This window comes from Drosophila takahashii, chromosome 2R (assembly GCF_030179915.1).
Source record: "Drosophila takahashii strain IR98-3 E-12201 chromosome 2R, DtakHiC1v2, whole genome shotgun sequence".
NCBI classification, from domain to species: Eukaryota; Metazoa; Arthropoda; class Insecta; order Diptera; family Drosophilidae; genus Drosophila; species Drosophila takahashii.
The window spans coordinates 39,353,070-39,407,480 of record NC_091679.1 but is presented as its reverse complement, the minus strand read 5'-3'; the positions used below and the strand labels follow the sequence as shown (position 1 = coordinate 39,407,480).

The following is a 54,411-nucleotide window of genomic DNA, read 5'->3' as shown; positions in this document are numbered from 1 at the left end:
AGCAATTAATCACCTGCATTAAAGCGCGTTAGCTGCCGACATCTGAGACTCACATATACTCTGGCCAAAACTTCGGTTGAACGTGAGTACACTGGGAAAAATAAATTAGCCAAATACAAAAAAAAACTTCTAAAAAATATCAAAAAGAAAAGTTAAATAAAACAGTGCAAATTTAAATTTAAAAATTTAATTATATTTTTGTATATTTTATTTTGTCCCAAAAATAAATATTATATCGCAATAAATCGATTTTCAATTTGTGTAATTTTCTTTCGATGAGTGTATTATAATGTTTGCCACCCGCAGAGAGCAAAAGGCTTTCCATTTTCCACCTCCTCTGGCCAAGTCCTTTGTATTGTTTGCTTTGGAGAGCGTCAGCCGCCAGCAATTGTGTTTGCTTTTTTGGTAGTTAATCCTATTAATTAACTGGTCTCTGCCGTTCACTCTCGAACTAATAAGGTGAGAGTCCTTGGCAGGTGAGAGGTGAGAGTGGCTCTCCGGTCGAGTGGCCACCGTGATTAATGGTTTTAAAGGGTTTTTCCCCGACAATAGTTCGGGTCCTTTGGTTTCGAGTGTCAAGATTGATGGGGAAAATAATATATTTATTAAGATCCCCCAAATAAAGTAGTCGATAAAGCTTTGGGATTTTTAATTTTAACGTTTTTAGGGCATTACCAATTTTATAATAGAGATTTTATTGCATTTAAAATCTGTTTATTTATGGTACACATAAAGCCTTAGGTTACTTTGTACTTGTAAAATGGTATTGAATGTATTGCAAAATTCAGTTGAAATTTCCTAAGCTCTTAGGGGCGTCGTTTAGTCCTTTTAAGCGCAGAATTCTTCTTAATTTTCCTTCCAGCCATTTTATAATAATCTCTGGTTGTTTAAATAAGCAGTCACACTTGTATGGATGTATACATATACACATGTATCAACAAAAACCCAGTAAGTGTGTGTGAAAATCACAAAAACAAATTAGTTGCGTGTAATTTAATTTGAAAAGCGAGCGTGTTTATCAAACAAAATTAAAACGGTAAAATGAAGGGAGGCGAAAAGCGACAGCAAGGACGAAGTATAATAACAACAAAAACAACAGGCGACTACACCGCAAGTGGTAAGAAAACGCTAATTGGATTTTATTTCAGCATGCGGAAACAAGGCACGCTGTTTTCCCGCCCGCCCTTCGTCCTTTGATGGCCAAGTTAATAAACATTAAAAGCAATTATGATTCTTGGTTAAGATGTCATTGTCGGCGTCGCTTTTTGTGTTTCGGTCGGGTTATGTTTTTGTTTTTGTTCTAGTTTTCGGCTTAGTGAACATTAAAAGATCTTTTGAGACGGATAAGTTGAATAGGAAATGGAAATTTCCTCAACTTGTAATTATATGTTTAGTTAGCTGGTTTTCTAATTTTGCTTGAAAAGATAATTTTAAAAGTGGCCATAAAAAATGTTAAACAATCATTATACACCTATGCAAGTTTCAGGAAATTTCATTAAACAATTCTTTGTGATATTTATAAGTTTTTGCAATAGCGACATAATTATTTCGAGTTGTTTTCCCTTGGAAAATATGTAGCAGAGCTGAAACTAAGAGTTTTCCCTTGAATCAGCAACAAAGTTTGTCCCTTCTACAATCTTAATTATAAATTGTTGCAAAGTCAAAGTTGGCTAGGTGTGCGCCATAAAGTATGCTTCAGTTTCACTATACCTATACATGCAGGGATTTTGCTTTCCATTTTTTTTCTACATTTTTACACTCACTTTTTTCCGGTTTCTTTGGATATTTGTTGCGGTCAGGCGGGCACCGCGAGTCAGACAACCACAGAATCCCAAGCAGCTGGCGCATAATTGCATATACATAGCATATGGCAGTGACAAAGGGGGAGGGAAAATGGGATGGAAGTGGGTAGGAAAAGGGGGTAAACAGTGGATGAAATGGGGGCGGGAAAGGAGGAGGGCAAGTAGGCGATGAGGTGAAGCTCAAACGACAACATAAATCCTCGGCTTGTGCCTTCCTCGTTATTGTTTATCATGCACACACCGTATGCGCCGGAGCGCATATAGCGCATACGCCATGTGGCCCCATACAAATATAAATATTTTAAAGTGTCGACCTAAGCATAATGCCACACTAATTTGCCCAGATGAAGCATCCGTGCTGCGGTTGGCAAACTAATTGCTAAATTGTATCCTTAATTTCCACTCAACTTTTGAAGACTCTATCATTAAATGTGGAAGAAAGCTGAACGTTAAAGTTTATTTAATGCAGTTTGGTGTTGAAGTTGGAAAAGTTGCATGGCCAGCAGATGTTCCATTCAATATAGATGAATAGAAAATGGAAGAAAATTGTAATGAGAAGAAAATCAAGCTTCATCTTGTAAAACTACTATTGTGTTAAATTTGGTGTTCCATTTTCTTACAATTAAATTATATGAATTGTGTATAACTGAAGTGTTTATCCTGCAACTGCATTTCCACTTTCGAAAGCTGACAGTTTATTGCCAATGAAATTTTATTTGCCTCCATATAAGCTTCCTGGCAAATATTGAAACAACTTTGTTCCACTTTCAAACGTCACGTTCGGCACATTTGGCGCCCCCAAAAAAAAGGAAAACGAACACGAAGATGGAGCGAACTGTTTCAAATTCAATTTGCCGGCGATAATTCCACGGAAAAGTCGCTCAGCGCAAAAGTGAAAGCTGTTTGCCATTGGCACACATGTCGTATGCGTAATTTCGGTTTAATTGATTTCTAGCGCAGCCGCTTGATGGGTCCTGACATCCCCGATCCCATGCCACGCCCCCGTGCGCCCCTTTTTCACAAACTTTTGCGAAATGCTTTTAGCAAGGGCACCGCTCAGTCATTTTTTATTTTGCCGCTTTTGCAGCTTAACTTTGACTGCCACAGCCATTTGTTGAAGTGGATTTCCTTTTTTTTTAAATTTTTTCAAACAAAAATCCCCCTTAACCGATCCGAAGCAAACTCAACCGAACTGAACTGAGCCATACTTTGCTTTGGTTTTCGTTTTTTGCGCACTTGCAAATAAATGAGCAGCGTTCAACGTGCGCTGATTAATGCAATTCTATTAGCACACAGGGAAAAAAATCAGAATTCTTGATTCTAACTTAAGACCATCTTATAGTCTACACACACACACACGATTTTTAGTAAATGTTGTTTCCTAAAAGTAGTAAAATGTAAGGTGCAACAAGCTAACAAAGAATAAGAATTATTTATTTAAGCAAATTGTTTGAATTTTATAAATTGTAGATATTTATTTACTAAAAATATTCTATTACGGCCGTTAAAAGTTCCAACTTTCTGCAAATAATTTCTCTGAGTGCAGTTTCCCATCGCTTTTCATCCATCAACTCCTCTATTTCGTTTGCCATGCAGAAACGATTAATCAAGCCACAATTCGTGGCTGTGGATGGTTTTACAGTCCTCTCCGAAATTAATTTACAACTGTGCAAATTAAAAGCTAGGAACTCTGATGCCTAAGATAGCTCAATCTTGATTTTTTGCCTTTTAACATTTTAACAAACTTAAGACAGATTGTGGGTGTGTGCATGTGTCTGTGGGTAAATTTAATAAACTAAAAACATTTGCAGTTCACTGAACTGACAGTAAATAAATTTAACCTAATTCGTACATGTCAATAACAACAGCAACCGAGACAGGACATCCTCGTCGCCTTTTTCCTTTGCTTTGCTTTGGCTCCGAAGAATGCCAAAACAAAGAAGGAGCAGCAAGGGATGTGGATGAGGATAGAGCAGGGACCTCGTCGAAAAGCAAAAGGAATGGTGGAAAAACTAGGGGAGGACATATCCATGAGCATTTAAAAGATTTGATGGGGGCGTTGCACCATGGAAGGGGCAACCAAACAAACTTTAAATTTAATTTTTGGTTTAAAATTACATTTAATAAATAAAAATGTCCCAAGATTAAAGGTCCTTAAATTAGAATTTAAAATTATCTTTTTAAATATCATTACATTAAGAATGTTAATTTAATTGAATATTTAAAAAACACTTTAAGACCCAATTAAAATATTACAATAAAGTAATATAGGGTTACTTTCCAAATTCTTGATTCCTTTTAGGTACTGAATACCATGGCATACCCATGTTTATCTAATACCCTGTACCCATTCCATTTTTCAGATCTCTTCCCTCTGTTATGAAGTGCAAAGTGTGGAGCAAAAGCAAACCCCAAGAATGACGACCATCTTCAATCTGCCTTGTGTTTGCGTTTGTGTGGGTGCTAGTGTGAGTGTTAGGCTGCCAGTGTGTGCGTATTTGGCATTTTGCGTCCTGGGCAATGGCACCACATGCTCCTGATGGCTGCAGTTAATCCACTTAATGACCCCGATGATTTTATTGATGAGCGCCAGCGCCTAACGCTAACATATGCCGCCACCATCGTCGCTGATGATGAAGATGCCTCATTCCCACTCCTTTGGGATTGGATTTCCGCCTCCTCCTGAATGGAATCCACCATCCTCCAGACCATCCCACCCAGCCAGTTGTCATCGCCGCCTGTGCAGTGAAGCGTGCTGCGTCCTTCGTCCTTCTGGGGTCCTTCATCATTTGGTATGTTTGTTTCCTGTTGATTTTTCGGCACCTAAATTAGTGCCAGTGACTCTCGTTCGTGGAGAGGAAACTGCTGGGATTTTTCCTTTTGATAAAACGTCCTGCCTGTCAGCCACGTCCTGTGTGTCTATGTCCTGTTTGCGTTATTTATGCGCGGGCATTAAAATACAATTTTTATGCTCGCCATCGCAAGCCAGACTTATCCTTTGACTCCCGCTGACGCCTTTGCTATTCCCATTGCCTGTCTCATTCCAATTTCGGTAGGACACAGAGAGAAAAAGCAGACACCTCGTCGAAATATTTTCATACAAAATATTATGTCAAACTATAAACTCTTATGAACTTTATTACCCAATTATCAAAATTTGTTTAAAAATAATACATTTAAATGATTATTAGCAATCACTAGCAAAAGAAAAAATACAATTGCATACCATTTATCTTTTATTTTATTTGTTTTTAATATATTTTCTAATTATTTTTTGCTTTGTGCATTTCCACCTCCACTTCCATTGGCATCAGCATCCACGTCTTTTGGGGCCAGCTCTTCTGAAGCATCTTTATTGAGTGTAAATGCGCGTGGCGAAAGCATATTTATTTACGTTGAGCTGCTTATTTATTTGGCAAATGGTTTTGCATTTGTCAACAGCAGCAGCAACAAAGTGGGGAAAACACAGAGCAGCAGCGGCAACAACTTGCATTTCAATTTGGACCACGGTCCCCAATCGTCCACCCCGAAAAACGGGGTGAAGAATCTAAGTCTGTATCCGGGTATTTGTCTATTTGGCATTGTGTATTTCTGGGGTTATTTAACAGCTCGTTTAACTAACACTGGGAAGTCTTATTCACTCAAGAAAGGAAATTTTAAAAAGGGCATTTGATGACCTAATGATCGCTATCAACAGCCGAGAAATAAATAATCCCAGTCTTGGGAATTTTCACTATATTTATTACAAAAGGATCTATAAAATATAGAGTTTCCATATAGGAAGGTTTACATTTTTTTTAATTTTTTGTCAGCTTTTATGGGATTTTAGTGATTTAGTGTGTAAATTTAATATTTTACATTTTGTTTGGATACTTGATTTTTTTGTTTGTTTTATTTCTTAGTAGATTTAATAGTTCAATGAAAGTAAATAGACAGTTGACAACAATACCAGCTTAAATATATCTTCCACTCGAATTTCTCTACCATTATGCACCAAAATTTGAGGTAAAATAGCAAGAATGCACATATACTGTGTTTATACGATGCCGAATTCACGCTATCATTTCACGCTTTCGGCCGATTCGTGTCTGTATAAACGCCATTTCGCGAATTCGGCAACACACGAAAGTTGACTATGATTTCAGCCCAAAAGCGTGATTTGGTGATATGCAATCTGGTAACTCTGTAAAAAATGATTGACGTTGCCGGACCGCTAGAAATTGAAGGCCTTTTATAGGCTATTTCTCTAATCAGTGGTATTAAAAATTAAATATTTTTACCTGTCCGGCATCCCTATCAGCTGAGAGTGAATAAAAACATGAATTCTCGGCTGTCGTATAAACAGCGGCTATTTCTATTTCGCGCTTTCAAGAAATCGTGATTCCTATCGTATAAACATAGTAATAGATGCTCCTAGGACTTAAATTAATTTAAATTCCGAGAATGCTTGACAGATTTCCCACAAACAAGTTGAGTCGCCAATATTCATGGTGGCTTATTTTCCTGATTAACCTTTGAGATTCGCTCAAATAATTTCGGCCTGCCAATGTCGCCACTTAATGATGCATTAAAGCGTTAACATTAATATAGGCCGCATCGCCGCAGCCCACCGCAGTGAATTCGCACACTCACACTCGCCCCTTGTTAAGCCATCGACATTGTGACACTTGGTGCTTTAATTAAATTTTCGATAATTGCATGCACCGAAGAGCCGCCAAAGGACATGTCTGCGACGGAAATATGAGACACAGGGCGGAATCGGTATGACTTAATTGTAGAGCCTGATAATTATGCAAAAAATAGCACTAAAATATTAAAATAAATATTTTAAAATACCTACTCATTATTAAAACCAATTAAATTGGACTGGAAATATTTTGATATAATGTTTATAAAATGATTTCCTATTTTATTTTTTAGCCCTGTATTGCATGTGGAATACAATTAAGTTAAAAGAGATCACGGAAATATCTAGACTTTTCTCCGATTTTCAGCTCTGCTTCAAGCAGATCAAAATATTAAATTATTAAAAAGATCCATGGATTATGTTGATTTTGCAACCCTGGCCGCTGGCAAATGCCAACGAGTAATGAGAATATTTTTGTTGGCGCCCGGCGCATTTAAGTGGCATTTTTAAATTGATTAAAAAAATTGGTGATGCTGCACTGCCTTCTTCAGAGTTCAGAGTTTTCCGACGCTACTTCTGCTCATTGTGGTGCTGCTGGCTTTTCCCCTTGTTTTTCCCAGGCGTTTAATTAACGAGGCCTGGACGACATTTTTGCAGAGCGACATTTTTAATTTCCTCTTTTTTTATATACCCAGCAACAACGGAAGTGCCGTCACCCAAACCGGAAGTGCGCCGCACACACACACACACAGACTCCTAGGCTATAACCAAAGTCGAACAGTGTCAAAGAGGCGCATAATTAACTTGTTGCCCCGCCCACTTTGGAGTACTCGAAATAAAAACTGAACTGAACACAAAAAACAAAAAAATCAAGAGAAATGCAGAGAAAACAGTTGAAAAGCGGATGGAGGCTAAAGAGGAAAGCCAACCAACTTTCACTGCGGCTAAACTTGGCCAGAAATGAGCAGACATCTCTCCAGTCGGAAGTCCGAGACATCGTCGAAACTTTTGCCATAGCTCGAACATAATTATAAAAGTTTCGACAAGTATTTGCCCAGGTGGGCCAACACAGCTTGTCTTTGCAAAAAAAAAAAGAGAAATAAGTCGGAAAAGGCAAAACAAAAAAAGGCATAGAAAGCGGAAAGGAAAGCGGTCCAAGGTTTGCCAAGTGCCAAATGCCAAGTGCCAGGAGCGGCGGCAACTTTATTCTCACTTCTTCTTGGCCCTATCCCTACTAATTAGCCTGCTATTGGCATTTTTGCTTAAACGCTTAACGAGCTCGTAGAAATTGCCAGTTGCCTTTGCCTGCGTTAATTGCCCTGGCCCCGCCACGCCCCTTTGGCCCCGATACGCCCCTCCTTTTTTGTGTGTGGCCCCGAAAAACGCTTCCCTGCAAATATGATTGCTAATATGTCTTGCGCTGCGTATACGTAATTTCTGGGCCTGCCATGTCCCCGGCGAGACCATCAAAAAACCGTTTGCTCGACCCGCCGCAAAACCGTGATGCTATCTGCTGCTGACAACAAGTAAACAACAAACGAAGGCTGATGATCTTTGGAGTAGGATGAAGTCGAACTGATGGTATCCTTTCCCTGTAGAAGAAAGTTGATATTCGCATAAGTGGTACGGAAAATTTCTAGACATTTACATTAAGTTGATTTTATAGAAGCTTTTGAGAAAAATTATTTTCAATACGTTAAAAAAATATCTAAGAGAACTAATTTTTAAATAAATATTTATTAATTGTTTAACTACTAACTAATAACTTAAATGTATAATGAATGTATAATGAAATTATAATGAATAGAATTTTAGATGATAGAAAATCTCTTTGAAATTTTAGATATTTAATTTATCAATATACTTGGTTACTCCTCTTTTTTATAGAAAGAACATGTCCAGCAAATTAAGAAATAATTTAAATTCTTTATTGATAAAAAGAAATTATAAAGATTCCATTAATATTTTTCAGACTTTTGTAGAATTTAATTTGGCTAGAATTGCATTCTTTGATACCAAGAATATTTTCTCAAAGGGTATTGGCAAACGGAGCGCACAGCAAAATCCTTCCGCAGCCACTTAAGCGATGAGTGAAGTGAGTCGCTGGCTTTTCGTCCAGTCCCCCGACTGCCAGGCTCACCTTTTGCTGGGCCCACGGATATGTGGTGGTACCTGAGTTTGAACCCGAGAACGGGGCCACTTCGAAATTGCTTTGAAGGGCTGCTGATGCTGATGCTGCCGTGCCATTTCTCCTTTCTTATCTCACTAAAATAGGCATTGTTTGGCCGCTTGATGTGTGTGTGTGTCTCCCTGTGTGTGTCTGTTTGTGGGCCTGGCCCTTTCTTTTGATTTTTGCCATGCACGCATGAAAATTGTTTTCCTTTTGTTCTGGGACTCGCAGGACTTGGGACGAGCAACAACAAAAGCCAAAGGTTGTTGGCAGCGCCAGGAAACTATGCTATGGATTATGATGCTGCCAACAGTTAAGTGCGTTCTTTGGGTTCTCTTCAAAAAAGGGGTGGAGGGGAGGCGTGGCTGAATCGGTAGGCAGCAAAAAGCCCCTTTATTGACAATACTCGGGTGGCGGTGCTCTTGCCGGTATTAAGGCTTTAACCAACTAGGCAGCAAATGCAGGCGAATCCAGCTGGTTCTCCTGCTGAGGAGGCGTGATTGAAAACCAAATGGCCAGGAAAGCGGAAGAAACTTTGAAAGATAGGCGGAAACCAAGGCAGTCAAAGAATCTGGAACCCTTTGAAAAATGCAAGTAAAAGTGTTTTTTAGCACTTCATGAACAGAAAAAAAAGCAACTTGAAAAGGTATTTTTTAAAGTTTTAAAGTTAAACTAATGTTTCTTTACTAAGGAAAAAGTTAATAAACTCAGTTTTACAAACAAGAAACACTGCGTATACGTAATACGTTAAGATAAATCTCCTAGAAAATAATCCATTACCAAGGATCGATTTTTTACGGATCATTTTATACCATTAATCCTTAATTAGCGATATAAAAATATTATAGTCCCTATTATTTTATTAAAAAAGTATCTAGAATATTTTGGTATTATTTGGGAAATTTAAAATCGTTAAATTTATCCAAAATTTTAACGTGGTAATACAGAATATATTTAAGTTTATTTAATTCCCTTTACAAATGATTTAAAACGAGGACGGAAGCTAACTTCGGCAAGCCGAAGTTTTAATACCCTTGCAGATTTTACGAATTAAAACTTGACTAGACTAGCAACATGAATTAATAAACAACAAAATATTTTATAATTGAAAAAATAAAATTTTAAAATTTTTCACCCTATTGTTCCTATGGGAGCTATAGGATATAGACGCCCGATCGGCACGCGCGTTTACCCTAATGAAGGTACGCACAAAAAAATACGATTTGGAAAGTTTCATGGGAATAGCTAATATTTTGCGCGAAATATCCTGAAAAACGTCAAATTTTGACCGATTTCACCCTATTGTTCCTATGGGAGCTATAAGATATAGACGGCCGATCGGCACGCGCTTTTACCCTGATCAAGGTACGCACAAAAAAATACGATTTGGAAAGATTCATGCCAATAGCTCTTACACTGAGCGAAATATCTTCATTTTTGTGAAAGCTATATCCGATTGTTCCTATGGGAGCTATAGGATATAGACGTCCGATCGGGTCGGCTTTCAAACTTGATCTGCGTACACATGTTTTAGGACGACTGTGAAAGTTTCAAGGCGCTAGCTTTTAAACTGAGCTCGCAAACGGTATTGAAACAGACGGACAGACGGACAGACGGACAGACGGACATGGCTATATCGACTCCCCTATTGATCCTGATCAAGAATATATATACTTTATGGGGTCGGAAACGTCTCCTTCACTGCGTTACAAACTTCTGACCAAAATTATAATACCCTCTGCAAGGGTATAAAAATTCAAAAACCTCTCCTTTATCATACCCAACATCTAAAATTCTTTCATCTAAAACAATCTTTACAAAACACCCAAAAGCCGCAAAGTTAATTTAGCAAATCGTTCTGTGAATACGGATTTATTTAATCAGGCTCAAATGGCGCTTATCTCAGCTGGGGAAATGGAGCTGCTTACTTAGCATCATTATGGCCAACGATTTATGCATAAGCAGCGAAATAAGGAGCATTACAATTTGGCTAAAGCTCAGAGCACCCACGTATGTGCTTGGGCATCCTGCTTATGTGAATGTGAATGAATCTAGCCACGGAGACAAACGGCAGCCACTTAAAACTGTCACAAGTTAAAAACCGCAAACTGCAGTCGCTACAAGGATTGCACCTCCCGAAGGGGTTGTGGGTGGAAAAGGGGAGGAAAAGCCGGAATGAGGAGCTCACGTAGAGAGCAAAGAGAGACATTATGCGACGGCATGGAAACACACAACAATTTCACAGACAATGAATACATTGGCGAAATGAGGGGGTGGGCGAAGGACTCCTAGACACGAGGACAAAGGAATTTAAATAAATGCATGTGCACGAGTCGGAGCACAGAAAAAAATCACAACAATTGGTTGCACACTGAAGGAAAAATCAAAACAAATCAAATACCTCGACTACCAGATACCCGTTACTCAGCTGCTTGAATTACATTATTTCCTCATAACTTCGATTGGTATTAATAAGAACAACCAAATAGCATTCATACTTTTTCAAAATGTTTAAAGATGTTAAAGTTATTTTAATACTTAAAAAAGTACAATTTTAATTGTAAAATTTTTTGTAACATTTTTTCAGACATCAAATTAATGGAGATTTGTTTTGCTTATAAGATATTTATTTCAAAATTTTGTATGTTTAAAAAAAAGAAAAGTAGAGGGGGGTATAGATGATTGAGGGAAAAGGATAGTGAAGGGGGGTAAAAAAAAGAGGGATGGTGTAACAGCCACTCGAGGACAACGGCGAGCGATGACTTTGCATTTTGCATTACATTTTCTTTTTGCAACTTTCGAGATTCTCGGGGGCGAAAGCAGTTTGAAAATTATTGCAGATCCTGGAACCGGAGTCAGCAGCTTCTTCTTCTTCGTATTTCTTTTCTTCTTAGCCACATTTCAATGTTGCGTGTTGGAGTTATTTTAAGCCATCGTTGTTGTTTTGCGTGCTGTTGGTGCTTACACACGCAAATGTCTTATTTATGCTCAGCACTTTTTGTCCGCCACCCACAACTTTTCCCGCCTTTTTTCCCGTTTTTCCCCTTTTTTGCCACCCAGCGACAACTTCTTGCGGCTGAATGTCGTCGACATTGCTCTCTGCTCTTGGTTTCCACTTTTCCTCACTTTTCACCCCGTGCAGTCGAAGTTTTCTTCGGCAGCCTCATCTTTGCGGTTCCCTTGCAAATGTTGCCTTTAACATAAGCTATGGCAGAAACTGGGAAACAGTGAAAACTTTTAAGATAATCATTTTTCAGGGGCTTAAATTGAAAATAAAGTGGGGTGGCCAAGATCAAATATTAAAAATAAAAAACTTATTTAAATATGAAAAAGTATTTTAAGAAGAAAATAGTTTGCTCTTAACAGTAATAAATTAAATGTAAATTGAAAAATTCAAATAAACTTAAATGCATAAATAAGGTAACTAAATTTATCAACGATTATTCCATTTATATACGAATATTTTTAATAAAGTGATTTCCCATCTAGCCGATAAATTCAGGAATAAATCACAACACTTGGAATTAAAAGGCCGAGGCTCAAAGGGTCGGATCCAAATAGGTCACCAACCACACACATATATTGGATGCATGCCCACGCATTGATATCCACTTTTTGATACCGCCCCAGGAATCCCCGGAGCGACCCCCCATTAATCCCCCAATCAAAAGCCAAGCCTGCCTGTCCGATTGTTCATGGCAACGCAACAAAGCTCGGATTGCATTTGGCCCCGACTTTTGTGCAGCAGCTTCCTTGCGAGGATTTTCGCTATGCCATCGTACTTCAACTTCAGTCCGGGGCTTTCTTATGCAAAAATCCATTCTTGTTGCTTGTTATTCTTGCATAAAAGAAAATTGTTTATATAGTTGGGGATGTATATATTTGACAAGGAGTGGGGGCCAAAAGGATACCGCGAGGAAGAGTTGCCAGCGCATACTTTATATTTTTTCTATTTTTTTTTTGGGTGGGGGGGGGCTTGGTTCCAAGAGGACAGACCAAGCTGCTTAGTCCTGGCTCTAATAGAGCCCTGCCAGGACTTTTTATGCTGCTTATTATGGCTAGAGAGGATTCCCCCCGAAATTCCCCTTGCCATCCGCTTTTCCTTATTTATTGTCATGGATATTTGAGTCGAGTTTTTCCTTCATCCTTCTGTGGCCCGTGGATAATATACAATTTTTTAATGGCACATAATCACGTTAACTGAAAACTGTCGTCGCCGCTAACTTAATAAGCAGAAAGTCCAAAGTTCCTCGGACGACGGAGGATGGAGTGCCGGACAGCTGGACACGTTATGCAATTTAACAGAATTATTTAAAATTCAACAAAACTTCTGAAGTGGGGCATGAAAAGTGAGCGGCAAAGTTTGCAACATGGCAACAACTTCACTCCACCATGGGTCAGTGTTGCAATGGGCAACTTTTAAATTAACCCTAATTCAGAATGCGCACACAGCAACTAAATAAAAATAAAAATAAACTTTAAATACAAATAAAAATGGAAATAAAAAATAAATAAAAGGAAGAGAGAGAAAAAGAAATGGCGGCCAACAAGTTTACAATATTCTTGCGCATTCTTCAACTTTAACAATTTATTAAATGGGTCAAAAGCCACTAAAACTTCATTTATCATTGCATGAGCAGGCACTGCACCACGCCCCCACCCACAGCCCACCGCCCAGCCACCCGGCACGCCCCCTCATCATGCCGCCCACTGGCAGCCAGCACGTCAGCCCGTTGAAATGCCAACAAATCGCAGAGACGAATGAGCTCAGCAAACTTGAAGCGTTTCCGGTATGCCACAACTACTTTTTTTCCCCCAAACCCCCTCCAGTTTCCTTGCATATCTAGGTTGGGTATGTTGGCACTTCGGGGTTATTTGTCATGGAGATGGGGTCGTTAAAGACGGACTCCGCCAAATTTGCTGTGCATAAAACTCAGTTTTAGTTTAGTTAAGCTGAGAGCAATGAAAAGTCTATCTGACTAGCGTTACGCGTAAATTAAACTAGAAAATGGAAATTAACTACTGTAAAGGAATAATGTTGTTGATATTTGTGCAATGTACATTTCTGTAATGAAGAATAAAGAAATTTGTAAAGCAGAAACAAAAATCTAAAAACTATCATTTGCTGTGGGAGTATTTCGATTTTTGTTTTCCAAATATTTGGTATTTCAATTATCTATTTTAAATTATAAAATTCTATAAAAATAAATTAATATACAACTTCGCGGTATCCATACAAGATATATCAATTAAAGTATCCATAATGTTTTAATGTTTAATACAACCATTTTTATTCTGATAATTTCTTTAATGGGGTACCCTAAAGTCAAGCATTATCCGCTTTAATGTGCACTTAAAGCTTTATGCAAGGACATACAGAATTTAATATCGCGTGAATGCAGATCTTACATTTCCAAAATAATACCCGGCTTTATTTCAGGTTATTCATTTTGCTTATGCTCTCATAGTGGTAACTAAAAATCCTCTTCTCGGACGATTTGTCGGATGAACAGTCCAATTGGTCCGACGAGCGATTGAAGTGGTATCCCTTGGAAACACAAATATCAGGCTTCTTGTGGATCGAGTTATGTCCGGATTTGGAGGTCTTGTGGTTTGAATGGGTCGTACAATCGGTGTCGTGGGTTCGTTAAAAATAAAAGTTAAACGTCTAGTGGTTCTAACTTGGGGCCTAGTCCATAAAGTCGACCGAGGTTGGGTGGCTCTAACTGGAGGTCTTGTGGGCGGAGAGGATCCAATGGGGGGTCTTGTCCATAAGGTTGCTCTTCTTGTGGGATTTGTCGGAATGGGTCGATTGGTTACTGGTGGTCTTATCGTAGGTCTAATGGTTGGTCGTACTGGAGGTCTTGTCCATAAGGTAGGACCCACTCTGGGACGTGTTGGACGTATAGTTGGTAATGGAGGACGCACTGGTGGCCTAGTCCATAAGGTGGGCCTTATATTTGGTCTAGTGGGTAATATTCTAGTTGGAATTCGTGACCAAATCAGAAATCTTCGAGTGGTTGGTATTAAGACGGGTCTTGGTGTCACTGGTGGCTTGGGGCTCCTTATTGTCGGTCTCCTTGTTATGATAACTCGTCTGGTGGGTTTGGGTCGCGGAATCGTTGGTATCTTGATGGGTGGTGCTGTAGGAGGTCGAACAAATCGCGGTGGTGTTGGCCTGGGAAGCGGTGGTGGTTTTGGCCTGGGTGGCGGTGGTCTTGGAACAGGTCTGATCGGTGGTGGAGCTCTCCTCGGACTATCACCTGGCAGTGGGCGAACCACAGGTGGTGCTTTTGGTGGTGAATAAGCCGTTGTTCCATTAACCTGACCAAAAGCCAAGCAGAACTGCCAACAAAAGAATGCCAACGCGAGTCGCATTTTATTTACTCATCGCAACTGACAGCTCCGATTTATATTGGCTACCACAATAAAGACCAAGAACAAACACAGCTGGTGGGCAAAAGAATTTGTGCCTTTGTCTTTAGACTTCACTCGGTAGTTAAACGTTTTATTAAACATACATAATTACATGATTTCTTGTTATTTCCGTCTACTTCACTTGTCATTTGGGGTTCTCGGTTTTTTCGGGTTGGGTATTGTATCCTTTGTATCATATGTATGCGCATTGTGTATAATACTTGTACATTCTTATATAAGTGTATATACCATATATGAGTATTTTTTTTTGTTTGTTTTCTTTTTTAATATATATATAGAGAGAGTTTTTTTCTTTAAATACGGGCTCAACAAACATAACTGTGAGTGCAGTTGTACAGAATGCATAATACTAAGGTTCATCTACCCGAAAAATGTCCAGAAATATGGTGCTGTACACAAGAACTAGCGTATTGTAACTAGAAAATATCCAATCAAATTTGCTATCAACAATATTTAATTATAATGTTTACAGTATTGTATATTTTAATGTTTATGTATATCGAGCGAGAGATTTGCTATATTAGCTTACAAATATCGTCGAGCTGAAATCAGGAAAAATATCTCTTAGGTACAGATACAGTTTAGTTTGCCTTTTCACTTTTCACTTTGGTGCGTCAACTTTCATATACTATAATATATAAACTCGTATATTATATATTTCTATTTTATATGTTTTCCTTAGGTATGTCAAAATATGTCATTTTGTTAGTATATTTGTGTAAAAATTAAAATATTCAACAGTTGATTGCAATGAGGCGGACTTCGATAATATCAATCGTTACAACATTTGTTTTATGTTTTGGTTTAAATTTCTTTTCTTTTATTTGCTTGTTCTCATCTCTAATTTTGTTTAAGTTTTAGTTTAGATTTAGGTTTTTCAATGCAACTACATTTATATTTCATAGTACATATTCCTTTAAATTACTTAATTTTCTTTCTATGTAATATTGCATAGGACAATTTTGGAAATGACAGTGTCTCCTCAAATTTTCAACAAATTGAAATTCTTAAAATGTGTGAAACCAAGAACTTATCCTCTTCGAAACGTATTTCAAATGTAAAATAATTTAATTACAAATTAGCTTTTTGGTTTTTCCTTACAAGAAACTCCCCTAACTTATTGGGAAACCCATACGGTGCGTTTCAAAGCCATAAGACAAGGGATAATCTAAATTAATACTATAAGATAGTATAGTGAACATCATAGTCATAATCAACTGCGGCTAAACGAAGCAGCTCCCACTGCTTCCCGATGTCCTGTAGCCTTGAAACGCCCCGTATTCACATTTGCTATTGGTGTTTTAAGTATCTCAATCTCTGATTAGGTTGCTTGCATAGTTGTATAGGTACTTTATGTGTGATTCGATTCGGGGGTGTGATTTGCTTTGGTGATCGCCCAAAAGCAGGCAACAAACTCGGCATGTTCGAAACTCAAAACTAACTAACATGCAACTGATATAAAAAGGCCTATAAATATTATAGATCGGCACAATATATATATATACATCTATCCGTACACACACATATATTGCCCTATGTATATTGCTAAGCTGCTATGTGAAAATTCGTTTCGATCTCCCCCTACTCTCTCCTCCATCGACTGTAACCAATCTAACTAATACGGAATCGTTATGCTATGGCTATGTGGCAGGTCCTATATAAAATATATATATGTGTATATGTATATGCTATGCTATGTGTAGATCGTATGTTGATTGCCCAACAAATCAAAATAAAGCAATGCAGTTATGCAATTCATATTGCAGGCCAATGTCCAAGATATGTTTGCGGTTATACTTTGTTCGTTTTAGTTCTGTGAGTATGTGGATGGGCTGAATGCCGACTGTTTACTGAGCGAATGGATTGTGCTGGTTGGCTCCGGGAATATCCAGATTGCCGCCAGTGGTCTGGTAGGTGCCATACGGTCCTCCATTGGGGTTCATCTCGTTTAGACGCGAATTGGAGAGAGCCCTTGGTATGGGATTGCTGGGAACGCCGTGGGGAGCCAGATGCGAGGTCTCCTCGGCCACCTGAAAGGAGGGAAATTAGTTAAGCTATTTAACTAAGAAAGACTTTAAAAGGTGTCTAAAAGTAGGCAACAATATATGTTTAAGTAAGTGGGAACCATTTTGAAAAACGTATTTTTCCCGTAGCATACTTTTAGACACTTTTAAAAGAGATTTAAAAAATCTGCAACTGTCAATAAAACCACAGACTATCAAAAATTATTATTTTTAAAAAACTTTTAACTTTTTAAAATATTTTTTTCACTTTTTTCTGATAACCCTAGTTATATAATCCCCATTCATATCCCCAAAACTCACCTGATGCGGATCCTCGGTGACTGGTATCTCCGAGATGAAGCCCTGCTCCTTGCGATAGAAGTTGACGAAGATGAAGAAGCCGAGGACGAAGAGGCAGGCGATGCCGTACCAGCGGAAGGTAGTAGTAGTACCGTAGTAGGTGACGAACATGCCGCCAATGATGGCGCCGCAGCCGCGACCCAATCCGTGGTGGATGCCCTGGAGGACGCCCTGAGCCGAGGCTCTCAGGTGCTTGGGGGTATTGTGGGCAATGTAAGAACAGGAGGCGGCCCAAACGGCTGCATGGGTGATGCCCTGCATCAGCTCGAAGGGCAGAACCATCCACGGATTGGTCAGATAGGAAATGTAAAGGAAGCGCAGGACATTGCCAACTAAACCCAGACACAAAACCTTGACATGACCGATTTGGGTGATCAGACGGAAGCTAAAGAAGTAGGCAAAAATCTCGGAGACATGATTGATGACCGAGGCCACACCGAACAGGGTGGGAGTGCCACCGTAGTCCTGGAGATGCCAGAACAGAAAGGTGAATATCAGGCCAATGCCGAAGCCCATGAACCAGGCGACGAACAGGAAGGAGGCGGTCTTCAGGTCCTTGAAGTGGGTCAGCACGGTCATCCACTCCGGCAGCTCCTTGGCCGTCTGGGCGAAGACCTTGGACTCGGCCCCAATGTGCGGCTGTGGCTGGTGGCCAGCGGCCAGGAAGGTACTAACGCCACCGGCGGAGGCACCCGAGGCGGCACTGCCGCTACCAACGGCCAGCGAGGGCAGATTCAGTTGGGCGGCCAACTGGTTCATCGACTCCTCCTCGGCCCGCTTGTTGGGATCCACGAACTGCGCCTGCTGCTGGGCGGCGGCCATCTGCTCATCGATGGGATCGTACTTGAAGGTGATCTTCGAGGCGGAGATAATCGCACAGGTCATCAGCACGGAGAAGATGGAGAAGCAGATGTTGTAGTTCTTCTCCTTGTTTCCCGCTCCGCAAGGATGGTTCGAGAACGAGGTGGAGTGATCGAGGGCGATGCCCACCAGGAACATGGAGATGCCCCATCCCAAAGAGCCGAACATTCGCTGGTGCCCATACTTGTCCGCATCCTCGCCCAGCAATGTTATCACCGCCGAGTCCGCCAAAGTGATCGCCGGAGCGCTGAAGAACTCCCCGATGAGGATCACCAGCAGCAGCAGGAAGAACGCCTTTTGGATGTCCTGTGGGTGGGAAATATATATATCTATAGTATATTATTTTGGCTTTAATTTCAAAGATTAAATCCTTGTGGCAGCTGCTCTAAAGATTTTAGAAACATACCTAAGGTGGATCTTGAAATGGTTTTAAGAGAATGGATTGCAATACAGATATTAGAAAAATTAGGATTAACACAACAAATTGAACAACTATTCATTATATCATAAACTTGAACGATAGCAAAAGCAGAGAATTTACTAAAATTATATTAGTTTAAATAATATTAACTAATCTAAAGGTAAATTTATATAAGGGAGATCATATGTGAATAGTAGGGTATTACTTTAAATGTAAACGAGCTTTTACTAGTAACTTTCTTTCGATTTAAATATACTTATAACTTATAAATATATTAAATGCATAGAAATTATACTAATGTATACCAGTAAAGAGTAAGATCTATATTAATCAAACAGAAACAATCGACCTTTAAAAAACTTTTAGTACGAACTAGAAACTTTCTTTACATTTTCACATAATTTTCCTTCGACTTACCGGAGTTCTGTAGACCATGGAACTAAAGATGGGCGTCACATAGTCCCTGTGGTACTTGTCGTCATAGTTGCTCACAAAGTTGATGTGGACCGGCGAGATGCCCGCATCGATCCTGGGCAGCAGCAGGGATCTCTTGTGTCTGCTGTGCGCTGCCTCCGCCTCCTCCAGAGCCTCGTCCGCCGGCATGGTCCCGGTGGCCAGATCCATTTGCTCCGGTTCATACATGGCCGACAGATCTCGCTTCGTGCGAGTGTAGGTCAGCACAAAGTCCGTGGAATTCCTCCGCTCAATACAGTTGATGGCCTCCGGTCGGATGAAGCTCAGCGGAATGGTGAAGAGGACCCAGCAGGCCAGTGATCCGAGGAGCAACCGCTTGCCCTGCCGACAACGATCCGCATAGGATCCCCAAAAAGGGGCGGACAAAAACTCGACGAAGGGCCGCATTCCCACCAGGATGCCACACTGGCCCGGATTCATGCCCATCTGCTTGAAGTACACGCCCATCAAAGGAAACAGCGATCCAAAGGCGGCGTAGAAGAAGAAGTAGAAACTCTTCACCGGAATCAGCTCCCGTTCCGTGCTGGCGCCGAAAAACATTTCCAGGATGTCCGAGTGGCCGCGAACCTTGTGCGTTGACTCCTTGGCCTCCGGATATCTGAGGATCAAATAATAAATTAGTACAAGACTCTACAAAATATATAGATAAATATAGAAATTGTTGATATCATACATCATGGTTTATAATAGATTTTCAATACCTTCCAAAATGATAAATATTTCTAACAGTAAGTAAGTTCTAAATAAGGTAAAGGAACTACTTATTGCTGATCTTCTCTATCTTAAATTCTATCCATATCCTTAAAATTTTTTTTGGAAAATTATATTTTGTCTTTCTTTTTTTGGTAAACTGTTTGTGTGGCGGCAGAGAACAAGCAGAGGTTTTCTTAATAGGAGGCTGTTAACCGCTAGTTTTTATAGATCTATATAGAATGTATTACCTGATCAAAATGGTGTTATATTGTGTTATAAAAATATCACCCTCTTGTGTTTTAAATACACCTAAAATTTTTAAAATGATAACTCGACTTACAAATTGGGATCCACCTCCCCGCTGGCCTCCACATCCACCCGAGGCCTGGCTCCAGGTGGTCCATATCCAGCTGCCTGCTGCTGCTGCTGATGGCCGAAATTCACTCCCTGGTCGTAGCCACCTGTTGCCTGCTGCTCGTAGGCGTAGCCCTGCTGGGCATAGCCCGCTCCTCCGGCAGGTGCCCCAAAGGGATTGGCGCCTCCTCCGCCGCCGGCACCTCCTCCGCCTCCTTGTGTGTAGGGATTCATTGCTCGCTAGTTCCTTGAACTCGGATGGTGTCTACTGGATGGTCCTGGGTGTTTTCCTTCTCCTTCCTCCTCTAAACCCTTCCCTTTCTGGTTGGTGGTATTCCACTCTTGACTGGCACTTCCTTTCGGTCTGGTCTCTTGTGTCCCAGTTACAGCCTCATTATCATCTCCATTATCATTCGGCAGCTGTGGAAAACAAAAGGGAGACAATTCAGCATTACCATTGTTTTGTTCTGGCTCACACACTTCGACAGAGAAAAATCGTTATAAACATCCTTTCTTGTCGCAGGTTTTATATGCATATGATATGATTCAAAACTACGTTTAACTATATAAATGATGTTCATACTATACAAGAACTACTCAATTATTTCAATTCATCATATTTAATATGTAAAAATTTTAGTTATTAGTCATACAACCAGTTTAGTTCTTCTTTTTTATATATGAGATGCGAAAACCCATTAAATCCTATCCTTTTGATAGTATATAGTCCGGATTACTGCTTTTCCACAAGGCTAAGCTCAAGCGGAAGCCACTCATCTCCTTTCCACTCAGGAATTCGAACAATTACAGCTGTCAACTACTTCCGTTTGACATTTCCCAGTTCTTTTGAACACTTTTGAGTGAGCATTCAAATATTTTACTCTTTTCAGAAAAAGAAAAGCGAATAATTCAGAGACTTGGAAAAATGGCAAAACAAACAAGCTCTGCCATTCACTCTGATTTCTGAGTGAGCTCAAGCGAGTTGAGTGAATTGCATTAGCTGGGGAGCTTTGAGCGTGAGTAATTTGTACATTTGTTTTTTGGTTGAGTCTACTGGTACACATACGCACCGTTGGCACATAACAAATGTGGGTAAATGGGTACGAGGGTGTGTATGTGTGTATATGTGGGTTATTGTCTGTATATAGAGCAGACTTGTTGTTGCTTCTAAAGAATATATATGCAAATGTGGGGTTCTTGGGGAAAAATAATAGATTATTGAAGTCATAGGCAAAGAAGAAAATAAGGAAAATATAAACAGAAATCATAAAACCCACTTTATAAAAAACATAAAGCATATTATTATATGTACACCTATTTTACTCTGTTTTATAGCACAACTTCAACCCTCTGACAATTATAATATTTTAAATCCTTTTGCAAATCTGCAGATTTATTCCTTTTTTAATGGCTCACACGTGCCAACAAAAGCTGAGGTACATATCACTCTCTATATATAGACAATTTTCGCACACTTCTTGAAGGCCATTGTCACAGGCTGAGACACTTGAGGCGAAAGACTGAAAGCCTTCTTCAAGTCCGCTTCTTTCATCCAAATATTATGTAAACCTTTGCGCTCTTTTCACCTAATTATCCGAAAATTGATTACACACCACAATTATTATTTGGCTCGCTGGTTATTTTTGAACTATTTGCTCTTTGGTGCTCTGTGGGGCAAATGTGTTACGTGCGTAATCGATAAGCAGAGTTTCCTCGCGACTGGCCTCTATACGAGCGTTTGGCAAGCTGCCCAAGAGTTTTTCAAAAGAGCCCCGAAAAGAAAATGTTGCGCTCAAAAGCGGACGGAAAAGCTCGCTCAAGCGCGTTCCGCTGTCGCGTGCGAATGTGTGTGTGTGTATCCAGTCTAATGAGATTTGACGCGGCCGACAGCAGGACTTCAAAGAGAGCGAAAGAGAGGGTGGGCTGCACCTGCCGAAGCGAGTGCGAGAGTGACGGAACGAGTGAAAGTGACAGCTTGGCGCCAAAAATTTGATTTAAACTTCCTTTCTAAACTTAAAAATTTAATAATAAAAATGTATTGATTGAAATTAAAAACTTAATTCGGTTTTAATAGACAACTTACCATCTTCAGAACATGTAGGGGAGAGTGGGGGAATTTCGTCACAGGGGCAATTTCGTCACCTGCAATATCTCGGAATCCATAAGTCGTAAAAATATATAATTTTTTTGTTTTAGTCCTTCAAGACGGCCAGACACAACCAATGCATTTGTTTTGCACAGAAGGCCAAGATAATTAAGCTATAATATTAAATGTGTTTTAACAGTTCAAAAGCTACATTTAGTTCTCGACGAAATTTTTTCTGTATGCCACAATTCAAAAGGAATAAGATACACGATTTTTTATATAATACACAGTGCTATAATGTGCATTTCTGCGTCAGTGATTTTTAACTTCGCGCCTAATTTCGCAAGAAAAATAATTATTTCTAAAAAAGTACGGTCTGGGGAAATTTCGCCACCCTACGCTAAGGGTAAATTCGCACCTATTTTAAATACATATTTTTATATTTGACGAGCTGGCTAACGAACAGACTACCAGCAGCAGCAACAAATATAGGACGTCAACAAAAATGGTACGCTTGATCAGTGTAGCATATTTTCAGGCGTTAAACTCCCTACATTTTTCAGGTGACGAAATTTCCCCAGTTGTGTGCTGATTTTACCCCCCTGTGTGGTGAGATTGCCCCAGTATATTGGTTTTACATTTTATTTTTTTATAAATCACCAAGCTAATTAAAAAAATAGGAGAATGTCACATTTTAAAGCTTGGTGCTAACCGCATTCAACAATAAAAATAGAAATATGATAACGTGTCTCAAGATGGACAAAAAATAGCTTTGAAAAAATGCTGACGAAATTCCCCCACTCTCCCCTATATTAAATAAAGAAACGGCTTTAAAAAAAATATTTCAAATATTAATTTTTTGTATATCTTTATTTTAAATATTCAAGTTTGCACATAAAAAATTGTTAAATAAATAAATAGACAAATTTTATTTTGAAAAAAAAAATAATTAGGTACATTAAAATTTAATGATTAACTAAAGAGGTCGCCTTAAGATCTAATAGTTTAAATATTTAATTTTTAAAATGTTAAAGCTCTTTAACAAAAAAATTGAAATTTTTTTGTCTATCTAGTAACAAACTGAGGGGGACAATAAAATCAGATTTATTACATACCACCTGATAAAATGTAAAGTACCTTGCTATTACACCGGCAATATGGGTACATTTTCCAAAGAAAACAGACAATTGTCAAGCCGTTCACCTTCGGTGGCCTATTCGCTGATAAACAAGATGAAAAGTCCCCCAGATGGGGAACCACCGGCGACCACAGGCAAGACGTGCCTGCAATTCAAATATTTCGACGTGGATGTCTGCTATAAAAAGCCAATGGAAACTGAAATCAAATCAGTTCGATTCGTACTATCAAAGCATAATGAAGTTCACCATTGTTTTCCTGCTGCTGGCCTGCGTTTTCGCCATGGCTTTGGCCACTCCCGGCAAGCCACGCCCCTACAGCCCACGCCCCACCTCCCATCCCCGCCCCATTCGAGTGAGGCGCGAGGCAGTCACCATCGATGATCACCTGGCTCAAGCTGCTATCAGGCCTCCTCCCATTCTGCCCGCCTGAAGATGTGTGGAACCCATGGAAAAATCCAAGATGTTCATCCGATCAAATACTTGTTTTCTTCAAAATTTTCTAATATTTCTTATCTCTGTTAAACAATTAATAAAATAAATACAACAAATACAGCAACAAAATATGTTTATATTTTTTTGTATTCTCTAACCAATTTTAATAAAAAATTCTAAGGGGATTCCTATGGCCTATCTGCGGTTGTCAACGGATGCTGAGCTCTACAGCTGATAAGAAATTTACTTCTAAGAAATAAAACCACAAAAAGTCACGTTTGAGAGGCAATGAATCTAAGCACAATAAATTTTTTACTCCTGTGATTCACTAACCGGTTTTGTTGTATATTCTTATTATATTCAATCAAACTAACCAGGTGGCTGCAGATCATGATGAATGGGTTTGTCATTTTACAGACAAATTGACAAGCCCCTTATAAAGTGCTAAATTAGTAATTAATTAATAGGAGGTTTAAGTTAACTATTATTTCAGGGTATGACAGACCGCATTTAAAACCTTTGAAATAATATAAAAGTAACGTACTAAAGAGTTACAAACTTTTATGTTTATAAAGATTTTATTTATTATAGAAAATGTGTGGAATTTTTATATGTATTTTAAAAATACGTTTAACTTAATTTTAAAAATTCTAAAAATAAGTAAAAAAAAAAAATGAAATTCATTTTTAAAATAAATTACTTTTTGCAATAACAGGGTAAGCTTTTAATTTTAAGTTAATGTGCTTTAAATTTTATTTTTCAGTGCAAACTTTTCGTTGACACTTCGAGTTAAAGTTTCCGCTCTTCTCTCTTTCGGCTTGAATCCTTTTTCGGCCTGCTCCTGCGCAGAAAATTCAATTAGAATTTGGTTGAAACTTCGCTCAAATGCTCTCAGTCTCTCTTTTTCGCTCATTACCCCTTTCCTTTCCTTAATAATAATCCCTCCCCTAGAAGCCTAACAAAACCTATTGATAAAGCCTGACATCAAGTGATAAATATGATGCCGAATCGCTTATAACTGTCAAATGCTGTCCTGCGCAATAGGGTTGTTAAAAAAATCGATAGCACTATCGATACTATCGATGGTTTTAATATTTAGGAAACATCGATGGTTTGAACCCACAATCGATACTATCGCTCCAAAAAAATAATTGAATTTTACATGCAACTTTTGGTATATTTTAAGGAAAAAAAGTATTTTAAAGTATATACTTATGAACACGACGGTATTTTATTTGTTAAGGCTCAACATCGAATTTTGTTTCACTTTAATCGCTGTAAAAGTTAGACCGTTTCTTTCCCCCTAATTTATATGAGTCAACCACACATTTTCCATAAGTTGTTTTTCATAATTTTCCTTTATTTTAACAATTTGTTTTTTATTTTCTTTAATTGTTGATACTATCGATAGTATCGATAGTGACCACCATCGATAGCCAAAAACATCGATGGTGTCCACTATCGATTTTTTAACAACCCTACTGCGCAAGATGATGATGTGCTCTGCCTTCAGGCCACAAAGGAAACCACTTGAAGATGCCAACTGAAATCCTGAGGCGAGGGTGAAATCGGAACAAAGGAGCAACAAGTGGCGTCAATGAGTCGCAAAAAAAGGGGAGGTGATGAGGTCAAGTTGCACACAAACAAACGAAAATATGTAAATCACCATCAATGCTTAGTGGGGAATTCCTAGCTGATAAGACAGTCAACCCGAAATCGGAAATCAGCTGGATCTTGTAAACCACCTGAACTGTTCTTCCCCATCTGGCAAGCTATAAAAACGAATCTTTAGCCACCTTGGGTCATCAGTCAGCTCCAGCAATCCAATCCAGCAGCATGCAGAAGACAAGCATCCTAATCGTTGCCCTAGTGGCCCTTTGCGCCATCTCAGAGGCACTTCCTTGGGGAGAGCAGGGAAATCGTCCTTTCCCCAGGCCCAAGCCCATCCGTTTCCGCCGCCAAGTGCTCGGTGGCTCCTTGACCTCCAATCCCGCAGGAGGTGCTGATGCTCGTCTGGATCTTACCAAGGGCATTGGAAATCCTAACCACAATGTGGTGGGTCAGGTTTTTGCTGCTGGAAACACTCAAAGTGGACCAGTTACCTCCGGAGGAACTTTGGCCTACAACAAGTGAGTTTACTAAGAAAATCCATATCCCTTAGCAGATATATTAAATCAAATCCCTTTTATTCTTGCAGCGCTGGTCATGGTGCCTCCTTGACCCGAACCCACACTCCTGGAGTGAAAGATGTTTTCCAACAGGAGGCCCACGCCAATCTGTTCAACAATGGCAGGCATAATCTCGATGCCAAGGTGTTCGCCTCCCAGAACAAACTGGCCAATGGCTTCGAGTTCCAGCGCAATGGAGCCGGTCTGGATTACTCGCACATCAATGGACATGGTGCCTCCGTGACCCACAGCAACTTCCCAGGAATCGGCCAACAACTTGGTCTGGAGGGACGTGGCAATCTCTGGTCGTCGGCTGATCGGGCCACCCGCTTGGATCTGACGGGATCGGCCAGCAAGTGGACCAGTGGACCTTTTGCCAACCAGAAGACCGACTTTGGCGCTGGCTTGGGTCTCTCCCACCATTTTGGTTAAACTCCTTTTTATGATATATATTAATTAATTTATTGAAAAATATATGAAAATCAGAAAACTATTTACCTATTAAATCAATTTTAATTTAGACTAAAACGTTTCGTTTACCAATTTCGCCTTCTGTTGTTAACTTTTAGACACAATTATTTGAAGTGAACCAAACCCTGTTCCCTCCACTGACTTAAACATTTTACTTTTTCGGTTATTTTGCAAAAGGTTTTTTGGTTGAAAGTTAGTTCTTTCTGTTTTTTTGTCGGAATTTGGCCCAATAAAGTGCTTCGGCTAAAAGAATAGCTGTTTAGACCACCTTAAAATTTAACTTAACACCTAACGACCCAATCGCTTTCAAGTATATTAGGAACAAATATTTTAAATGAATTTTGAAATTTTTTCTCTCGTTTTTTTGCAAACCAATGTTCTAAGATTGAAGTTTCTAAATTTTTTGGTTTGAAAATTACCCTCAAGACGAAAGTAGAAGAAAATGTAGTATTTGGTAGGGAACAAAATAACTAAAATAATACAATAAGTTATGGAATTAAATACAAATGGTGTAAAACTACTTTAAATACACAAATTACAAGCTCATCCTTATATTAAAAATTTATTTCTTCTAGAATTTTTTTGTTCAGCCCTCGCACAACTAAGAGTTTCGAGTAACTACGGAGAATTCCTCTCATCGAAATATATTTTGTATGAGATTGTACTAGATTCCTAACTTTGAAGGCGATAAGAAGTATTCAGAATTCATTCCGCAGAAAGTCACGTTTGAGTGACAATAAGACTATTATTATTATTCAATATGTATGTGCTTATCGCCAATTGCTAACTAACGCAAGCTAACAACGGATATTCTAAATTTCTTATAATTCTTATTAATTCTTATAATAATAATTTAAGTCTAATAAGTTCCGCTTGTAAAAACTTTTTTTATTTGAATTCTGAATTATTGATGATCAGGTCCATTACCAAAAAATGGAATACTTTGATCCTGATCACCAAGTAGGAAAGGCGATAAGCCCACCAAAAATCCCAAAAGTAAATCACCCATCAAAGCAAAACGGGGAAGTACAAACTGATAAGAAAATCCAACCGAAATCGACACCCAGATGAATCTTGTGAATCACTAGATTAGTTCTTCCCCATCTAGCAAGGTATAAAAGTGAATCTTTAGCCACCTTTAGTCATCAGTCAGTTCCAGCAATCCAATCCAGCAGCATGGAGAAGACAAGCATCCTAATCGTTGCCCTAGTGGCCCTTTCCGCCATCGCAGAGGCACTTCCTTGGGGAGAACAGGGGAATCGTCCTTTCCCCAGGCCCAAGCCCATCCGTTTCCGCCGCCAAGTGCTCGGTGGCTCCTTGACCTCCAATCCCGCAGGAGGTGCTGATGCTCGTCTGGATCTTACCAAGGGCATTGGAAATCCCAACCACAATGTGGTTGGTCAGGTTTTTGCTGCTGGAAACACGCAAAGTGGACCAGTCACCACAGGAGGAACTTTGGCCTACAATAAGTGAGTTTACCAAGAAAAAGCACAACTCTGAGGAGATATATTAAATCAAATCCCTTTTATTCTTGCAGCGCTGGGCATGGTGCCTCTTTGACCCGAACCCACACTCCCGGAGTGAAAGACGTTTTCCAGCAGGAGGCCCATGCCAATCTGTTCAACAACGGCAGGCATAATCTCGATGCCAAGGTGTTCGCCTCCCAGAACAAACTGGCCAATGGCTTCGAGTTCCAGCGCAATGGAGCCGGTCTGGATTATTCGCACATCAATGGACATGGTGCCTCCTTGACCCACAGCAACTTCCCAGGAATCGGCCAGCAACTTGGTCTGGAGGGACGTGGCAATCTCTTGTCGTCGGCTGATCGGGCCACCCGCTTGGATCTGACGGGATCGGCCAGCAAGTGGACCAGTGGACCTTTTGCCAACCAGAAGACCGACTTTGGCGCTGGCTTGGGTCTCTCCCACCATTTTGGTTAAACTACTTTCTATGATATTTATTAATTAATTTATTAAAAAATATATGAAAATCAGAAAACTATTTACCTATTGAATCAATTTTAATTTAGACTAAAACGAATGCAATTTCGTTTACCAATTTCGCTTTCTGTTTTTAACTTTTAGACCCAATTTTTTGAAGTGTCAACCAAATCCTGTTCCCTCCACTGACCTAAACATTTTACTTTTTCGGTTATTTTGCAAAAGGTTTTTTGGTTGAAAGTTAGTTCTATTTTTTTTGCCGGAATTTGGCCCAATAAAGTGCTTCGGCTAAAAGAATGGCTGTTTAGACCACCTTAAAATTTAACTTAACACCTAACGACCCAATCGTTTTCAAGTATATTAGCAAAAAATATTTAAAATTAATTTTGAAATTTTTTCTTTCGTTTTTTTGCAAGCCAATGTTCTAAGATTGAAGATTCTAAATTTTTTGGTTTTAAAATTACCCTCAAGCCGAAAGTAGAAGAAAATGTAGTATTTGGTAGGGAACAAAATAACTAAAATAATACAATAAGTTATGGAATTTAATACAAATGGTGTAAAACTACTTTAAATATACAAATTACAAGCTCATCCTTATATTAAAAATTTATTTCTTCTAGAATTTTTTTGTTCAGCCTTCGCACAACTAAGAGTTCCGAGTAACTACGGAGAATTCCTCTCGTCGAAATATATTGAGTATGAGATTGTACTACACACAAAAAAATTTGCTTGGTAAAATTGACCAACAAAGATAGTTACGTAACTATTAAAATAGTTACGTGTATTTTGTTTTTGCTTTGGGTTTGTGTCTTTGCTAATTGTGTGTATTTTGTTGTTGTGAAATGACAATTTACTTAGTAGAATTGACAATTTTGCTGGTTGGGGCCTGTTTGACAATTATTACAGTTGATTTTACCAAGTTTTTTTTTTGTGTGTAGATTCCTAACTTTGAAGGCGATAAGAAGTATTCGGAATTCATTCCGCAGAAAGTCACGTTTGAGTGACAATAAGACTATTATTATTATTCAATATGTATGTGCTTATCGCCAATTGCTAACTAACGCAAGCTTACAACGGATATTCTAAATTTCTTATAATTCTTATTAATTCTTATAATATTAATTTAAGTCTAATAAGTTCCGCTTGTGAAAACTTTTTTTATTTGAATTCTAAATTATTTATGATTAGGTCCATTACCAAAAAATGGAATACTTTGATCCTGATCACCAAGTAGGAAAGGTGATAAGCCCACCAAAAATCCCAAAAGTAAATCACCCATCGAAGCAAAACGGGGAAGTACAAACTGATAAGAAAATCCAACCGAAATCGACACCCAGATGAATCTTGTGAATCACTAGATTAGTTCTTCCCCATCTAGCAAGGTATAAAAGCGAATATTTAGCCACCTTCAGTCATCAGTCAGCTCCAGCAATCCAATCCAGCAACATGCAGAAGACAAGCATCCTAATCGTTGCCCTAGTGGCCCTTTCCGCCATCGCAGAGGCACTTCCTTGGGGAGAACAAGGGAATCGTCCGTCCAAGCCCATCCGTGTTCGGCGCCAGGTGCTTGGTGGTTCCCTAGCCTCCAATCCTGCTGGTGGCTCTGATGCTCGCCTGAATCTCTCCAAGGGCATTGGAAATCCCAACCACAATGTGGTGGGTCAGGTTTTCGCAGCTGGAAACACACAAAGTGGACCAGTCACCACTGGAGGAACTTTGGCATACAATAAGTGAGTTTGCTAACAAAATGCATATTCCTTAGCAGATATATTAAACCAAATGCCTCTTATTCTTGTAGCGCTGGTCATGGTGCCTCCTTGACCCGAACCCACACTCCCGGAGTAAAGGACGTTTTCCAGCAGGAGGCCCATGCCAATCTGTTCAACAATGGCAGGCACAATCTCGATGCCAAGGTGTTCGCCTCCCAGAACAAACTGGCCAATGGCTTTGAGTTCCAGCGCAATGGAGCCGGTCTGGATTACTCGCACATCAATGGACATGGTGCCTCCGTGACCCACAGCAATTTCCCAGGAATTGGCCAGCAACTCGGAGTGGATGGACGCGCCAACCTCTGGTCATCGCCCAATCGTGCCACCACTTTCGATCTGACGGGATCGGCCAGCAAGTGGACGAGTGGACCGTTTGCCAACCAGAAGCCCAACTTTGGAGCTGGTCTGGGATTGACCCATCACTTTGGTTAAATATTGCTCTGTTATGTATAGAAACTAATTTATTTAAAGATACATTAAAGTTGAATAACTAATTGAAATTATCTACTGAATAATTTGGGATATTTCAGCAATTACTTACCAATAGAAACCAGGATTAACGATCAATTTTGCATATTTGTTGTTTACGGTTTTCTGTTTTTTTCATTTTATTATGTAGTTAATTGAATATTTTGCTTATTATACCGCACTTGCGTAAACAATTCGATCCCACTCAATGATTAATAATTTTGCTTATGTTAGTTTAATGGATTCTGTTTTACATTTTTTTGTGGCTGTTGTTGCTGCACCTGTTACTATTTTCACCAATATCGGTTGAATTTTGCTTTTGCAGAAACATAAAACTTGTTTGGCGCGAACAAGGCTGGGGAGTTGTTGGAAAATACAAAAGGAAACTATGAAAAGTCTGCTAAGTATGCTGATATCATGTTTGAATTGAATAGTGCCCTCCGCTCCACGCTTACGACAACTTCTTGGCCTTCTGATAGAGTGTGTCCACCACTTTGCCCATGCTCTGGATGGTTTCCAGCACGCGTTCGTAGGTCTTGTCCACGGGCGTCTCCTCGAAAACTATGAGTACGCCCTCGCCCTGATCCAGAATGCCGCTAAACTTCTTGTCCAGAATCATTTGGGACAGCTTCTTTTCCACCTGCGGCATGGGCAGGGAGATGCTTTCGGCCACATGGGCGACCTGCAAAGTGGAATTGGAGTTAAGTAGTTCAAAATATAAAGCTTAAACGCGACTCACCTGCACTCGGGAGTAGGGTTCAATGATGCGGCACAAGTTCTGCTCCAGCATGGTATCGTATAACGTGCCCAAATGCGCCTGTACGATCACATCTTCGGCCAGTTCCTTTTTGTACTCCTTCAGCGCAGCTTGGAAGTCAGCCAGGGAACGTTTGTGTGAAGCCTCCGCCACCGCTTTCATGGCATCTACATCGCGACCCGAGTAGGTAATGGCCTGTTGACAAAGAAATGCGGTTGAAAAGCGTGTTGTTTAGTAATGTTCACATTAAATAAGCTTTTCTTAATAGTATACTAGATTTAATTGGTTTAAAACTCAAGGATTAGTGGATTTCAATAGACTTCCTTGGAGTTTTTGAATAAGAAAGTACTTAAAACTTATCTAAAATATCAATTAAATGTTATAAAATGCTATACTATATTTAATTGGTTAAAAACTCAAGGATTAGTGGATTTCAATAGACTTCCTTGGAGTTTTTGTATAAGAAATTACTTAAAACTTATCTAAAATATCAATAAAATGTAATAAAATAGGTGGATTTCTGTAGCTTTAAAATATTTTAACCAAATCTAACATATAAAGCTTACCAGCTTTCCGCTGACGATCTGGTTGACATCATCGGACTGTCCCAGCATGATCTTGCAGAGCAACATGTACTTGAGCGAGGTCAGGGCCTTGACGCTGTCCACGCTGTCGAATCCCTCGAAGGCCTCGTAGAAGTAGGAGAAGGCGGTCTTGAAGTCGCGCTCATCGGCCGCATGCAGGATGCCCGACTGCAGATCGAGGGCGCCCTGGACCTTTGGCGGACAGTAGATGGCATTCGCCGTGGTGCGGGCCGAGGTGAGGGCGGCCCGGGCCTTGGGCAGGTTGCTCAGTGCATGGTAGGTTTTGCTCTCCAGCAGCTGGACCTCGACGAGGAGATTCTTGTCGTCCAGCTTCTTCAGCTCGCGCAGCAGCTGGGCGCCCAGAGTCAGGGCCTCCGTGTACAGAGCGGTGTCGAAATATAAGGCAATCAGACGGGCCTCTAGCGATTGGCGAAGGAAGGTGCGCTTCTCCTGTTTGGCCCACTCAATGCAGTCTTTACAAAGTTGAACCTGTATGCGGATGATGAAGTTACCAGTAAATTCAGTTAAATAAAAGTGATTCGATAGACCCACCTCGATGCCTGTGCCCGCCTCCATGTCCAGGAACATGTCCACCAGCGAACGCACCAGCTTCGCCGCCTTGGCCTTGCTGATCGAGCTGAGGAACGGACGCGTCACCTTGATGAGATCGGCCAGCTCCTTGGCCTTGCCCTCCTGCTTGTACAGCTCGCCCTGCTGCAGGATGCCCTGCTCCTTGATCCGGATGCGCTCCTCATCGTTCTCGGCGCCCTCCTGGTCGCGGACCAGCTTGTTCAGCAGCGAGCTGTCCTGCTCCTCGCGATTCACGCTGGACAGTGCCTGGGCACGCTCGAAAAGTGTTGCTCCGGCCATCTTGCGACTTGGAGAATTGCGATTCGGACGTGAGTTGTGAGTTATGGGGGCGGTCAAATACACGAATTTACTAAATAAATCAACCAACTAGGCGTGTCCTAGTTTAGCCACTAGCAATGCGACAATTTTCTCTTTGTTTTCAATCGGTTACGGCGAGTATTTACTGCGTATTTGTGTGTTTTATGCTGACTTTTTCACCTTTCGGTCGTTGTTATTAAGCGCCAGTCACGATTAGAGCTGGTGCGACTTCGATAGGTGCGCGACAGCGGGCATCGATAGGCCACGAAGGCTGAACTTGTGAGCGCTATCGATATATCGCACGCCGAAAGCTCGGCGTAGGGGTTAATTTTGAAAAATATTAAGAGATTTCTAAAGAACTAGTAATGGGTATTTCGAATAATACATATATTCAAGCTTTCAAAATTGTTATAATTAATATATTTTCCGAAAGTTGCTATTAAATATAAATGAGATGTTTAGGTAAGTTCTAAAAATGATTTAATAGTTTTACTTTTTCTATAAATAAGCAAGTTTAAAAATGCAATGAATTTAAATTGTTAAATTTAGCAAACTGAATGCAATTTCTAAAAATCACGACTTATATGCACCTATCGATATGTTTGCTCTACCAGCCCTAGCAGCTATCGACATATCGGCGTCTCTGTTTGTTTTGTTGCTTTTGCAAATTCCTAACAATTTGTTATTTCTTTAAGAAAACCAAAAATGGGCGAAGAAACGAGTAATTCTACGCAGAATAAAACGAGGACAAAGACCACGCGACCCAAGGCGGTGTATCAGTGGACAGTGAGCGATGTGCAGAAGTGGTATCGACGCCACTGCGGGGAATACACCCAATACGAGCAGCTCTTCGCCCAGGTGAGTTGATTCGGATCCGCTGTTCCAATGGAAAAGGGGTCCTTACACCCCCTACTTACCGCTTTTCCTCGTTGCCACTGCCTCCCTGTAGGAGTTCCGTCATCTCCGCACCTCAAAACACTAAACAGGAAAAACCCGATTACTTTCCGCTACAATTTCGACATTACAAGAACTGCCTACTGATCTGGTTTATATTTTGTTTATAATGTAAAATTTATATGTTTTTTAGCACGATATTACTGGAAGGGCTCTACTGCGAATCACAGACTCTTCTTTACAAAGGATGGGCGTTACGGACAACAGGGATCGGGAGGCCATTTGGCGGGAGATCGTAAAACAGCGCCTCAAGACGGACATCATGGAAATCCGGGATATGGAAAGGCTCAACATACACTAGGATGCAATGCTTTGTTGTAAAAGTAGTATAATTTCAATTTGAAATATAGTTAGGATCATTAATACCATTTAAACAGTGTTATCGATAAAGTATTTTGTTTAAGATCCCTAAAATTCCTTTCATAATTTAATTTAAACTATTATCCAAGGTCCAGATTACTAAATGTTTATAAAATTTCTTAGATCTCCAGATTTAAATTTATAACGATTAAAGAAATAACATACTATTTATCGATTAAAGTTCTTCCTTTTAGCTAGAATGTTTCAAAATAAGCTCAAGTTTTATAACTTCGTGACCCAGACTAGAATTTCGTCTATTAAAATCCCAATTATGAATTCCAAATACTTTTTAAACTGAGAAACTAGTTCAATGTTAATTTGATTTCAAATTTTAATATAGTTAGGATCATAGATACCTTTAAAAAAGTGTTATCGAGAAAGTATTTTCTTTAGGATCCCTAAAATTCCTTTCTTAAATTAATTTTATCTTTTATCAAAGGTCCAGATCACTAAATGTTGGTAAAATATCATAGTTTTCGAGATTTACTTCTATAACGATTAAAAAATAACATTCTTTTACTCAATTAAATATCTTCCTTTTAGCAAAAGTGTTTCAAAATAATCTTAAGTTTAATAATTTCTTGATCCAGACTAGATTTCTTCCATTAAAACCCCTAATTACTAATTCCAAATACTTTTTAAACTGAGAGACTAGTTCAATGTTTATTATTAGGAGCATCATTTTAGAGTAGACTAAAGTAAAGACCAGAATATCATTTCTTTGAGATCACTGAAAGACGTTTCTAATATCAATCACTTAAAACGACCAGTTCGACATCGGTTCAGGCCTCCTTTTCCTTCTTGGGCGTGACCAATTGGACGTCATTGTCAACCGGCTTGGTGGCAACTAATCCTCCTCCTGCTCCTCCTCCTGATCCTGCCACCGCAACTCCACTATTACAACTTGTGGTCGTTATTACCTTGGGCAGCGAATTGGATGTTAGGATGTGTGGCATGGTAACAGTGCCATTGCCCATCGGCAGAGCGGTGGTGAAGAGCAGTTTGGGTGGCTGCAGACGTTGGGCAGTTGAGCAAGGAGAAGCGGCAGGAGCTGCAGGCTGCAGGAGACTGGGCAGCAAGTTGAGCAGCCGATCGCCCATGGACTTTTCCCAGTCCAGACGCTCGCGTTCCAGCGACAGACGATTGTGCTGGATCTCGTTGGCTTCGTTTTGGGCATTCAGCAGCTGACGCAGCAGGATTCTCATGGCTGAAAGAAAGCAAACGTTAGACAAGAGAGAAAGCGATAGTCACTCGGCTAAAGGGAGTGCGAGGGAGATGTATATATAACATTTTGATTGCGCATTACTTTTTAATGAATGGTCCAATTTGAAAAATGTCTTCTACATTTCGATAGGTATAAATATACACAACAAAATTGCATTTATACTTCTCGGAAATCTTTAAAGGTGTGGGCGCCAGACATATTTTAAAATCGTTAGTGGGCGATTGTGGGCGTTAGAGGGGGCGTGGCGCTCGGCTGAAATAAACTTGCGCTGCGTAGGAAGCCCAAGAATATGTGTGGGAAATCTCAACCTTCTAGCTTTTGTAGTTTTCGAGATCTCAGCGTTCATACAGACAGACGGACATGGCTAAATAGATATACTTTATGGGGTTGGAAATGCTTCCCTCTAGCTGTTATATACTTTTGGGTATAATAAGAAGGATAATAGGATATTAGAGCTACTAACTTGTCATGTGTCGCTTGGACTGCAGCTCCTCCCTGGCTTTCTCCCTTCGATTCTCCTCCTTCTCCAGGTGGACATGCTGCAAATGCTGCTCCTGCTGGAGGCTTTGCTGCAACTTTTGCTGCTGCTGTTGCACCGCCGCCTGAACTTGCGCCTGAGCGGTGGCCAGGGGCAAGGAGGCAGAGGACTTGCCCACCGCTGCAGCCGCGGCCGCCGCCTTGGCCTGCTCCGCATTGACCAGCACGAACTTGACGCCGCCGGGTGCGGTGGCCACCAGACCGGCGTTGCTAGGCTGAGCCGGTGCCGCCGCGGATCCGCTGATCATCAGACGAGCGCCCTGATTGATGGCACTCTGCAGGAGTTGCAGTTGCTGTGGAGCAGCTCCCTTGGTTGCACTGGTGGCCAGGGGACTTGGTCCCGCGGCAGCTGGGAGCTTGGATTGCATCAGGAAGTTCGTGGGCACCAGCGAGATTTTACCGCCCTGCAGTTTGCTTGCCGCATTAGTGGAACTCACTGTACTTGAACTTATGCTAGCCGTGGTGGTGGTGATGCTGGCCGGGATGATGACATTGGCCCCGGTGAAGGGCAGCAGATTGCTGGGCTTGTTCCGCTGCAACATCTCGGCCAGAGTGGATGAAGAACTGGAGCTGGGGGACTTTTCATTTGGCGAATCATCCGAGGCATCCACATCGATGGGTTCTTCTTTGGGCTGCGGCAAAAGCATGCAGTCATCATCCTCCTCGGCCTCGGGCTCCACTGGCGGAGGAGCTACTGCATCCACCTCCTGGGCAGGCTCGCTTTTGATGCAGGATGAGGTGAGAGCCTCGCCTATGTCCACATCGACTTCCGAGGAGAGTTTGCGGCGCTTGGAGAAGGATTCCTCGTTCATGTCCAGGTCGGATTCGAGGCAGCCGGCTTCAAGAGCCTTATTCCCGCCACCCGACTCCTTATTTTTGCTTACCAAAGCGGAGAGCAGCATGTCATCCTCCTCGTTGTCGGTATCCGAAAGCTCCTCCCCGTTTTCCAACCGCCTTTTGCGCCGCTCCGCGTGCTCCTCGAGTGCCTGCTCCAGTTGGTACTTGAGCGAGGGCGCCGGCACCTCATTGGGACGCACACTGAAGATGGGCCTGGTCATGATGGCGTCCATCTCGGCAAAGTGCTTCCAACTGGGCTCCGAATCGGTGGACATTCCGCCGCACTCCTTGTCCTTCTTCAGCCGATTGTAGAAGCACTTGAGATTCTTGATCCGCGTGGTTATCTCCTCCGGCGAGCGATGGTAGCCGTATTCCTGCATCTTGGCCGCCAGCTGACAGATCACCGCGTGCTTCTTGTGCGTGGTGATGAGGGTGCGCTGCAGCTTGGGATCGCCCCACAGCTGGATGAGCAGCTTGGTCTCGTCCGTATCGAAGTTGGGATTGCGGCCCACGAAGCTGTGCTTCTTGGCGGAGCTCTGGCAGGGATTGGGGTTGCCATTTCCTGTGTTTGCAGGAGGATTTGGTGTGGCGGAAGTGGGAGATGCCAAGGGAACCGGGTACGTGGCCGCCGCTGCCTCCGAGCGGCGCTTCTTGATCCTGGCACTCGACTTGAGGCTCATCCTGATGCACTGAATCTCGAATTTGGGAAATCTTTAGCTGGCGGCAGGTGAAAATCAATCCGGCTGCCTTCGTCGTCGGCAGGCGAGTGAAAAATATGAGCCAGTTGGAACGGCGCAACCGCGGGCAACCGAAATACCCGAAATCCACCCCTAAAAAGCGGGTCTAAGCCAAGTGCATTCACCACCCAAATAAGCAGTAGCATGCGCGCTGGCTCACTCACAGCTCTCTCGCTCTCTCGAGTCCTTAGATGGCATGCGCCAAGGGGGAGTTATTGATTAGTAACCCCTGCGCCTACGCTCTTCTACCACCCTACTTAAAATTTAGCGTAGAACTGGGAAAATACCCCATAAAGAGCTTAAAAGGAAATTCTTTCTATTCCCTGAAAACATCCTGCTAGAGATGCGAATCTGACTATTTTAGGCGGCGTTCTAGGATGTGGACGCGAGATCTGCGCATCACACTTTGTAGGACATGCGCAGTGAGAGCGAGGGAGAGAGCGAATGCTAAGAGAGGCGGGGGTGGAAAGAGCGCGCTGCAACGAAGCAGCAGACTTTGTGAGAAAAAAATGAGTTAACTTTATAAAAACTTACCTTTGCAGAGCAGAAAAGTATTCATATCTCTTTTTAAACTACGCTGCGCAAATGACAAGAAATAGCAGATTCAAACCACCTTATTATTGAAACATCAAATATCGATAAATCGATATGCAGTAGGCAAACTAGAGATGGTAAACGGAACTGATGTACTTTAAAGCTTATTTTAAAAATTAGATGCATAACTATTTAGTTTTGTAAATAATTGACCTCTAAACCCAATTTTTAAAAGCACACTAAAAATTATTTGTAATAAAATCAATTTAGTATTTTGTAAAAATATTTTTGCCGTTTTTTCGATTTCTTCCAACCGTTCACACTAACCGTCAGCTGTTGCTAAAAATTCGGTTTGCAACACAAAAATAGGAAAATGGTTTTGTCCAAGGAGGAGACGGAGTTCATCCAGCGCAAGCACCAGCACACCCTGAAGCTGCGCGAGGAGTTCCTCAAGCAGAGCTCCAATCCCTACCGCCATGCCACCGGCGAGGGCGGCACCGTGGTAAGTCATCATTGGTTATGTCATCATGCGCTGCGGATAAATGCCATTAATCCACTATGCACATCTCCAGTTCGACGCGGGATTGGCCCGCTTCCAGGCGATGCGCGTTTCCAACTACGAGCACTTCAAGCCCACCGGCAAGTCCTTCCGCACGGGTCTCTTCGCCGTCGTCCTGCCGATCGCCCTGTACGCCTGGGCCCTGAAGGCGGAACGCGATGGACGCGAGGAGAAGTACCGCAGCGGCCAGGTGGCCTACAAGGATCGCCAGTTCAAGTTCATCTAAGCCATACGCCTTCGCCGATTGATCTTCAATTTGTAGTGGAATTAAAACAAACCGAAAACTAATGTTAAGTAAACTGAATTTATTTCTCCTCCATCTGCTTGTCGCGGGCGATGACAAAGTCCTCGAACTTGACCATGTACGTGGTGCCCTTGTGCCAGTGGGCGGTGACCTTGCAGGGCTGTAAAGATAATACTATGAATTATAATATACAACCTCTATAAGAGAAAACCTACAAATCCGCAATTCGTAAGCACAGCTTCCACTATGCCTGCCGTGAAATTGGCACAGTTCAGAGAGCCCTTATCCTTGGGCACACTGATAAATGTATTGACCAGCGGTTCCTTTTCTATGATATAGTAGGTTCTCTCATCATCGTTGGCGTGCTCCAGTTTTTCCGCCTCCTTGCCAAAGAGGTTTTTCCAAACAGTCGTCTTTACGAAGAGCAGCATTTGGGTTAATTTCGTTTCCCTTTTAGAACTCCGCTCCCTTACGAAGTACAAATCGATGATACGGGTGCCCACATCTTGGCCCAAGTCATGGAGCCTGGAAAAGGGTTTACTTTAGTTATTAAACCTTAAATATTATTAAAAACCCCACCTGGTTTGCAGTTCTGGCACTGTAAACACTCGACTCTGCGAGTACTGAACGATTTCGCTGAAGAGCAGCGCCACAATGCTCTGGGAAACCTCCGTTTTGCCCTTGGAAAGCGGTCTGTCCAGGATGTTGCTGCGCGGACGCATCGAGGACATCTTCAGGGCCTCCAGTTTCTCCATTTTACTGATAATTATTATTAATTTCTTTCCAAAACAAAGCAATAAGTGTGACCGTTATTTATTCTACGCAAAATACCTCAACGCCCCATGAAATACGTTACATTTTAATGGCTCGCAAATGGAAAATATTTAATTTATTTGTTGGAACTAAGATTTAAACTAATCCTTCCTATAACCAAGATATATAAATAGGATAACAGGGTATTCTCCCATTCTGCATCAAAGTAAAAAAAACCAAAAGTGCATAGTGTAGTTGGTACATTATAAGTATAACACAAACCCGAAAACCAGAAGGTGGTAAACTTGGCTTAAAGTTGTTATACAGCACAGACTCGAACCTTCTTGATTAAATTTCCTTAATATTTTTTCGTTTTATTTTGAAATTTCTAATTTAAATTGCATTATTATTCGCCTCGGTTGATAAATCTTCAATTAATGACTTATTTGGGCTGCAGCAATTAGTTTTTTTGTTTGGATCCACCATCTTCACCTTGGACCAGTGATCCAGGGAACTTTGATGCAATTCCGATAGATAATCCTCAAAGTTTTGGAAACGTATATCCCGGGTATTAGGACAACCCACCCAGTGATAGTACTGGCATAAACGATCGCAAATCCAGGTGCGCTGGGGCTGAGGTTCCAAATCCCCCAAGAAATCTTCACCATCCAGAGCAGCGATTTTTTCTTCATACATTCGCGAGGTTATTCTCGAAATGGATTCGTTGATCTGATCATCTACTTCCGGAAAGGAAATCAGTTTTTGAACCAATTGGTGCTCCTCGCAACGGACATAGAGAAGATACCACAGCGGCATCAGGGAGAAGCGAATACAGGACGCAAGGCGCTGCGCATGCGCACTTCTTTTCGACCAATCGTGACCCAGCCATCGAACTACTATAAAAAGTATCTATAAAAGAGGGTTATCGAAAATAAACCCTTTAAAAAAAAGAGTTTTCCCACCTCAATTTCCGTATTTACACAGATCTTATCGGAACTGAGCAAGAAAATCAAATGATTGAGGGGAAGATCCAGAAAGTCCTTGGAGGCCACAAAAGTTAACAAGAACTTGTTGATCCTGGTCAGCATTACATTACGCACCAAATCCAAGGCGGGATGGTATTTCGTTTCTACATAAAGGACACAAGCGGTATCCTCATCGTAGCATTGAGAATCATCAAAATATTTCCAGCAATGAGCCTGCAGATCGTCGATCCTCAGATAAGTCGCTGCCACAAAAACCTCTACAATATAGCGACGATCCAAAACGGGATTATCACTCAGCATCCATTTGTAGATGAGCATAAAGGACCTTTGCGATACCAAATCTTTGGGTAGAGTTACCAGAAGAGGAATCTGTTTTAGCTCACTGAAGAATCGGGAGTATACCTGCAGTACGATAAAGTGACAGTTGAAGTACATTTTGTTAATATCTATCTGCACAGTGGTCTTCAGATGAGCCTCAAACATATAGCGCAGCACCGATGCCAGTTGATCCTTCGGAGGCTGATCCATTTTTAGCCAGCCCTCAACATCCTCGAAGTTATGACCGAATTCGAAAAGCGAACGATTAAGGGATTTGTTGGAATAAGAACCATCCTTTGAAAATCCATTGAAGACTCGATCTAGTTCGAGATCTTCGGTTTTGGAAACCAAACGCGTCACCGAGTTCAACTCATCGCCAGAGGAAGGTTTCTCGCGATTGAACTTTGGACTGGGAATTAACAAATCTGTAGGTTATTATAAAGTCCTTATAGAGTATAAACCTACTTGGTAAACGACACACAGCAGGTTACCTCCTGCTTCTCATTCTTCTGATCTGCAGGCCATTTTTGCCTCATTAGCTCGTCCATTTCGTTAGTGTTTTCTATGTATTACTCGTATTTTATACTGAAAGCCTACTAAAGTTCGTTCACATATTAAAAAAAATCACTCGTACCTTTCACATTGTTTATTAAATTGTGTTTTATTGTTGGTATTCTTTTTTGTTCACATTTTCAAATACATTTATATGAATAAATATATCATTTATATTACTATTTTCATTTTTTCCATTTCTGTAATGACACATTTCTTTTCAATTTAATATGAGTATATGCGGCTATTTGTAACCATTTCTGTTTATTTCGGTGTGAAATAATAGAGGAAAGGAAAATGGAAAATTGCAAAAGGTGAATTTTATTTTAGCTAAAGTAATAATTCCGCCGTTGAGCTAGTTTTATTGTGTGTGTGTGAGGACGATTGTAATAATAGTTAGCTATTTTCCGTTGAGTAAGCGTTTGAATTAAATAATATTAAACGTAAGTGTAAATTATGAATACATATTTAACATTTTGTACTTCTTGTTGTTGAGTGTTTTGTTTGTCCGTTCGATCGGTTCGCGGTTCATCGTTCTTTATTTGTGTGTTCAAAATTTGTCATTCCATAGACGTCCGTTTTTTCAGATCTTGCCTTGTATTTTTTGCTGAGGTTTGTATCAATGTGTTTTGCTGAATTTTGCACATTTAATAACAATTGCCGTATTTAGTTAATTTTTACAATAATAATGTTGCTTTTTAATGTGTTTTTTTGCACAACCTTTGCTTATTTTTAATAAATATGCATTTTGTTTTAGTTTTCGTGTGAATTTTTCTTTCATGGTTTTTTTCTCACTGACTTAGTACAACAATAATTATATAGTAAGAAATAAATTAATGTTTTTTATTATTTTTATATATATATAGCTGCATATATGAGTTTGTTGATTTTTTGAAAACACTTAAATTGTTTTTTGTTTTTGTTTTTACCCCTTTGCTCAAATGCCTCTTCTTTGGCCAATTTTATAAACCGCCAAAGTGTTTAGCATTTTGGTTCAAAATTACAAATTGCTTCGCGTTCTAGAATTATTTAGTTGCAAAAGATTTCCAAACGCGCAATGCTGCGGTCTTCGCTTGTCCATTGACTCTCTAATTTTAATTGGGTTTTCCTCTTTATTTCTGCGGTTTAACAAAAGCTTTTTGGGAAATCATATGTTTCGAGTTCGCGACAAAAGGAATATTTTGAATCTTCATGAGCCCTAAGAAGAGACAAAAACATCCTTTTTAAAAGGCAACTAAAAGAGGTAAATATTTTTCAAAATTAAAGCTGCTTTAAGTAACAATTGGTGAGCCTGGCGAACGCACAAAATTCGAGCATTGCCGCGGATTCTTTTGCGGGAGGAGTCGAAAACAATTTGTAATTCTTTTTCAGGTTCGGAGAAGAATCTCGTTTGACAGCTGAGTCGCCAACTATTTCTTCTTCCCAGTTGCATGTGTCAATTTCTGTTTTTTTCTTTATTCCTTTGCGCATCAGGTTGCCGTTTGTTTGAACTTTTCGTGTGAGTTTTTTGAGCGCGTGACATTGATTAACAAATTGGAATCGCGCAGAGAAAATCGCATTTAAATATATATATTTAGTTCTCGTTTCGCCTTTGCCTTGGCCGTTTTAATACTGTTCTCCAATTTCGAATTGTAAATAAGCAAGTGTAAAGTAGCAAAAAACCCTAAGGAACTAAAAACTAAAACAATCATTGTATAATATTTTGATTTTGATAAAAAAGTGTGTTTCAGTTACAAATAAAAACAAATAGCCCGTTTTTACAAAACTATAATTAAGCGAGAGCACTAAACATAGGTTACAATTTAAAAAGTATATTAAAAATATATATATATAATCCTTCCTGCTCTTTTGTATATACAATAAATTATGGCAATTCAAATGGAGTATACGGAAATGATATTAAAAGCGAATTTGAGAGCCATTTTCGCCAACTAATTTGCCAGATGAGTTTGCTCTGTTTTCACCCTATCTCAAAAGTATGAAAAGCTTTGTTTTCTTGAAATACATATATCGGAAAATCCTTTCCTTGTCCTTCATCAGTAGTTCTGGCTAATTAGTTGGCGTAAATGGATCCTCAAGCTGTCACCATAGATGAAGCCTAGAACAGCAAGCGTCCGTAGTCGTTTTGGGCCGCCTTTCTGCCGGTGGACTGCATCAAATACGGCGGCATCTGGTGCTGCGGGGCACCCAAGCTGTGCGACAGCTCCCAGTTGTAAAAGTGGCGCTGCGATTGCTGCTGCTGCAACTGCGACTGCTTCTGCTTGGCACCCCACAAACGCTTGTTCTGCTCGGTTTGTTGGTGGTATTGGAATTCGCTTCTGGGCCTGGGGTCATCGTCGTGCTGTCGTTGCAAGCGGGCCTCCAAATGTCAGACATGCGGCTTGTGCTGCCCGCCGCAGAGGCCGCAGTGGATGCCGGCCAGATGGCAGGCGCGGAGCGGCGGATAGCACCACAGGCAGGGCACGAACAGCGAGAGGAGAGCCAGGCCCAGCCAGCGCTTGCTGCAGCCCGCCTCGCTGGCGCTGCAGTCGCACGGATGCTGGGCCGTCTCGCCCTCGGCGTCGCTCATGCAGTGGTAGATCATGCAGCGGGCACAGCCCATCCCCGAAACGCACTCGTAGCCGCTGCGAAAGGGATCCGGTGCGTATTCGCAGGCGCCGCGTCTATTGAAGTCCTCGCTGTACAGCTCGTGACAGTAGCGACAGCGCAGGCGCGTCTCCTTCTTCAGGATATCGGATACGTTGGGCTTGTGCAGCGGCTTGCCCGCTCCCCCATCACTGCCCACTGCCTGGGCCGCCGCCTCCAGAGCGTTGCGCTTCTTGAGCGCACTGATCGACTCCCGTCGAGCGTTGAGCACCTGCGCCCCCACCGGCTGATCGACCACCGGATAGTTGTAGTCATGGTGCACCGCCGTCAGCGTCACGTACGAGTAGTTCTCGCTGGCCGCAATCTGGCCAGCGGCCGCCGGCGATGGAGCTGCCGAGGCGGGCGGTGCGTCTGGCGGCGATGTGGTGGCCGATGTTTTGTCCGTGGATATGTAGTGAATGGGCGGCGGGGGCAGCTTCTCCGAGTCGGAGTTGTTGCTGACGCTCTCTGTGGGATGAGAAAAGAGGATTAGATATGTAATACATAATATGAGTGATTCTTTGTGAAACGTATCTAATCTTTATGTAATTTTTATGACTGTTCGTCTAATCTAATTTAATGTATAACAACGAAAGACTGCTTGGTTTTTTATTGTTTTATTAAATTATGCAAAAAGTAATGGAGGACCCATGACGAAACTTTCAGGAGTCAACAAGAATTATGTATAGAACATTGTACTATTTTTGTATAAAGATTAAAAATGCCGATTTGCAGAAAACTGTTTGGACTATATATTGCACTGAAACCATTATGGGTGTTATTTTTATCTGAAAGCTAGGCAAAAATAATAATTTTTGGGTATTTTTATTTATTTTTTACCCCACGTAATTTAAAATTATAAATTAATTAAACAAAAAAATAGCATAGCCATATCTTCGCTTCTGTCAAATGGATTTTTTTTTAACTTTTTAAAAAATCTTTTTTAAATGGTGTGATATTGTCATTAAAATTAGATATCGTTTTGAGACCAAGAATCACTCATATGGGATAATTAGATCCTATACTTACTGTGACTTTTCTCGCTGCCCTCGGGGCTTGAATGGATCTTTTGTAAACTTTCGCTCTCCACAGGTAAGTCCAGGGTCATGAATACATCATCTTCGCCAACCGAATCATATTTGGTTAGCGGCGGGCAAATTATCGTCGGATTCGATTTGGCCAGTCCTGAATAAGTTTTAAAAATTCGATTTAGTTTTTAACAAAATTAAAAGTATATAATATTCAAGCAAAGAACACAGTTTTTCAGAAAGGCGCAAAGCAGAGAAAAGTTTAAAGTTTATATTAAAGCGTAAAATCAGAATACAACTATGTAAAGTGTAAGCAAGGAAATTAAAGTGACCTATATGTGTTAACTAGACTATACTATTTTCACATATATGTGCTGGGAATTTTGAAGTGATCTAGCACAATGTATGTTCCTTCAAAGCAAACAGCACACATCAACTAATTTTTGAGGTACGGCCTCATTAAACACTTACCAATTCGATTGAATTTATAGATTTAAATGTTTTGGTTGATTTGTTGAGTTTTGAAACAAATTTGCAATAATCCAATGTGATTGTGTGTGGTGATTTTTGATTGTTTGTTTGATATTTTTGTGGCAAGAGTAGAGCATAAGACATACAAAAAGTTGAATATATTAGTAAACGAAAGCAATACTAAGGCAGAGAAAGGCTTGGAAGAATCGAAATTTTTTTTTGGCATGAGTAGAAAGGTAAAAGCAGGAGTCAAAGGGCAACTAAAGCGGGCTGACAAAAAGCAGAGAGAGATAGAGAGATGGGATGTGCAAGCCAAGGTCATGCAACTAGTAGAGATCAGCTAGGTGGATCCGGGCAGGATTTTACCATCGATCAGCTCGTTATAGGCGCGCAGGACGCCCTTGTCAAAGGCTCGCGCATCGGCGGCCGTTTGAAATGTGAGTCCGTTCCGCTGCTTCCCTGCGCGCCAATGATGAAATGTGGGCATTACTTTGTAATACTTCAGATCTCGATTGATCACACAGCTCAAAATGACCTGTTGGGATATTATTCATTAGTATTTTCTGGTATTTAGGAGTATTTGGAGGTACAACTTACGCTCTGATCGGATATCCTCTGCCCGTAGATGATGTAGTCATGACCCGATGCCAATGGGGATAGCCTAGCCCGCTTCCGGATCGAAACGTTGGCCAGGCCACCCCCGGCCAGCGGTAGCCAGCCCTCGGTGCTCTCGTCTCTGGTCATTACCTGTGCGCGTACTGTTACTAAGAAGTCGCTGTAAAAAAAGATCATGGGAACGTTTCATTAGTAAATCAAAAAAAATATTTTATATTTTCTTAAATATTAATTTATAGCCATTAAATTTGCTGATCAATGTAATAAATTCTATGAGTTACACTACCAAAAATAAATAGTCGTTGGTTAAAGCTTGGATTGGTTATGTTTTTACTATCCTCAAATTCGTTATCACTTAACTATTTGTATTGAGACTTATACCGGTAAACTATAGAGTTACAATTTTATAAAAAGGTTTAACTTAATTTTTCTTAAAAGCTTAGTATAAAAACTAACTTCTACAAGTTAAAATTAAAGAAAAGGAATATTTATTTGCCAAATCTAAATCTGTTTTTATTCGCTAACATTTTTTTGTATCGTAAAAATGTATTGTTACATTTAATATTGAATTTTAATTCTTAATTTCTCCCAAAGGCTTTATAAAATTCAACACTATTGGAAATCCCAAACAATCCCACCTGCTTATCCTGCGTTTCAGGCTTAGTTTGGTGTACGAAACCGTAGCCATGCTGGAGCCACCAATTGTTTTTACCGAATGAGAGCCATTCAAGTAACAGAACCGCCTCTATATCTTCGACAGGATAACCTACAAGTGCCGCTAATTTGGCTAATTCAATTTTTGGGCCAGTCAAGGAAGCCTTAGCAAGGATGCTAGTTGCTACCTGGCCATCAGGAGCGACTGATTCATCCAAGCGAAAGTGAAAAGCCAATGACAACTAAAAATAACATTGGGTCCTTCGGTTTAAAAATATAAGCTCAGGGCAAGCACTCGCGAAAAATATGTGCTTAAGGGGTAAAGATAAAAAATCTATAAAAGCCTTTGTTTTCAGAGGAACTAGAATTCTCAGCATGAAATAAAAAGAACATATTTCTCAAACAAAATATGAGTAATGGGAAATAGTTTCAATGTAGAATAGCTATTTAAAACTTTATTCCAGTGTTATGAGGGGTGCCAAATGATATGCGAAACTTTCATTCTGTAAAATTGAGCCGCAACTTCAGTTCTAGGGGCCTCTCTTCCTCGCCTTATGAATGGGGTTCATAAAATGGAGTTTTGACGACCTGCGCACAAGTTTCGCATAAATTGATTGTGCTCGAATAAGGACAGAGTTTCCCGGGCAAATGTATGGGGAGTTACTCAATGAAAAAAGCTCCATAAAGGGAGTTGAAACTCCACTGTGTCAAGTATCTGTGTGTGTGTTTGTAAGGGGTGGGGGTTGCGTGCATGTAAGTGCAGCGGTGTGCGTGCCATATATACACATGCTTGTCCTAGTTTCGCATGGATTTTACAGAATGAATATTTGTCGCGACGTCACCGGGGCCTCCGAGTAGCCAGGACATGTCAAGGACTGGTCCTCCTATGATTTTCATTCAGCTACGTCAGCCTAGTCAAGGATTTTCGAGGCGTGTGAATGAAAACCGAAAGGAAGCCAACGGAACTATCCAGGGTCAGAGCATAACGCATAACGGGTTTTCATTGAGAAAGAGAGAGTGCGGCTAACGGTTTTTACTCCATTTCGATTTAGAGTTGCCACCTCTACCAAAGACCAGGGTGTAGTCGAGTCGAGGTACAATCAAAAAAAAAGCTATATACAAAAATATACTACCAACTCCGCCAAACATGAAACATACATACTTTTATAAATGTGGAAAGCTAGAAGAGCCTGCCCCAAGCCGAAACTAAAAGTCTATCAATACTTGGAAGCTCTCACTTCCAGTCACAGCGCATGCGTGGGAAAGATACCGTTAGATAGAGAGACAGAGAGGCAAAGCGACAGAGAGCTCCAATTATCTTTTTCCATGTGTGCGTGGGAGTTGTCGCCTATAAATGATCTGTGGCTAAATTAAAACCCACCGACTAACCAATCTTTCGATTTCTAACCAACATTTATTCATGCCCCCCTTTGCTGGCCAACTTCGGCGGCTGCTGGTGCTCCCAAAACATTGTTGCCAACTGAATGGCTTGGATACTCCCACACAAACACATGCACTTGGACGCCCACCCACATACACACAGAGAAGCTGCAGCAGAAAAAGATGAATGAACAACGGTCTGCGTGTGCGTATACGTCTCTGCCTGTGTTGGTGGACACCCACACGAAATGTCGGAGAGGCGACACCACAATACAACAAAAAAAGTTCCAATACACAGAGCCCCCCTTTAAATAGGCGAATAGTTTTGATAGCTCCCACTGCCCAACAAACACACACACTCCCACGTATTTGCATACGGCCAGAAACACAAACTCATCTACATCTGAACTGTCGCGTGGTCACGAATGTCCCGCTTACCGTTACATTATTCACATGCCAATCAATTTACAATGCAAAATTGAAATCGAATGTTGTTTCCGCTGCAACAAGAAACGCAGCGAACAGGGTGCTTCTTATAAAAAATGCTATAATGCGCCGAAAAGAAAATTAAGTCAATATAATAAAGCCTTTAATTAAATATCTCTCCTATTAAATAAATTGTAATAAATATTTATAAAAAACCACTCAAATGATTTTAAAATTTATCAGCAAATTAAAAAAAGTAAAAATTATTGCCCACATTTTAGCAAACTAAAGAATCAAGTCCTCACCTAGTTCTTAAAGAAAATGTGTCATTATGCGTCCGGGAAATGACGTTTAAGTACAATATTTTGTTGATTCACAAAAATCCCACCGACTACGATTGTTTTTTAGTATCTGTAGGTTGACAAATTCCTTGCTTAATACTTAACAAAAACGTATATTTGTGCACCCGGGAAATGACGTTAGTAATGAATTTTTTAATTCCAAAAATGGATGATTCAAAAAAATCCCTAAATACTCAAAAAATGTTTACATATGTACATGCTGAATTTATTTAAAAATTCTAATATCACTTAGAACATTTTTCGGGAAAAGGGTACAAATTATTGCCTATTTCTAGGCGAATTCAAAAAACATTTTAGAATGTCGGTTTTAGCAAAGTTATGTTTTGTTTTTTGCTCAATAGATATACATTCTAACTTAAATTTCTGAAAGAGCTCGGTTTTTGTTGACTACAGTAAAATAAGTAAATGTGATCTGAATATGAACCAATTTAGTTAGTACTGGAATATAACATGCATAAGAAAAAAGCTCCTAAAACTCTTGAAAGAAATAATAGAAATATTGGGCCTTTAAGAACGTGCTTTCGCAATGGAACCACACAAATGCATAGCCACTACAATGAGCACCCTCTATGCGAGTTTGTGTGTGGGCATGTCGCATATCAATTCATTATGAGAACGGAATAAAAGGCAAGACATGAATGAAACTACAGAAACCTTGGGTTCTATGATTTTTGTTCTTGTTGCGCAGGCTTTTGCTTTACCCCCGATACATGTAAGTACTGAAAGAAATATAAACGAATCGCGGGGCGAAACAACAAACGGACAAACACAAAATGACATCATTTTCGAATAGAATTTAAAGAGCGCCAGTGGCGCGAGGCAATAATACGTGAGTAGTCGTAACAACGGCAATTATTGGACCCAAAGGCGAACGGAACGGAAAAGAAACCACACATGGGGGCGTTCCATTTCATTCATTAAAAGTGTCGACAGACAATGTGGAGACTTCAATTCGACCAGACAAATGACTCACGATTCCTTCATTCATTCGCCTGTCCATTGAGGAAAAAGAGAAAAGCCCGTCGACTCAATTAAAAAGCATTCCGTAAATTGAAAAATGTTTTTCAGCAATCAGCTATCAATTGGAATCAATTAATAGAGGCACGCCAATTTGTAGCCCATCTGGTGGCCATTAAAACTGAGCTTCAGATCCAGGGAAATGTTATTTGTATTAAATATATATTTTTTTAAAAATTCAAAATCTTTCAGAGATTACATATAATTTTGAAAGTTTTTGAACCTTAAGGTTTTACAAATATTATCTGGTCAAATCTGTGTAAATATCCTTAACCTTATACATATATCGACTTTCTTACTACATTCGGACTATTAATTACGAACAAATCAGAAACACAAAAACACAATAACTGCTGTAGATATTCAAACAAACTAAATATATTTTTTGGAAATCTTAAACTTTTAAACAAAAATGTGTCATTATTCGTCCGGGAAATGACGTTAATATTGTATTTTTTATTTGTAATTTTTTATTACTGTTGATTCACAGAAATCCGTTATGATTCAGGAGTTTCGATGGTCTTTAAGTCATTGGGGAGGTTTTTAGATTTCCAATTAAAAGGCTGAGATCAAAAAACTTTGAAATAAAGTTCGAAGTATAGTAATTAATCTGTAGTTGATCACCTAGTCTATAGTTAACCGTATACCTTGTGTCAAAAACTCACCTTTCATGTCCTTCTGTCATGGTTCGTTATCAGAAAGATTCTAATATAGCAGCGTATAGTGTCGGTGTTGTTGTTGTTGGTGGCGAAATACACCATGATTAAAGCATAAAGACATTCAGAGCTGCTGCTGCACAAACGTTTCCAACGAAAAAAGGTAATCAGACGACAACAACAACACCAGAAACTAGCCGATGCTCCTAGACGATCCTATCCCACGTTGTTGTTGTTGTACTTCTTCTTCTTATTCTTGTTGTTGTTGTTATCCGACTTGCAATTTCTCCGCCGATCTCCAGTATACTTGATCTTTTTCTTATCTTTTTGGCACAATTTTGGGGGGCGGGGTTTTCCGAACAGTTAGGCGTTTTTATTCATTCACTAAATTGGAAGAGGTAAATAATTAAATCGAGATTCACTTTTACTTTTCCCAAATACACAAGCACTGGGCCACTTATGTGGGCGTGTAGACAAACACAGTGGAAAACTTGGCGCACACACAGACACACGCGCGTACATACACGGATTTTTCCAAGCAACAAAAGATGTAACAGATGAAAATTGAGAGAAGGAGAGGCTCAAATGGGGAGTCTGTATAGCACACAGATTTTTTTGTTGATTTTATTGCCAAACTTGATTTAGTTTATTTATGCTGATTTTTTCCGAAAGTCCGAGCAGCGAGCAGCGTTCTTGTTTTATTAACATAAAATTGGCAAAAGCGAAAATTCATTCATACATTTCCACCAAGGAAATCGCTCGCTCTCTCTCTCTCTCTGGACAGCTTGCGCAGAAAGTTTTTTGGGCGATTTCTCCATGTGTGTATATGCTGCTCAGCTTGCTGTTGCTGCCTTTACATGCCCCATACATACACCTATATATACTGCACTGGGGCTACATATTTTCACCGATTTTCCCAAAGACCGATTTGTTTAATTATTAACCGCAGCGCATTAACTTTTGTTCTTGTGTGGGTGTGTTTGGAGCCCCACTTTTAGTAGCTGTTGAAAGGGGAGGGGGAGCGAAAAGAGACTACCCTTTTTTCGCCTTTAAAATATGTAACTCTAATAATTAATTTATTTAACAACGCGCACACACATACACACACACGGGCACCCACACAGCCGACGCAGTAAAAGTTGCATTTTCCACTGGTTTTGCACGATTTTCCACGGCCTTTACTTGTGCTGCCAGCGCGCCGTCCTCGCGAAACTTGTGCGCTCTCCGAAGGGGCGTTTTTAACAATTAGCAGGTTTTTCCACAACAATTGACATTTTCCAAAAACAAACGAGCTGCGAAGAAATGTAGAGATGCGGAAAATTGGAGAATCGGTGACCATCGGTATTTTTTGGATATTTTTCCGATAGTCAACCAGCCCTGGACAGGTTCGCTTTTCCGCCACATTGGCGCTTTAAAATGTTAAGTTAGGCTGTTTTCTAACAGAAATGTTAAGATGCAACGTTTTCTTACATTGGTAGGGTAGCGACTGCGCCGTCGGTCCTCTGCCGCTGCTCTGCCAATGTAAGAAAACGTTGCATCTTAACATTTCTGTTGGTGGAACTGTAAAGATACAGAATAATCGGTATTTTTACAACCAGCCCTGAATTACTTCCATTTTTCGCCAAATTGGCGTTTTAAAATGTTAAGATACAACATATTCCAGTAAAAATTCAAAAACTCCCCTACATTTAAAAGCCAATTGAAGGCATTAAATGATAAAATAAAAAATAAATTATTATACTTTACGGATTTTGGTCTTAGATATATTAATAATAATATTTTATTACCAGGAACTTATGTTCCCATGGATGGAAACACGCCACCTATAATAGCTCTGTTAAGTGTAATCGCCATCTAGAACGCAGTTTAAGGATTTCAAATTTACTCATTTTTAATCTATTTTTGGCTCATAAAAAAATTTTTGAAGTGGCAACCGTGGTTAAGGGATATGTTAAAAATGTTCTGATATGTTTTTTAACTATTATCTTAATCAATTTAGTAGCATTTTGCGACTGGAGCATTTTGTGACTGGAGCATTTTGCGACTGGAGCATTTTACAATTGGAGCAAACATTAGATTTAGTGAAGCATATAAAATGCCAACAAGAAACACTAATTGTTTAACTTTTACCTACCTAACACTCCTAAAACTTATAGTACTACTCTCAAAACCATAATTTCTTCTGTAATTTTACAATTTTTATTTATTTTATTAACGGATTATTTCAAATTTGACCCGATTAAATGTATATTTTTGGTGCTAGTTCTCGATCACGATTATAAAATGGAAATTATTCTAATAACCTAACACACTTGATGGGAAAGTAAATCAGACTTGTATATAAATTCAGGTATTTAGTGTCTTACAGGTAATGCTCTGTGCCCTCTCCCACATTTGTTTTAAGGAACATGACCCGGTGCAGCTCGTCCATTCCACAAGAAGGATCTTTTATCAGGCTGCTGGCCTGGGAGAGAACCAACGCCGATGGCTCTTTGCTGGCGGGAATGGACAGAATCTGGCAGCTTGTCTTGTAGAGCAGCGGAAAGTGCTGGCGGTTGGAGTGCCACCAGTCGAGCACGTTAAATCCCTCAGTGTAGGCCATCTGTATAGCCTGATATCCCCTGATTTCCTTGGCAATCTTGTCCTCCTGACTGTCGGTGGCCACAAAGTCCGAGAAGAGATCATCGTCCGGTTCCAAGTCGCGTTCGGTGATTAGCTCACCCTCGCCTTTGATGAGGATTTGCTCCACTCTTTCCGTTTGCTGCGGGTTGCAGTAGCGCTTCATGAACTCCTGGCAACTACCGATCGTATCATCGCGCTCCTCCTGGCTGAACTGCAGCAGCCTGCTGGTGGGCGGAAACAGAAAGTGGGCCAACATATGGTACTTGGTGATGTGCGGCATCACCAGCCAGTCGATGTTCTCCATCAGCGCCCTCTTCAGATCCATTTCCATGGCATGGCTGGACTCCCCGGCGCAGTATTTCTTCAGCCGGTGGATGTGGGGTATGACCAGGTGCAAAGTTGGACTCGTTCCGCTCTCCAGCGTCTGGCAGCACTTCTCAAAGTGCGCCAGCAGGTTGTTAATACCCACCAGACCGGCTAATTCACAGCCCTCTATCACCTTCTCATCCTCACTAGCAATAATAGCCCAGTTGGCCTCCAGTGACTTTAAAATGTGGTAGATTTCCACCAGGCCGGTTGATAAGGGCGTGGGCAGCACTCCCAGGATGACCTGCTCCTTGGCTGTTTTTAATAGGCTTCCCAATTCGCTGAGTTCGTTGAAGGCCTTCTCCACCACTCTATCGAGTAGGGAATTGATGCAGAACAAGGTTTTTCTGCTTTCGAATACGGTTTTAAAGCTCGTCCGCTCGTCGTACACAAAAATGGGGTCATCATCGAACAGATCGCATTCTAAAATCCTAAGACTGCCTTCTATCAGCTTGAGGATGTAAGTTTCTGAAACTAAAAAATAGATAAAATGTTAGGAAATGTCAATAGTGACTCAATTCATGGGGATTATTCATTGGAACAGTGTTATTATAATTAGTAATATTTCTTATCTGAGGTTCCATTAATTAATACACATAATTTGTTTTTCTTATAAGAAATATTGGACTTCCTAAGACTCTCTATAGATCTACCTTCCTGCAGAGGACTTGTTTTTTATGGGGATAAG

At 40.5% G+C, this 54,411-nt stretch overlaps 13 protein-coding genes across 15 annotated transcripts; 6 read left to right on the top strand and 7 right to left on the bottom strand.

Moving 5' to 3' along the window:
• Positions 1 to 14,053: 14,053 nt before the first annotated feature.
• On the bottom strand, positions 14,054 to 14,977 carry LOC108062504 (uncharacterized). The gene is given in 3 exon segments (XM_070212126.1): positions 14,054 to 14,780; positions 14,782 to 14,846; positions 14,924 to 14,977. Coding segments are annotated over 3 exon segments (846 nt in total).
• Positions 14,978 to 15,073: 96 nt separating this feature from the next.
• On the bottom strand, positions 15,074 to 21,949 carry jef (major facilitator superfamily domain-containing protein 6 jef). The gene is made up of 5 exons (XM_017149292.3): positions 21,817 to 21,949; positions 20,190 to 20,623; positions 19,100 to 19,754; positions 17,362 to 18,567; positions 15,074 to 17,067 (listed from the first exon to the last, which is right to left on the bottom strand). The coding sequence occupies exons 2-5, from the start codon at positions 20,435 to 20,437 to the stop codon at positions 16,885 to 16,887; spliced, it is 2,292 nt and encodes a 763-aa protein (XP_017004781.2). The 5' UTR covers positions 20,438 to 20,623; positions 21,817 to 21,949; the 3' UTR covers positions 15,074 to 16,884.
• A 1,668-nt stretch (positions 21,950 to 23,617) lies between these two features.
• On the top strand, positions 23,618 to 23,989 carry Dro (Drosocin). Its single transcript, XM_017149216.3, has one exon. The coding sequence runs from the start codon at positions 23,664 to 23,666 to the stop codon at positions 23,856 to 23,858; it is 195 nt and encodes a 64-aa protein (XP_017004705.2). The 5' UTR covers positions 23,618 to 23,663; the 3' UTR covers positions 23,859 to 23,989.
• Positions 23,990 to 25,681: 1,692 nt separating this feature from the next.
• LOC108062528 (attacin-A-like) lies at positions 25,682 to 26,460 on the top strand. The gene is made up of 2 exons (XM_017149245.3): positions 25,682 to 25,989; positions 26,058 to 26,460. Exons 1-2 carry the CDS (start codon positions 25,697 to 25,699, stop codon positions 26,458 to 26,460), a joined length of 696 nt encoding a protein of 231 aa, XP_017004734.2. The 5' UTR covers positions 25,682 to 25,696.
• Positions 26,461 to 27,659: 1,199 nt separating this feature from the next.
• LOC123002711 (attacin-A-like) lies at positions 27,660 to 28,443 on the top strand. Its single transcript, XM_044393182.1, has 2 exons — positions 27,660 to 27,968; positions 28,037 to 28,443. Exons 1-2 carry the CDS (start codon positions 27,676 to 27,678, stop codon positions 28,437 to 28,439), a joined length of 696 nt encoding a protein of 231 aa, XP_044249117.1. The 5' UTR covers positions 27,660 to 27,675; the 3' UTR covers positions 28,440 to 28,443.
• A 1,408-nt stretch (positions 28,444 to 29,851) lies between these two features.
• LOC108062564 (attacin-B) lies at positions 29,852 to 30,642 on the top strand. The gene is made up of 2 exons (XM_017149290.3): positions 29,852 to 30,169; positions 30,238 to 30,642. The coding sequence occupies exons 1-2, from the start codon at positions 29,886 to 29,888 to the stop codon at positions 30,638 to 30,640; spliced, it is 687 nt and encodes a 228-aa protein (XP_017004779.2). The 5' UTR covers positions 29,852 to 29,885; the 3' UTR covers positions 30,641 to 30,642.
• Positions 30,643 to 30,784: 142 nt separating this feature from the next.
• On the bottom strand, positions 30,785 to 33,972 carry Rpn6 (regulatory particle non-ATPase 6). The gene is made up of 5 exons (XM_017149289.3): positions 33,823 to 33,972; positions 32,570 to 32,894; positions 32,000 to 32,506; positions 31,416 to 31,628; positions 30,785 to 31,358 (listed from the first exon to the last, which is right to left on the bottom strand). Exons 1-5 carry the CDS (start codon positions 33,864 to 33,866, stop codon positions 31,128 to 31,130), a joined length of 1,320 nt encoding a protein of 439 aa, XP_017004778.2. The 5' UTR covers positions 33,867 to 33,972; the 3' UTR covers positions 30,785 to 31,127.
• ave (Protein aveugle) lies at positions 33,577 to 34,318 on the top strand. Its single transcript, XM_017149291.3, has 2 exons — positions 33,577 to 33,763; positions 33,993 to 34,318. Exons 1-2 carry the CDS (start codon positions 33,611 to 33,613, stop codon positions 34,158 to 34,160), a joined length of 321 nt encoding a protein of 106 aa, XP_017004780.1. The 5' UTR covers positions 33,577 to 33,610; the 3' UTR covers positions 34,161 to 34,318.
• A 536-nt stretch (positions 34,319 to 34,854) lies between these two features.
• LOC108062562 (myosin-11) lies at positions 34,855 to 38,205 on the bottom strand. Its single transcript, XM_017149288.3, has 3 exons — positions 38,090 to 38,205; positions 35,908 to 38,031; positions 34,855 to 35,426 (listed from the first exon to the last, which is right to left on the bottom strand). The coding sequence occupies exons 2-3, from the start codon at positions 37,496 to 37,498 to the stop codon at positions 35,002 to 35,004; spliced, it is 2,016 nt and encodes a 671-aa protein (XP_017004777.2). The 5' UTR covers positions 37,499 to 38,031; positions 38,090 to 38,205; the 3' UTR covers positions 34,855 to 35,001.
• A 191-nt stretch (positions 38,206 to 38,396) lies between these two features.
• Positions 38,397 to 38,947, top strand: ND-B15 (NADH dehydrogenase (ubiquinone) B15 subunit). Its single transcript, XM_017149242.3, has 2 exons — positions 38,397 to 38,591; positions 38,662 to 38,947. Exons 1-2 carry the CDS (start codon positions 38,463 to 38,465, stop codon positions 38,872 to 38,874), a joined length of 342 nt encoding a protein of 113 aa, XP_017004731.1. The 5' UTR covers positions 38,397 to 38,462; the 3' UTR covers positions 38,875 to 38,947.
• Positions 38,934 to 39,702, bottom strand: Trs31 (trafficking protein particle complex subunit 31). The gene is made up of 3 exons (XM_017149241.3): positions 39,472 to 39,702; positions 39,108 to 39,417; positions 38,934 to 39,052 (listed from the first exon to the last, which is right to left on the bottom strand). Exons 1-3 carry the CDS (start codon positions 39,645 to 39,647, stop codon positions 38,954 to 38,956), a joined length of 585 nt encoding a protein of 194 aa, XP_017004730.2. The 5' UTR covers positions 39,648 to 39,702; the 3' UTR covers positions 38,934 to 38,953.
• A 321-nt stretch (positions 39,703 to 40,023) lies between these two features.
• On the bottom strand, positions 40,024 to 41,574 carry LOC108062559 (kelch repeat and BTB domain-containing protein 8). Its single transcript, XM_070212515.1, has 3 exons — positions 41,415 to 41,574; positions 40,608 to 41,358; positions 40,024 to 40,554 (listed from the first exon to the last, which is right to left on the bottom strand). The coding sequence occupies exons 1-3, from the start codon at positions 41,495 to 41,497 to the stop codon at positions 40,039 to 40,041; spliced, it is 1,350 nt and encodes a 449-aa protein (XP_070068616.1). The 5' UTR covers positions 41,498 to 41,574; the 3' UTR covers positions 40,024 to 40,038.
• Positions 41,575 to 43,296: 1,722 nt separating this feature from the next.
• Spred (Sprouty-related protein with EVH-1 domain) lies at positions 43,297 to 52,063 on the bottom strand. Of its 3 annotated transcripts, none has more exons than XM_017149284.3 (6): positions 51,918 to 52,063; positions 50,745 to 51,119; positions 46,223 to 46,400; positions 45,992 to 46,160; positions 45,156 to 45,311; positions 43,297 to 44,594 (listed from the first exon to the last, which is right to left on the bottom strand). In XM_017149284.3, the coding sequence occupies exons 2-6, from the start codon at positions 50,762 to 50,764 to the stop codon at positions 43,870 to 43,872; spliced, it is 1,248 nt and encodes a 415-aa protein (XP_017004773.1). In that variant the 5' UTR covers positions 50,765 to 51,119; positions 51,918 to 52,063; the 3' UTR covers positions 43,297 to 43,869. The 3 variants fall into 3 exon arrangements, with proteins under 3 accessions (XP_017004773.1, XP_017004774.1, XP_017004776.1); XM_017149285.3 differs by having other exon boundaries at positions 45,156 to 45,245; XM_017149287.3 differs by lacking the exons at positions 45,992 to 46,160; positions 46,223 to 46,400; positions 50,745 to 51,119; positions 51,918 to 52,063 and adding an exon at positions 45,626 to 45,972.
• Between the last annotated feature and the right edge of the window lie 2,348 nt (positions 52,064 to 54,411).

Excerpts from the sequence above, each read along its gene's own strand:
- jef (XM_017149292.3), bottom strand. The coding sequence starts at position 20,437 with ATGAATCCCTACACACAAGGAGGCGGAGGAGGTGCCGGCGGCGGAGGA. Across the intron at positions 18,568-19,099 it reads CCATGGTCTACAGAACTCCG|GACATCCAAAAGGCGTTCTT; the intron begins GTAAGTCGAAGG and ends TCCCACCCACAG. Across the intron at positions 17,068-17,361 it reads TCACCGAGGATCCGCATCAG|GTGGCCGAGGAGACCTCGCA; the intron begins GTGAGTTTTGGG and ends CCCTCCTTTCAG.
- Dro (XM_017149216.3), top strand. The coding sequence starts at position 23,664 with ATGAAGTTCACCATTGTTTTCCTGCTGCTGGCCTGCGTTTTCGCCATG.
- LOC108062528 (XM_017149245.3), top strand. The coding sequence starts at position 25,697 with ATGCAGAAGACAAGCATCCTAATCGTTGCCCTAGTGGCCCTTTGCGCC. Across the intron at positions 25,990-26,057 it reads GGAACTTTGGCCTACAACAA|CGCTGGTCATGGTGCCTCCT; the intron begins GTGAGTTTACTA and ends TTATTCTTGCAG.
- LOC123002711 (XM_044393182.1), top strand. The coding sequence starts at position 27,676 with ATGGAGAAGACAAGCATCCTAATCGTTGCCCTAGTGGCCCTTTCCGCC. Across the intron at positions 27,969-28,036 it reads GGAACTTTGGCCTACAATAA|CGCTGGGCATGGTGCCTCTT; the intron begins GTGAGTTTACCA and ends TTATTCTTGCAG.
- LOC108062564 (XM_017149290.3), top strand. The coding sequence starts at position 29,886 with ATGCAGAAGACAAGCATCCTAATCGTTGCCCTAGTGGCCCTTTCCGCC. Across the intron at positions 30,170-30,237 it reads GGAACTTTGGCATACAATAA|CGCTGGTCATGGTGCCTCCT; the intron begins GTGAGTTTGCTA and ends TTATTCTTGTAG.
- ave (XM_017149291.3), top strand. The coding sequence starts at position 33,611 with ATGGGCGAAGAAACGAGTAATTCTACGCAGAATAAAACGAGGACAAAG. Across the intron at positions 33,764-33,992 it reads ACGAGCAGCTCTTCGCCCAG|CACGATATTACTGGAAGGGC; the intron begins GTGAGTTGATTC and ends TATGTTTTTTAG.
- Rpn6 (XM_017149289.3), bottom strand. The coding sequence starts at position 33,866 with ATGACGGAACTCCTACAGGGAGGCAGTGGCAACGAGGAAAAGCG. Across the intron at positions 31,629-31,999 it reads AGATCGTCAGCGGAAAGCTG|GCCATTACCTACTCGGGTCG; the intron begins GTAAGCTTTATA and ends CTTTGTCAACAG. Across the intron at positions 31,359-31,415 it reads AACCCTACTCCCGAGTGCAG|GTCGCCCATGTGGCCGAAAG; the intron begins GTGAGTCGCGTT and ends TCCACTTTGCAG.
- LOC108062562 (XM_017149288.3), bottom strand. The coding sequence starts at position 37,498 with ATGAGCCTCAAGTCGAGTGCCAGGATCAAGAAGCGCCGCTCGGAGGCA. Across the intron at positions 35,427-35,907 it reads GTCCAAGCGACACATGACAA|CCATGAGAATCCTGCTGCGT; the intron begins GTTAGTAGCTCT and ends GCTTTCTTTCAG.
- ND-B15 (XM_017149242.3), top strand. The coding sequence starts at position 38,463 with ATGGTTTTGTCCAAGGAGGAGACGGAGTTCATCCAGCGCAAGCACCAG. Across the intron at positions 38,592-38,661 it reads CCGGCGAGGGCGGCACCGTG|TTCGACGCGGGATTGGCCCG; the intron begins GTAAGTCATCAT and ends GCACATCTCCAG.
- Trs31 (XM_017149241.3), bottom strand. The coding sequence starts at position 39,647 with ATGGAGAAACTGGAGGCCCTGAAGATGTCCTCGATGCGTCCGCGCAGC. Across the intron at positions 39,418-39,471 it reads GTGCCAGAACTGCAAACCAG|GCTCCATGACTTGGGCCAAG; the intron begins GTGGGGTTTTTA and ends ACCCTTTTCCAG. Across the intron at positions 39,053-39,107 it reads TGCTTACGAATTGCGGATTT|CCCTGCAAGGTCACCGCCCA; the intron begins GTAGGTTTTCTC and ends TTATCTTTACAG.
- LOC108062559 (XM_070212515.1), bottom strand. The coding sequence starts at position 41,497 with ATGGACGAGCTAATGAGGCAAAAATGGCCTGCAGATCAGAAGAATGAG. Across the intron at positions 41,359-41,414 it reads TGCTGTGTGTCGTTTACCAA|TCCAAAGTTCAATCGCGAGA; the intron begins GTAGGTTTATAC and ends GTTAATTCCCAG. Across the intron at positions 40,555-40,607 it reads GTGTAAATACGGAAATTGAG|ATACTTTTTATAGTAGTTCG; the intron begins GTGGGAAAACTC and ends CCTCTTTTATAG.
- Spred (XM_017149284.3), bottom strand. The coding sequence starts at position 50,764 with ATGACAGAAGGACATGAAAG. Across the intron at positions 46,401-50,744 it reads ATGACAGAAGGACATGAAAG|CGACTTCTTAGTAACAGTAC; the intron begins GTGAGTTTTTGA and ends CTTTTTTTACAG. Across the intron at positions 45,312-45,991 it reads CTATAACGAGCTGATCGATG|GACTGGCCAAATCGAATCCG; the intron begins GTAAAATCCTGC and ends AAACTTATTCAG.